Source organism: Quercus robur, chromosome 5 (assembly GCF_932294415.1).
Source record: "Quercus robur chromosome 5, dhQueRobu3.1, whole genome shotgun sequence".
NCBI classification, from domain to species: domain Eukaryota; kingdom Viridiplantae; phylum Streptophyta; class Magnoliopsida; order Fagales; family Fagaceae; genus Quercus; species Quercus robur.
The window spans coordinates 42977442-43049530 of NC_065538.1; the positions used below are offsets into that span (position 1 = coordinate 42977442).

Sequence of the window (72089 nt, forward strand, 5' to 3'; positions counted from 1 at the left end):
AATTTTTTTTCCACGGGTTATATAGAATTGTCATAATCTTATCAAGAGCAAGCGTGTATTCTATTCAAAAATCTGGGATGATAACCCATTGGATTGTTTGGTTAAAAAATTAACAATTGCTAGGACTCCTTTGAATGTATGATTTCAAGCTCTTATATATGTTCTCTAATTTTTATATAATGTGATAGTAATTAAAGTTTTTTTTTCAAGTTGATCCAACAAAGAGAGTCAATTCCCAATTGTGATTATTATTGTGACATGCTCTATTTATTACCATATTCTACATTTTTTTTTTAGAGTTTCAACCTATGTGTAGACACCTCATTTTGTACCCGGTTAATAAACTTTAATCCTCGGTCCCAATGATGAGCTTGACATGTCTACAAAATGTAATTGAAGTTATTTTGATAGTTTGGAAGTAATCACAACTCAAAAATGCTCAAATCGCTTCGAAAACAATGCTGAACAATGCTGAAAAATAACATTTGCTCACTGTTTTGACCATAACTTTTGATTCATAACTAATTTTTGAGTGAGGCTTGTTACATTGAAAATTAGACATCCTGGGCTTCAATTTAAACACAAATTTTGCCTAATATGGATTAATATAGAGTGTGTTATGGCCGTTTGAAGTTGGGTCGTCAGAGCTGTCAAAATTAGGGTTTCTGAGGACGCATGCATGCGTGCGCAGCCCCAAACCTGCATATGCAGGGCCTAGTCTAGAACCTCAAAAATTTAGTTTTTAGGGCTCAAAGCCTCGCTCTTTGATGGGACTCGGCCCCTAAACCCCTTAGAACATCCAAAACCGTCTAAATGAGTCTGGAAATCTTAGTTTAAACATATAAATACAACCTTATGCCTCCAAACTCAAACCCTAGCAAGAGAGAGTTGATTTTTCACCTAAAATCTTCCAAAACTCTTTTCTAACTCTGATTTTCTGCACATATAGCCACCAAGCACGTTTTTTGGCTTCTCTAAACCTCTTTCTATTACTCATTAGGGCAGAAAACTATTTTCTAATCTTTTTCAAAACATATTTTCAAACAATCTTTTCAAAAACATCTTTTTATTTTTAGTTGTGATTACATATGAACTATTGAATACTTTGATTCTCTTGATTATCATTTAATCTTGTTGTATAGGCGCTAAGGGGCCGGTTAAAATATCAACCAAGTTGTGTTCCATAAGCAAGGTGAGTCTCTCTCTATGACTCTTCCTCAATTTAGGGTTTTCTAACTTGTGTTCTTTTTGTTTTAATTTGATTTATATGTTATGAATCCTTAGAAATATGTTTTGTTCTATTTACTTTTGTTTTGTTGTGTCTTATTGTGTTTTGATTGGAGAGTTGAATGATTGGATATATTGATGAACATGTTTTGATGTGTTAGGTGTTGTTCTTGTTTGTTATTAAATCCAATGCATGTTTAGGAATGGATTTTTTTTTTTTTTTTTTTTTTTTTATCTTTGATATCTTTGTTGTTAGTTTAGGATAGTTTAGTTTTGTATTAGAAGTATGCTAGGGTTGTTAAATTGCCGTTTTGTTTGTTGTACTGAAGTTGTGTTTTTAGGCGTGTATGTGTATGCGTGCTTAATGCTCGCATACGCATACTTAATGACCGCGTACACATACTCAAGCCCAGAAACACAGATTTAGGGTTTTTTCTATTTTATCTGTTTTGATTAGTTTTAATCACATGTTTAGGTCTTGTTAAATCTAGTTTTCACATGTTTAGCATTAGGGTTAGTACAATAACATGTTTCACGTGTTTTGATTGTTGAATTGATGATTAGGGTTTATAACCTTGATAAACCACATGAACATGCATAGATGCATAGGTGCTGAGGTGTTATGGTGTAGTGAGGTAAGTGAAGGTAAGTTATGCATATGAATATGAACATGCATCTTTGAATATGATGATTGGTCTCCTTGATTGATGAATACCATGATGCTAGGTTTGAATGATTGAATATGCTTGATGATTAATGCCTTATTGATGTTTTTGTTTTGTAATGTGCTTGCTACCCTTAGATATATATTACTAGATGAATGGTAGGGTTTTATGCTATGGATGAGTGTGGGATAGATGCTATATTGATTGCTAGATGTATGTTAGCGTGTGTGTGTAAGTTTTGAATAACATATTAAAGGACCCTTTGATAGGATTAGGATTTGGAACACAATGAGTAGAGACCAACCCATGGGTCGGGTGGCGTTGGGTGCCTAACACCTTCCTATCCCTATACTTAAACTCCGAACACATGCTTTGGTAGTAGATCAATCCTTTCACGAAGGGCGCTATATTTATGTGTCCTAGACCTAATCTAGGTGGCGACTCTATTTTTTTCCACCACGGTCCACTCGGCCGAGGTTTACTCCCCCCGTTGCACTTACACTATGGTGTCCGCTTCTAATGATAGCTCTTTATCATTAGACTAAGACACCAATCGGTTTTTGGTGTAGGCGATGATTGAACCTCAAGTCTCTAATTCAACCATTAGAGACTTTATTATTTGAGTTAAATGGAACCTACTACATTTGTTATGTTACTGCAAGTTGGAATTTTTTGTTATTTGTATCAAATTGTATTTGTGTTTTTAAATTTGAAAGACCTTATTTTCATTTCTCCTATTTTTCCTCCTTATAAACTTGCAGAAGAGAGGCATAGTAGTTGTGAAGCATCATCAACAATTTCTTGTAACGTGATATGAATGGGGTTGAACTTGAAGAAGTTTCACAAGCTCAAGATCACCCTAAGTCAGAGGTGACATTGCTAGACCCTTACTCCGGTTGTGGTGCTATGTCAACTAGGTTATGTCTTGGAGATAATTTGTTTGGTTTACATCTTGTTACAATAATTTCTATTCTTTAAGCCACAAAATATACTGCTGATACCGTATTTTGTCCAACCCCAATTCATGCATTAAAACAAATGCCAAAATAAAAATAAATGAAAAATTGCAAGTTTCAAAGCCAAAGAGGGTAAAAAATAAATACAACATGGTTGAATAGTGGTTTAATGGGTTTACAACATTTAAAACTTCTTTTGATAGCAATTGAGGCCAAAACCCTAACCGGTTATGGTCAAAAGTTGACTTTTTTATTCAACCGTCTGATCAAGTTGAATTTTGGACCATATCATAGAGCATATTTTTCCCTTCGAAATAATAATCTATGGGCCAAAATCGGGGCTTAAAACGGATGAGATATCAACAAAATACTTAAAACTCTAATAAATACTTCACTTTTTTAGGGAAAATAGACAGTTTTTAGACCAATTTCACACAACAAACTGTACCAATTGGGCAAGAACTAGAGCAATCTGGCTTAACCAACTTGAAGTATGAGGTCTTGAATACCTCTCATAAAAAGGACATGATGATATCTACTACGATTTGGGAGAAATAGATTTTTTAAGGAAAAACATCACAGAATTTTCAACATTGCGTCACCTTCCTTTCGGATGCGATATCTCAACAATTGTAACTCCAAATCTTGCAAGGTCAAGACCAATGGAAGCTAGACAACCAGATCTTTCTAGGGATATAAAGTTTGAAGAAAACAAAGCTTGAAAATACCTCCAAACAACTGCACGATCATTGGACCAGAAACAAGAAAAAAAATAAAATAGCCTGATGAGGTGTCAAAAGCAGGAGACTATGTGTTATGTGTCATGTGTCATGACACACAACACATGGCCTCCCACATTTTTGGCTCTCCTTTAAATAATTCCCATTTTTTTTGTAAAAATAACCAAAAAAATAGATAGATAAAAAAAAAAAAAATATATATATATATATATATATATATAAAGAGAAAAAAGTGCAAAAATTCTGGAAAAATCTCTAGAAATTTTGAAAATTTTTTTCTCTCTCTCCTTCCATCACCCAAAAAAAAAAAAAAACCCTTCCATTTTTATTTGTAATTTCTTGTGGGTAAGCTTATAGGGATGGGATAGTTTTTCTTGTAACTATACCCATCCCATTTTTCTTTACCCCTCCTCTTGTAGCATCATCCATTTATATATATGAATCTCTATTTATTTATCTTATATCTTCATTTTACTTGCTTTAAATTCCAAGCTTTTATTATTGTGTATCTATCTTTTTATCTTTATGTCTATATTATTTGTTTTTGGTTGTGATGTTGTGGTTATATTCCTAGATGGGTATTGAACCATCTCCTAGACTTTATGTGAGAAGTACCCTTAGGAGGAAGAAATCTCATTTCTTCTATGCATCTAGGAATTTTTATATTTTTGTTTATATTATGTATGTATGTGTGTGTGTATATATATATATATATATATATATGTTGTTACCCATTTAATTTCATGCTTTTCTCCATCCCCTTTTACTTTAATGACATCCCTTTTAATTTCAAGCACTTCCCCATCCCCTTTACATTATTGTCATCCCTTTTAATTTCAAGCTTTTCCCCCATCTCCTTTTACTTTAATGTCATCCTTTTTAATTTATGCTCAATCCCCCTTCCCTTTTTATTTTCCTTGCTCTCTCTCTCTCTCTCTCTCTCTCTCTCTCTCTCTCTATATATATATATATATATATATATATATTTCTATCTTGTCACTTGAAAAAGATTTTCTATCTATCCATTTTAAATGGATTTTAAACCTAAAGTAAAGTACAATATGGGTATGTCTCGTAAGGATGGTTGATGGCTTAGAATCTCTTTTTTATGAAGCACCCATAGGACTTGAAAGAGATTAAAATTTATTTAAAAGGGACTTCTAAAAAAGCCATTTTTTTAATGAATCTTTACAATATTTCAGCACTTTATTTTCATTTTCATTTAAATTTCAACATTTTACTTTTATTGTCATTTAAATTTCAGCACTTTTATTGTAATTTAAATTTCAGCACTTTAACCACCGCATACTCTTGGTGCGATGGTCACTCCATAAGTATAAGTGTTTGTAGGGTGTAGGAGGTAAGGGATGAGGTTCAAGTCTCTAGAAGGGAGCTCTCACATATATATACACATAGATTAAGCTAGAGTAGAATTTATATTTTGTATAAAAAAAAATTCAGCACTTTATTTTCATTCTCATTTAAATTTCAGCACTTTATTTTATTATCATTTAAATTCCAGCAATTAACTTTCTTTTTCATTTAATTTCAGCACTTACTTTTACTTGTCTTTAAATTTATAGCACTCTTACTATTATTCCTCTCTTTTTTAAAAAAAAAAAATTTAAAAATCCAAATATGAGGTCTTTTATAAATTTAAAAAAATAAATAAATCTTTTCTTCCTTCTTCTTCTTCTTCTTCTTCAAAAAAAAAAAAAGTTTTCTTTTACCACGTTGGAGCTTCTTTCAAAAAATGTAATAAAATAAATCTTTTGAATGAGCAAAACTTTAATGGGATATTTCTTTTTCTTAAAAATCATGGGATTTTTGGAACCCAAATTTCTTAAAAAAATAATAATAAAACCCATGAACATTTTCTTAATTCCTTTTTGTTCAAAACCAATTTTTCCACAAAAAGTTTTTAATACAAAATCCCCTTTCATTATAAAAATTCATGGGGTTTTTACTCACATCTTTTCAAAGAAGAAAACCCCATGAAACTTTTCAAAGAAATTTTCCAAACCTTTTTTTAGTTACCCTTTCTTTTACAAAAATGTTTTCCCAAAATAAAGCTCTTTTTTTTCAAATCATTTTCTCAAAAATCATGGGATTTTTCAAAAGTTAAATCTTCCTCTCTAAAAATAAACCCATGAATCTTTCCAAAATTAACATGTTCCTTTTGCTAAAATGAATTTATTTGAAATTTCAAATTCATCCCCCAAATTTTCAGGTTTCCCTAAAAAAAAATGGTACTTTTCAAAACTTTTCTTTTCAAAAAAAAAATGAAAACCTATTTCCCATTGCAAACTTTTCTTGTTCAAAAGAGATCTTTTATTTCAAAAAATGTTGAAAATGGTTTTTAAAACTTCTCTTAAAACAATAAAAGTTTTCTTCAAAGATATGTGTTTTCTATCAAACTTTTCTTCCAAAAATGAAAATAGACTTAACATTGTAAAACTTGTTCGTGCATTGTAATTTAAAACTTTTCCTTAGAATAGCATGCTTACATGGTCTCTTTTTTTTTACTTTGGCACTAATATTTTTATTGTCATATTTTTTGCATGGTAAAAATGAGAAAATTGTGGATGAAAACAAGATGCTACCCTTCCAACTCCCTTTTTTTTTTCTTTTTCTTTTTTTTTTTCCTATGTTGTAATTTATTTGTACAGTAGTTAGTACTCACATGCTATCTATCTAGTAAATATTTTACTCACATGCTATTGTATACTATTCCTTTATTTGCATGCTTCCTCACATGATAGTAGTTAGTACTCACATGATATCTATCTAGTAAATATTTTACTCACATACTATTGTATACTTTTCCGTTATTTGCATGCTTCTTCACATGATATTTATGTATATATCCCACATGCTTTGAATGTAAATATTCTTTGACGATAATATTCACATGGTATATTATAAGTAAATCAATACTCACATGTATATGTATATATATTGTTTGTTCAAAACTTTTTCAAAATCAAAATGTCAAGTATTCTATTTCTTCACTAAAAAGATAACATTGACTTAAATTAAAATAAGGTACTATCCTTTGGATAGGCATTGTGGGGTTCCTAACACCTTCCCCACACGTAACTGAACTTCCGAGTCTAAGATCTTTGGTTTGAGACTTTTGGTTTATCTTAATTAACAAGCCCTTTGAAATCAATTAAGTTAATTAGGTAACTAAAATGAATTAGACAAATAGGTGACCAATCACACCTAACACAAAACCAATGGTTGGTGGCGACTTCTAAAATAAAAGTAAGAAAAAGGGACTCACAAACACACACCTCACCCTAGAAACACATGCACATAAAAAGTCACATTACCAAGGACCCAATGTGCAATAAACCAAAAGAAATAGGGGAAAAGCCCTAAACCAGCTTTTTTCTCCTTTTTTGGGGTGTGCACATATGCTAACTTGAATTAGATGTCAACTTATCATCATCTTTATGTCTAGGAACTAATTTATTTTTTTTGTCTGCTGTTGTAGAGAAGGGCAGTTAACTTGAACCAGTATGCTTGTGAAAGTCTCAAGTTAAACCATCCAGAGACAAAAAGTAAATTGTTCGAGTCTATTTTCTTCTATTTATGTATAGTCAATTTCATGCTTAAGTGCAAAGCTCTAATATTAGTTTATCATTGGCATATCAGGTTAGAAATGAATCTATAGAGGATTTTTTGTTGTTTCTAGAGGAATGGGAAAAATTATGCTGTTATTTTTCCTTAATTAAAAGTAATGATGTTCCACAAGAGTATGCGCATTTGTTTGGAAGCTGATGATGGTAGTGGTGATGATAATGATAGTGATGAGGCAGATGGGGAAGATGAGGAGGTGTTTGAAGTTGAGAAGATATTAGAAATATGTTATAGTGACCCTAAAGATATTTAAAAAAAAAAAAAAACACGTGAATTATATCTTAAGATAATTGAATTTCAAACCAAAGTTTAAAGTGATTTATGGAAAATGTTTGTCAAGCATTCTATTTAAAACTAGTGTATTAGTCTCTCCTTTTATAACTCATGTGAACTTTATAATTTGATTGAAGGTTGGGAACACAAGTATGTCATTGTGCACCTACGCTAACAAAGTTGTACTTCATTACTAAATAGTTATTTACTCAATAATGTGCTTGCAGTCATTTGATGTTTTTATTTTATTTTTTATGATAATAAGTTAGATTTGAAGACTTCAAATGGAATTATAGATATTTTTTCTATGTTTGTCTACAGAATAATTTAGAAAATATTGATTGATTGTCCCAATTCATGCACTTGACATTCTTAAATTTGTCAATATATTGCTAAATTGAAGTCTACTATCATGTTAGAATATTTCCACGGAGAAGCTAAAATAAATTCAATCATGTGCTCTCCCTAAAATGGTAAGAAATTGTTAAATTCAATGAATTGCTGTTTTTTGGTTCATGTAAGCATGAAAAAGGGTTGTATGTTTTTTGAGTGCTTGTGGCCTATGACTATGATTATTACTCAATAAATTTTAAGCTATATTGTTTGATATCTCATCTTGTGTTTGAACTTTCCAATGAATGTAATATTGTAAAATTTCAAAGGTGGTACAAAAGTTTAAAATCCGAAGTTTTTTAGAATGTGCAAATTGTTTGTCTTTTTATGACAATTGGGTCTCGTCATCTCTTGTATTTAGGTTCACTTTATGGAGATGATGAAGACACTTGGGAGCCAATTAAGGGATTGAACTATTGCACAAAATTGAATTATGTTACATTTTTATGGGATATGCTATTTTCTTATATATTTTTCTAATTATGCATGTAGAGATTTTATAGTTACACTCCATTTAACAGGAACTGTATTAAGACTATAAAGGAATTTGTCACCGATGGTTACAAGTCAAAGATCTTATCTTTACCAATAATTTTGTCATAATTGGAATTAGTAAGGATATTTCATTGGTATGTTGCTTATTTTGCAATACCCGTGAAATATCCCGACTAATTTTAGTTACAACAAACTTACTGGTAAAGGTAAGATCTTTGACTTGTAACCATCGGTGACAAATTCCTTTATAGTCTTAATACAATTCCTGTTAAATGGAGTGTAACTATAAAATATCTACTTGCATAATTAGAAAAATATATAAGAAAATAGCATATCCCATAAAAATGTAATAGAATTCAATTCTGTGCAATAGCCCGATCCCTTAATTGGCTCCCAAGTGTCTTCATCAGCTCCATAACCGTTATAGCGAACCTAAATACAAGAGATGACAAGACCCAATTGTCATAAAAAGACAAACAATTTTCTTATTCTAAAAAACTTTGGATTTTAAACATTTGTAATACCTTTAAAATTTTACAATATTACATTCATTGGAAAGTTCAAACACAAAATGAGATGTCAAAAAATATAGTCATAGGCCACAAGCACTCAAAAAACATACAGCCCTTTTTCATGCTTACATGAACCAAAAAATAGCAATTCATTGAATTTAAGAGTTTCTTACCATTTTAGGAAGAGCACATGATTGAATTTATTTTAGCTTCTCCATGTAAATATTCTAACATGATAGTAGACTTCAATTTAGCAATATATTGACAAATTTAAGAATTTCAAGTGCATGAATTGGGACATATCAATCAATATTTTTTTAAATTATTCCGTAGACAAACATAGAAAAAATATCTATAATTCCATTTGAAGTCTACAAATCTAACTTATTATCATCAAAAATAAAAATAAAAACATCAAATGACTACAAGCACATTATTGAGTAAATAATTATTTAGTAATGAAGTACAACTTTGTTAGCGTAGGTATACAATGATATACTTGTGCTCCTAACCTTCAATCAAATGTAAAGTTCACACAAGTTATAAAAGGAGAGACTGATACACTAAGCAACCAAACTTAATTATGGTCTACATAATATGTACGGAAGCAACCAAACTTATGGTCTACATAATATGTACGGAAGCAACCAAACTTATGGTCTACATAATATGTACGTAAGCAACCAAACTTATGGTCTATATTATCTGCAGTTAAGAGATATTTGGAATTAATGTTTGAGCACAAATGAATATGTACGAAAGCAACCAAACTTATGGTCTACATAATATACTATATGATTATTCCTGGAATGATACGGATTAGTTGCAAAGCAGTAAATACTTACTTCTGGTAGGAAATGAATAATATTAGATATACAAAACTATTTTATAAAATATTTTACAAATTACTGATATAGTGAGTAATTATTAGTAAATGAAAAAATAATATTAATGGTGGGTTTAGATGAAAACCAATTAGAAGTTGGTCACATCATTATTTTGTAAAAATATTGTAAAACAGTTTGTGTATGTAGCATTACTTGGTAGGAAGATGTGTCCAAGTTTATCTTTAATGAATTAGGAAAGAAGGAAGCTCTCTTAGCAGATTGTTTGGTAATGGCTGTTACTGCCTATGTTCAACCGAATTGTCTGTATAAATATTTGAGCTTTTTTTTTCATTGATTAATACTACTGTTTATGAATTGGAGAACTTTGTTTTGTTGTAACAGAAATACCCATTTTTGCAATGGAATAAGTATTCTATTGTAAAATCCTACCCCAACTCTATTGTCACAATACCTTGCATTGTAAATATTAGCAAGTTCCTGTAATTTGACAAGCATGAATAGGCTTTTTCCAACTAAATGGTTCAGTTTGCAAACTGCAAAGAATCATCTTATGAATTCAAACTTCAAAGAGAGCTGAATGTAACAATTTTACGACCAGATCAATCCACAGATTTTGTAAACTTTTTGAAAAGGCACGAAGGTTGATATATTGCAAGAAAAAAAAAAGGATATTTTGTTGTTGTCCTTAATTTGCAGAGAGGGGAAAGCCAATTCCATGGCGCTTCGTAGGAAACGTAACAAACAACATACTGCTAATGACACCAATTCCAACTGGCAATCTTGTAAGAATTTCTTGGGTCTCATCTGATGGCGTTGGGAAGATGCAACTAACCACATTCTCATCAAAGAGTGCAACTGCTACAAATACCAGGATTGACATGAGAGCATGCATGAAATCTATAAATCTTAGCCGATAGTTTGCAGCAACTTCAGGTGAAAGGGTAGCTGAACCATCAATGACCCAGAATCCTTTGGTGGTGGCAAACCCATAACAGATGTTTCCCTTTTTGTCCCTGAAGCTGTCAGTGAAGCTTAGTACGAGACATGACACCCCACAGAGGGTCACAAGTACAGCAGTCATGAACCGGCTGATCGGGTCACAGATACCTTGATTTGTGAAAATGGGTGACAGAAGTTGGAAAGCAAGGACTGATCCAGTGGGCAAAAGATTGGCCAAATGAGCTGTGCTCTGAAATGTCTGACTAATGGCTTTCTGTATCAGTGTTTTCTCTTCTGTTTCAGTTGTGTCTTGCAAGAGGGGCTGTTTTGATTCATCTTGATGCTCGGAATCAGATTGTACCTTAATCTCCATGGCACAAAACCTTTCACTTCTCTTTTCCTTTGTTTTGATCTCCTGTTAATTTGTACGAACATGCATGTTTCTTGTGAGGTAGTGTTTTATAAGTAGTGGAAAGAAAGAGAAATTGAGTGGACGAAAAGGGTGGAAAGGTTGGATAGGCATGTCTTGCAAGAAAACAATAAGATAAGGGATAAAAACGCAGCTTCTTCCAGATTTTGGAAAGGAGAATTTTGGGTTCATGTCAATGTTGAAAAGAAGTTGGACAAGTTTCCAAAGGTTGCCTAATGTGTCTACAAAGCTTTCATAACCGTTAGAAAACTTGTAAGTTTTCATAACCATTTTGAAACTGTGGAGCTTTCAAAAAGTTTGCTGGAGAGAGATAAGAGTTACATGAGTTCCAATAATAATGGTAAAGTGTGAGTTGGACGCATAGTGGTTTTTGTTGCTTGCGTCATGTTATTTATTTTGCCGAGACGCAATGGCTACAAGCTTGGCTATCATAAAAGAAAGCTTTTGCTTGTTGGTGGCGTTTAAGGTGAGACTCTTTACAAAGAAAGGGAAATATATTTATAGTGGCAATAGTTTCCACCATATAAATGCTCTTATTATTTTGAGAGGCCTTTTGTTGTAACTCATATGGTTGATGCCAAAAGATTGGCAAGCGTGCCAGATTTTACGTATTAAAGGCTAACTTTTATTTACGTCAAAGTAGAGGGAGAGCCTTTCAAAAAAAAAAAAAAAAAAAAAAAAAGTAGAGGGAGAGGGATGGAGAGGGTTTAATGAACTTTGAATACTTTTTTTTTCTTTTTTTGAGTAAAAACTTTGAATACTTTTTAAATGGAGACTGGAGAGTATGGAGTGTGTTAGGCCAAATATTTAATTTATATAAGCATTATAAGTATTACACCTAACAATATATCCTAGCCAATATTAATTTATTAAAATGTATATTATAGGAGATATTTGAAATGCCATGTTATTGACATGTTCAACAATAAAATGAAACCCTTAAAAAGAGACAAGTGGCGTCATATTTTTGAAAATTGAATTAGGATAATTACCTCAAACTTTATGGAGCAGCGCAATTGTTGTTTAAATGAAAACATGTGAGAAACACGTGAGTAATGGCAAATACGCCTCGTGAGAGACCAATCCAATAAAAGTAACATGTGACCAACATGCAAGCAATAGTAGTTACTTCAAGACAATTACCATGATTCTCAGTCAAGGTTTTTTGGAAATAGAGCAATTACAACACGGCACATGGTAATGAACAAGATTAATTGTCAAAGCCTCATATATAAATAGGAAAACACTTTCTCACACAAGACACACAATCAAACATCCAAACCAAAGACATTGGCTCTCTTGTATCTGGGATCTGGAATTAGCAGTAGAGTTTGTAACTTCATGCGTGTAAGTGGGTCAATTTTGCCTTGCATGAATTAGGCTCTTTGTAACTTAGGCATTTAGGCATTGTAATCTTACTATTATCAACCAAGTATTTTTAATTCCCTTGTTCTTATTGTTAATTTGTGCATTTCTCAAAAAGTCCTATTAAGTCAAATTGTACTGAACTCATTCCTCTTTGTGAGAAGTAGAATTTCCAGCCTTGAGTGGTAATTAATTACTTCAAGTGGACTAAATTGGGTGTGTACTTAAAAAATTATTATAAAAAAAGGGAAGGGTTTGAGAAGATTTGGAAAGATATATATTTAAAATAATGTTTATGTCCTTAATATAAGGTTAAATTATGGTTGCAAAATTTAGTGTCTCCGTAGAGGTATAGTTCCGTAGAGGAATAGTCCCACTAAAAATGTGAAGGAAGAATTGTTCAAACATTTAAGCTCTTTGTATGGACGAGTAAAATAATCTGTCAGTCCTTATTTATGCGTAAACCCCATTAAAATTGAACTGTAGCCACATCATTTCCTGACTCTCTAGAAATTGGTATGCCCAACATCTTATTGAAGAATAAATTGGGTTAGGAGCTGGTGTAAAAGTTGTGTTTTACGCCAGCCAATCCTAACCCACCACGTCAATAAAACAAATTAAATCAAACACACTCACTGCCTCGCCAACACATCAGATCAAACTCCTTTGCCACTGCAGATCCAGAATTGAAAGCTTCTCTCTACTACAAGAAGAACCAAAAATAGAAGCTTCTGTTGCACCCAAGATAGTCTTGCGGCTCAAAATCATTCCACCAAAGAAACCCCATCATTTGGGAAGCTCTTCTGCTTCACCCATTGCCATTCCTAACTACTCTGCAACAGTGCTATCTATAGAAAAGTCTTCCCTACCTAAACCCAAGAGGCAGAGGATCAACCCCAAACCCACATCTAGAGTCATTCAGCAAGCGGTTCCTGACTCAAAGGTCAGGATTTGGCAAGAGAAGGGTTTTTAGGTTTTGAACCTAACACTTAAATCCAATCAAACCCCATGAAAATACCAAAAAACAGTAAAATCCATACCAAATCAACAAAACCCATACCAAATCAAGTGATTGATTTCCAAAAAATTACCCAAAATCCATCATTATTTCGAAATCCAAAATTTGGGGAAATAACAAATAACACCATACTTGCAACAGCTTCAACAAATTTCGCCAGCTCCAGAAACAACGTGGGCAGTGGCATCTGTGACAAGGTGGAGCTCCCGTGTGAGGAGGAGGAGGAGATGAGATTTGGGTTTTGCCGTGTTCCATGTCTGATTCGGTCTGAATACTCTAACCATATTGTGTTGTGTTTGAAAGGGGCTGAAGGGTTTTAATTGGGTTATAATTTTGTGTTGTGAGTGTGTTTGATTTAATTTGTTTTGCTGACTTGGTAGGTTAGGATTGGCTAGCATAAAACACACATTTTACGCCAGCATCTGACCCAATTTATTCTCTTTCTATTTATGTAGCATTTTCAGTGAAAAAGGAGAGAAGTATAAACCCAAGGACAAGTCTGTACACAAGTGAAGAGAAAGGAATGATTGCATTTGTTGGGATGAGATATACAGTGGTAGTTCTATGAATTTTTGTTCAATGGTGAAATTTAAATTATATAAAATCTAATCAAAAGATAATTTCATATATTGACAAAAAAAAAAAAAAACAAATATATAAAATCTTATAAGCTCTTTTTACGAATTTTTTTTATTTTGAAATTGTCATATGATAGTCTCATTTATCAATGCTACAAGTTACATTTCTTTCAAAATTTTAGTTAAATAAAAATTTTCTTAAGCTTTTCATTTTTGTTTGTAAAAGCCTAATATATTGTTTAATGGACCAAAGTTTGATTACAAACTTAGATGTAACTTAAGGTTACAATTTTCACTAAACATATTAACATAACTACATATTTTGAAATTCTAATAGTTGAATTGCATGTTTTTTATGTTTTTAAAACCTGTGGGTACCTAAGGCATGCTTGGCAACGTCCTAGGCATGCTTGGCAACGTCCTAGACCGTGCTCGGCATGCCTTACAACGTCCTCGGCATGCTTTGCAACGTCCTCGGCATGCTTGACAACGTCCTTGGCCGACCTAGGCATGCTTGCAACCTTTGCGTCCCACATCGAAAGAAAACCCCCCCACTTTCTGCCTTATAAGCTGTGAAGCAAAGGGAGTAGTGTACCACTAAATATCTCTGTGATCACAAGAGACTTGGTGGTACACTACTCCCTTTGCTTCACAGCTTATAAGGCAGAAAGTGCGGGGGTTTTCCTTCGATGTGGGACGCAAAGGTTGCAAGCATGCCTAGGACGTTGCCAAGCATGCCTTAGGTACCCACAAAACCCATGTCAAATTTTATGTTAATCAGATGTTATTTACTATTCGATCTATAAACTTATTTTTTATATATAATTTTAGACTACAAAAACTCAAAATTTAAACATTTGATTGATAACATAGTTATTTATCTTTGATTTTATTGATATTTTGAAGGAATTGAGGATATAAGAAAAAAATGTAATTCAACAATGGATTTGTCAAAATTGACATTCAATAAAATTAAAAAAAAAAAAATTAAGTAGAGTTGTAGCTTTTATCTACAACCAAGTTTGTTGACAAACTTTGTTGAAAGTTTATTTATCTTGGACCTAGAAAAATTTAGGGTGATAACAAATTTTTTTAAATTTAAAAAGTCATAAAAATTTTAAAATTTATATAGCAGCGTTTTATAAACGCCACAATAAGGTATGGACCTAGAGTGATGTTTTAAAATGCCACTATAACCAATTAAAAAATAAATAAAGTTGCCCTTTAGCAACATTTTCAAGCGTCACTATAGAGTATAGACCTATAGTGGCATTTTACAATTAAAAAAAAAAAAAAAAGACCTATAGCAACGTTTTAGATGCCACTATAGGGTATAGATCTATAGTGTATAGCCAATTAAAAAAAAAAAAAAAAATTGACCTATAGCAGCATTTGATAAACACCACTACATGCTATGGACTTATAGTGGTATTTTAAAATGCTGCAATAGGCAAAAAAAATAAAAAAATAATTGGCTATATTAGCGTTTTAAAATGCCACTATAGGCCCATACCCTATAGTGGCATTTATAAAACGCTGCTATAGGCCGAATTTCTATTATTATTATTACTAGTGTATAGTCTCGTCTATATGCATGAGTACAATTAGAAACAATCACAATTATACATTTATTTTAAAAGAGTTTTAAATTATACATAGTATTAGCTTATATATTTTTTTAAACTATACATTTCTAAAATATGTAATGATTTCTCATTTTATAAATAAATAAATATATATATATATATGTTTTTTACCCAGTAATTTACTTGCCACAAATATTAAAAATAAATAAATAAATGAACACATGAAGAAAATTGGACTCCAATTGAAATCTAATTTAGAATCTAATTAGATTTGGATTCTTCGATTTTTACACACAATAATTCACTTGGAACAATTTTGAAAATTAAATGGGGCACGTGTCTCATATAAGTTTTTAAAATTTTGTGCTAAGTGAGTTATTATATCAAGATTCACAAAACCAATACCCAAGGAAAAAAATCAATCAAATATATGATAGTAACAACAACAGGAAAGTTCAAATAAAATTTCAGATTAAATTGTAACAATCTGAATCAAAAGTTCCAATAGAAAGACAAGGTGGAGTGATCCACTCCAAGAAGGCAACCAAACTTGCATAAATATAGAATAATAAATCTCTCTCTGAAAAATTTACATTGTTCATAACCTTAACCTTCATTGGAAATTTTAAAAACATAGTGACTCACATCTGCCATCCAGACATCTATAGCCGGGTCCTCTCCAATTTGCATGAGATTCCATTGATCACTATGTTCCTTTACAGCCTACAAAAAGTATCGTCCATCAGTCAACAACAGTGCTTTCCTCATTGTTATAAGTGCCAAACCTGAACAAAAAGCCAAATATAAGGGTAGTGAATTTTAGGCATAATGTGCATCTAAGCAATTTATAACAAATGTAAAGATGCAAACTTTGTAAGTGAATAGTAAACTAAACTCAGTGCCAGAACTAAAAAGAAAGCACTTTAATCCGAAACTCAGTGCAAATGTAAAGATGCAAACTTTGTAAGCAATTTATAACAAATATGCAAACTTTGGCTCTACTATCTTTTTGGAAATTCCTTGCGTTCACCTTCTTCTTCTTCTTCTTCTTCTTTTTATTTTATTTTTATTGAATAATAAACTCAGTGCATTTCATCCCTATAAAAATAGTCACGTGTTGCCATCCTAATGGCTGGATGCAATGTACCCAAACCAATTTCTTATTGTAATCTCTTTGGTTTTTGCGTTTAGCAGCTAAATTAAGAAAACTTAATTGATACAATAACTCACTTAGCACAAAAATTTAAAAACTTCTATGAGATACATGACACAAAATTGGAACTCTAATTTAGAACTCTAATTTGACTTTCTCTCAACTTCACCTATTATTATTATTATTAGGCTATAGCAACGTTTTAAAATGCCACCATAGGTCTACCCTGGCATCAATGTAGAGCCGCCCTTGGGTATATAGTGTAAGGGGCAAAACTTAGGTGCAAACATGCAGTAAATTAGGTTTTTTAGTTAAATTCAGACACATAGTTATATCGATTTTAATTGTTCTTAGAAAAGAAAATATTATTTGTGTTTTATTTGCCAGTATTTGAACTCAATTTGCAAACCTAAGGATTATCAAACAGAGAAGTTTGTCCCAAATGACAAATGGGTCAAATTATTTATGGCCAATCATTGTTGTGTTTCTCTCCTTAAAAAGTTGTAAGAGCATCTTCAGTAGATTAGCCAAATTTTTGTACTGTTTGGCTATTGAATAGTGACATTTAGCTTTTGCCTACCCATTTTTCAAATGCACTTTCCAACAGATTCTCTATTCCATTCTCTATTTCATTTAAATATTATTTTTTTATTCATTATTTATTCTTTTTTTAACAACTATACACCTTCCAATATTTTTTTATTTAAAACCTAATTATTATAATAGAAAATAAGAATTTGAAGAATGAACAGTAGCCCATCAGACTTGATGGGCTACTGTTTATAAGCAAAAAAAAAAAACTGACTTTGCCGAATCCGCTGGAGCATCCACAGTGCACAAGTTCTCTATATTATAGCTAATATACCCGGATAGCCATGCTCCTGGAGATGCTCTCATGCCTTGTAAAGTTGTAACATCCATTGTTGAATGTATCAATGCCAAGTTGTCAACAGTTAAGAAACACACTTGATAATACATACAATAAAAGTGCAAACATGGTATCACAAAGGTGAAGACGTTGCACGGATTGTCATGACTGTTGATATCACATAAGACTTCCAACGTTTTGCTAGTTTCATAATACGACCTTGATTCAATCACCAAATACATGATATTCCCATCATTAGAATGATAAGCTAGCGTTGAGACATAAGGACAAGGATATTTTTTTTGTACATATTGTGTAAGCCAAGGAGATTATTTTTTTCATGAAACCATTCGATTGAAATACACATCATGCTCCAAACACCATTGGCTCTTCAAAGATCACAATCCTTGAGATCCCAGACGCATGAAAAGGCACCCTCAAAATGAAAAGGGTTAGAAACTTAGAACCTTGAAATTTGACATATCCTCAGGCACCCCTAGCACACTCCATGGCCATCAATTTTTTGAAATGGCCCCATTTCTATAGGCTGCTCAGAGGATCAACAACAGTTGTTGTACAGATCAAACTCGAGAAGGCAGCCATCAATATCAAACCAAAAAAGAAAACCTTTACATGCAAAAGCGGAAAAGGGATATTGAGTACCTCAAAATCTCTCGGAACAACACCACTAACTCACTACAATACTGGAGTTAGAGGAGAACGTATGTACCTTAAATTAAGTTAACTTGACACAAATAAGGAATGAGCACCACCCTACAACTGAGTACTTTATTAATGTAGTCACATAGTGAACCCAAATAAACGTGCGCAAGGCATTGCCTGGTGATTGGATTTATCACATAGTAAACGCTGATTGGACTAGACCCTTCATCATCACGCACCATATTTATGTATTTTGCACACCCTAAGAGCAAGTCATTACACGAAGCTCAAGCGAAAGACAATTACTGTGTGTAGATAAGTAGTGAGAGATTTCAATTCCAGTTGGTCAAAAACACTTGGGAGGTGGAGATGTTTGTTAAACTGGTAATCATAGTGTTGGAAGAGCAAGGTAGAGGGCTATGGGTGTATCTAGGGATGGTCATACCTATTGGGTAATGGATATCCAACCTCATCCAATTCAAATATTCCAGGTAATACCCGGTTCTTAATGGCTAGAAGGTAATCCGTTAGGGTTTGGATATTACCCAAATTTTTTGGGTAGGGTTTGGATATTATCCATATACCCATTATTACCCATATAACTAATTACTACTAACCCAAACCCAACTTAACCTAATTATTATGGGTAAACCCTAACCCACCTAATTACCCAATAATCAAAATTACCAAATTTTCTCTAAAACTTCAAAATGACCAAAGTACTCCTAAAATCCCCTAAAATTGCAAAATATCCCCAAAACCTAAAAAATTACCGAAATACCCCCAAAACATGACCAAAATACCCTTGAAAACTAAAAATAACCAAAATACCCCCATAAACCTTAAAAATGACAGAAATACCCCTGAAACCTAATACATTACCAAAATACCCTTGCAACCTAAAAATTACCAAAATACCCCCTAAATCTTAAAAATGACAAAAGCATCTGCGAAACCTAAAACATGACAAAAATACCCCCGAAACCTAAAAATTACCAAAATACCATCTAAACCTAAAAATGACTGTAATACCCTCTGAAACCTATAAAATGACCAAAATACCCCCTCGAAACCTAAAAAAATGACCAAAAGACCCTAAAACGTAAAAAATGACAAAAATACCCCAAAACCTAAAAACAAGCACTTACGGATATTGACTTTTTATGAACAAAGATGGAAGATGGCTATCAAGCTCTATTTCAAATCACAGTTAATGAAGAGTAATGTTGTGAGTTAAACTAAAATTATGTTAATTTAATTTGGTCCTTTTTTGTTTCGTTAATGAGTAGTGTAATATATTTGAATTATAGATATAGGCTTGTAATGTAATGAGATATTTCTTAGATGGTTAGACCTACTGTTATGTAATGAGATATTATAAATCTTCTTGATAAGTGATGTGATTATGATGTTAGGTCATAAGAAGTAAGGATGATTCATAGGGATGGCAAAAAGTACCCGGCCCGACCTAACCCTAATGGGGCAGGTTTTACCTGACCCATGAGACAATAGGGATGGGTTTGGGTTTTAATAATTCAACCCATAGCGGGTTCAGGTCGAGTTCAGGTATTATGCATACCCGCCTCGAATCCAACCCGCATATTTGCAAGTTTACTTAAATACCCTTAATATATATATATATATATATACACACACACATCTCACACATCCAAACCCTAATACCCTATCTCATTCTCTCAATCTCAGTTATTTAAGCCGCCACCCTATCTCAATCTCAGTCACTCTTATCAACCCACACAACCACACGACTTCATGGCCTCACCGCTACCCCCCTTAACTCCTCAAGTCGTCACTCTCACCGACCCATACAGCCACACTCACAAACTCACAACTGCCCCCCTCAATCGCTTTCACTCTCCCTCCTCCCTGCGTCTTCACCTCACCATTGACGCTAACTCCCCCTCTATCATCAACTCACCGTAACTCACTCTCAATGATTTGGATTCATTCTCCACCATTTTTTTTTGGGTTCGTTGCCATTCCTGTTTCTCAATGATATTTTCTTCTCTTTTTTTTGTTGTAATTTCTATGTTTTTGTTTGTTTTAGGATTTGTGTTTATGTTAGGATTTGTGTTTGTATTTGTGATTTTGAAAGGGAAAATCATAAATCTGAAATTTTTGTGCTTTTGATTTCTGTGTTTGTGTTAAGGTTTATGTTTGTGATTTTGGGTCGGGCATGATGGGACGGGGCTCGTAGAGGCTTGGTGGGGCGGGTTTAAGGGTTAAAAAAAACTCGTTTATTAAACGTGACAGGTTTGGGTAAGGGCCCACAGGGCAGGTTCGGGCATAAAGAAACTCGCCCCGAACCTGACTTGTTGCCATTCCTAATGATTCATTTTGATTAAATTATTCAAGATTGACGCCATTACACTCAGGCAGAGGTTGATGGGCAAATTCTTTATAATCTTTATGATGATGCTCACGTTGAGGTAAGTTTTACTTTGAAGTGCTATGCTACTTATTGTATATTTTATTTTAATAGTTTAACTTGTTTTTTTGTTTGTTTTTTTTATTATGTTTAGGCTGCTAAGGAAAGTCTAGTTATATCTGTAAGATTGTGTAGATGTTTGAGGCTGTAGATGGAAGTTCTTATTTTACAACTCAATGGTATTATAGAGCCAAGGATACGGTAAATATCATCTTAACACCATCTCTTAATTGATTTTGGTCCTCAATATTCAGCTTGCTAATGCCTAGTTCTAATTATAAAAAAAAAAAAAAAAAAAAAAAAAAAAAAAAAAACTCCACAAGTCATACAAAAATGTCATAATCTTATTGAGAGCAAGAACATATTTCATTCAGAAATCCCGGATGATAAACCATTGGATTGTTTGGTTGAAAAATTAACAATTGCTAGGATTCCTTTAAATGTATGATTTCAAGTTCTTAAATACGTTCTCTGATTTTTATATAATATGATAGTAATTAAAGTTTGTTTTTTAGGTTGATCCAACAAAGAGAAAGTCAATTCCCAATTGTGATTATTATTGTGACATGCTTTATTTATTGCCATATTCTACATTTGTTAAGTTATCAGCTTTAGACACCTCATTTTGTATCTCTTACGACTCGGGCTCCCATTCACCAATGACGACATTACTTTGCAGCCCAAGGTTGATTTGGGCCCAATCTCATAAAACCTTGACTTAAGGAATTATTTATGTAAAAAAATAACTTATTTTTGGAAGAATAAACCTATTTTTGGAAAAGAAAGGCTGCAGGAAACCCTAAGTGTGTGTACACATACATGTGTATGCGCACACACACACTCAAACCATGTGTACACATACTTAAGGTATACGCATGCATTTAGGGTTCCAGAAACTATGAAAGGAAAACTTTTTGCACATAAACTCGTGTGGAATGAAACCACATCGTCTAGGAGCAACCCCACACCCCTATTTTACTACTATATAAAGCCATAAAAGGCACTTTTTTGAGAGGGGTGAAACATACAGAAGATTCACTAGAAAATAGTGAATCAAAGAAGGAGTTTTTCACAAAACATCCTTAAGTCAAGCTTTACTTGGTTGGAACCTATTTTCATCTTGGCCTGTGAGTACTAAAGCTTACTAACTTGCTGGTTTTGTTGTTGATTAGATTGACTGAGAGGAACGGTCAAATCAAGCTCTAGAGAGTTTTTGGTGTTGAGGTAAAGGTTCTAACTTTGGCTCTTAACTCTTTTTTTTTTTTTTTGTTTGTTTATATGTTTTTATTGCTTTAATATACTTATGTTAGTTTAGACTTGCTTTGTGTTCATTTTATAAGCATGATAGGAGGTTAGTTTCTTGTTTTCCTCGGTCTCTATTCTATGCTGCTGGGTTTAGGGTTCTGGGCGTGTATACGTGCATATGTTTCATGCATGCATACGCATACTCGAAGTGTGTGTACGCATACCCTATGTATGCACATGCACACTCATGCCCAAGAACCCAGATTTGGTTTTCCTATATTTTTCTCTTGTTTCTTTTGCATGTTTAGTCTCTATTTAGTCTTGTTTCCCATGTTTTGAGATTCTTTTGTTTTCTTGCTTAGATATTGATTAGGGTGTGTCCTTGTTGAATATCATGAACAAGCATATGGGTATGAACTTGCATTAATTCATAGATGATGTGTTATAGTAAGGTAAGCGAAGCGAGGTAAGTCGTGCATAGACTGCAAGGACATGTAATTGAATGTTTGAGCTTTGAGTTGCTTAAGATGCTTGGTTGAGTGCCCTGAGTTTTGATATGATGCTTGAATGTTTAGATGTGCTTATTTGAATCTACCTTGGGATGTAGCTGCCTTTTTGTCTTGTTCTTTGTTTTTATGATAAATGAATGCTAGGCTTTGGGACGATATGCCATGTTGCTTACTTTAGATGCATGATAGAGTGTGTGTGTGTGTGTGTGTGTGTGTGTGTGTGTGTGTGCGCGAGTCTAGAATAACATGTTAAAAAACCCTTTAATGAGATTAAGACTTGGAACATAATGAGTGGAAGCCAATCCATGGGTTGGGTGGGGTTGAGTGTCTAACGCCTTCCCATCCTCATACCTAAATTCCAAACACATGCTCTAGTAAAGATTAGTCCTTCTACAAAGGCGCTATATATAGGGTTCTTAGACATAATCTAGGTGGCAACTCCATTTACACCCTTTGCCATGGTCCACCCCAAGCCAAAGCATACTTCCCATGAGAACCAAAAACTTTCATCGCAAGTGCTTGCGCCCACACCAACAAGTTGGAATTTTGTGTTATTTGCATTATATTGTATTTATGTTTTTATATTTGAATGACTTTATTTTCATTTCTCCTTTTTTTTTCCTCCTTATAAACTTGTAGAAGAGAGGCATAGTAGCTGTGAGGCATCATTGACAATTTCTTGTGAGTATGATATGAATGGGGTTGAACTTGAAGAAATTTCTCAAGTTCAAGATCACCCTAAGCCAAAGGTGACATTGCTAGACCTTTACTCCGATTGTGGTGCTATGTCAACTGGGTTATGTCTTGGAGCTGATTTGTTCAATTTACATCTTGTTACAATAAGTTCTATTCTTTAAGCCATAAAATATACTAACTTGAATTAGATGTTAACTTATCATCATCATTATGTCTTGGAACTAATTTATTTCCTTGGTCTGCTGTTATAGAGAGATGGTAGTTGACTTGAATTAGTATGCTTGTAAAAGTCTCAAGTTACACCATCCAGAGACAGAGGTAGATTGTTCAAGTCTATTTTCTTCTATTGATTTATAGGCAATTTCATGCTTAAGTGCAAAGCTCTAATTAGTTTATCCTTGGCAAATAAGGTTAGAAATGAATCTGCAGATGATTTTTTGTTATTGCTAAAGGAGTGAGAAAAATTATGATGTTATTTTCCCTAATTAAAAGTAGGCGTAAATGCACTTTTAGTCCCTACATTTTGCATCTTTTCCATTTTAATCCCTACATTTTCATTTCACCACTTTTAGTCTCTAAATCAATTAACGTGTTCCATTTTGGTCTTTACCGTTACTCGTTTAATAGAAATTGCTGATGTGGCAAATGGAGTGCATTGTTGACATATTAAATGCTAACGTGGCCATAAAATAATATTAAAAAATGTCACGTTAGCATAAAATAATGATTAAAAAAGACACATAAGTATCCACATCAACTTTTGATTTTGAAAGTTAATTTATCTATTTTAACCAAAAAAAAAAAAAAAATAGAACCTAAAATACACATGAATTTAGATCTGGTCTCATCTTAAACATGAACAAGAAAGAACACAAAACCAAAATATTCAATCACATGAACACGAACCCAGAAAAAATAAATTTACCGACAAAAACATAAATTTCTCATCTCAAATCTGTAACTGGTTGCCTTATCTTATTTCCCTAGATCTCTCCAGCAACGCTCTCGCTGGACCGATCCCGCTGGAGATCGCAGACTATAAGTTCTTGAACAACTTGATTTTGAGTAATAAATGCATTTCCGATTCGATTCCGGAGCACAAACCCAAAACCAAACACAAAAAAACACAAACTCAAATTTAAACATTAACACAAGATCACAAACACAAATAACCTATGGCTGTGGATGCTAGATTCATTGGGTTTTCCCATTTTTTGAGAGGAACCCATGACTTCCATATTGAAGGGTGCGTTGTTGCCTCTTAAAACCCAGATCAACAAAAACCCAAATCAACAAGGTGAAAACCTAGATCAACAAAAATCATAACCCAAAACCACAAAGACATGCCCACAATTACAAAGACAAAATTCTGGAAACCAAACCCAAAACTCAACCCAGTTTTTTTCAACAATTACCTAGACAAAACTCAAAGACATTCAACAATTAAACAAAGACAAAACTCAAACCCAGATTTTTTCGCCCCAAACACAAAACTCAACCCATATAATCTTAGGCTTTCTGAGAAACCAAACGCAAAACTCAAAACTCAAAACTCAAATCCCAAACCAATGAACAAAACTCAAGATCTGAAACCACAAATAACCACAGATTTAGAGAGAGAGAGAGAGAGAGAGAGAGAGAGAGTTGGGTTTTTTACCATGGGTTTAAAGAGAGGGCTGAGTTTTTGACTAGAGAGAATTACGTTTTTGGCCAAAATTTAGAGAAAGAGAAAGCTGGGTTTTCGGCCATAAATTTAGAGAATTTAGAGAGAGAGAGAGTTGGGATTTTGGCCATGGATTTAGAGAGAGAGAGCTTACCTTCAGTCAGCCCCTTCAGCCAAAACCACCTTCAGTCACCTCCACCTTCACCCAAAACCCACCTTTAATCACCTCTACCTTCACCTTAAGCTTGGAGACTTTTGTAGAAAGAGATAGCTTGGAGAGAGAGCTTGAGATTTTCACAAAGAGAGCTTGGAGATTTTGTTTGAGATTTTAAGATTTAATAACTTTTATTATGTTTGGTTGCCCAGAAAGTTTAATAGAATTTAATAAATTAATATTGATAAATATAATTATGTTTTTTTCTTTTTTGTAATTTTTTTAATTTTTAAAATTGATAAATTTATTTTAATATAATTTTTAATGGACACGTGGATGCTGACGTGACATTTTTAATATTATTTCATTGGCCACATCAGCATTTAATGTGCCAACAGTGCACTTGGTTTGCCACATCAACAATTTATGTTAAATGAGTAACGGTAAGGACCAAAATGGAACGCGTTAATTGATTTAGGGATTAAAAATGGTGAAATGAAAATGTAGGGACTAAAATGGAAAAGATGCAAAATGTAAGGACTAAAAGTGCATTTATGCCTTAAAAGTAATGATCTTCTACAAGAGTATGCAAATTTGTTTGGAACAAAAAATATGGCTGATTATGGTAGTAGTGATGATAATGATAGTGATGAGGCTGATGGGGAAGATGATGAGGTGTTTGAAGTTGAGAAAATATTAGGAATATGTTATGATGACCCCAAAAAGATAAAAAATAAAAATAAAAATAAAAAAAATTTAAAAAACACGAATTATATCTTAAGGTGTTTGAATTTCAAACCAAGATTAAAGTGATTTGTGGAAAATGTTTGTTAAGCATGCTATTTAGAACACGTGTATCAATCTCTCCTTTTATAACACATGTGAACTCTGCATTTGATTGAAGGTTAGGAACACAAGTATGTCATTATGCACCTATGCTAACAAAGCTGCACTTCATAACTAAATAGTTATTTACTCAATAATGTGCTTGTAGTCATTTTGTGTTTTTATTTTATTTTTGACAATAATAAATTAGATTTGAGGACTTAAATGGAATTAAGGATATTACAGAATAATTTAGAAAAAATTGATTGATATGTCCCAATTCATGCACTTGACATTCTTAAATTTGTCAATTTACTATCATGTTAGAATATTTACATGGAGAAACCAAAATAAATTCAATCATGGGCTCTTTCTAAAATGGTAAAAAACTGTGAAATTCAATGAAATGCTGTTTTTTGGTTCATGTAAGCATGAAAAAGGGTTGTATGTTTTATTGAGTGGTTGTGGTTTATGACTGTGATTATTACTCAATAGATTTTAAGTTATATTGTTTGATATCTCATTTGTGTTTGAATTTTCCAATGAATGTAATATTGTTAAATTTTAAAGGTAGTTCAAAAGTTTAAAATCCGAAGTTTTTTAGAATGTCCAAATTGTTTGTCTTTTATGACAATTGGGTCTCGTCATCTCTTGTTTTCAGATTCGCTGGAAAGGTTATGGAGCTGATGAAGACACCTGAGAGCCAATTAAGGGATTGTGCTATTGCATGGAATTGAATTTTGTTACATTTTTGTGGGATATGCTATTTTTTTTTCTTTTTTTTGCATGTAGATATTCTATAGTTATGGTCCATTTTATAGAAATTGTATTAAGACTATAAAGGAATTTGTCACTGATGGATACAAGTCAAAGATGTTACCTTTACCAATAAGTTTTTCGTAACTAAAATTAGTAGGAATATTTAGTAATGAAATGCAACTCGGTCATCATAAGTGCACAATGACATACTTGTGTTCAACCTTCAATCAAATGCAAAGTTCACATGAGTTACAAAAATAGAGACTGATACACGTGTTCTAAATAGCATGCTTAACAAACATTTTCCACAAATCAATTTAAACTTTGGTTTGAAATTCAAATACCTTAAGATATAATTCGCGTTTTTTTTTTTCTCTTTTGGGTCACCATAACATATTCCTAATATCTACTCAACTTCAAACACCGCCTCACCTTTCCCATCATCCTCATCACTATCATTATCATCACCATTACCATCATCAGCAACATTTTCGTGTTTTTTTTTCCCCTCTTTGGGGTCACCATAATATATTCCTAATATCTTCTCAACTTCAAACACCACCTTACCTTTCCCATCATCCTCATCACTATCATCATCATCACCACTACTATCATCAACAACATTTTTTGTTCCAAACAGATCCGCTTACTCTTGTGCAATATCATTACTTTTAATTAGGGAAAAATAACAGCATAATTTTTCCCACTCCTCTAGCAACAACAAAAAATCCTCTGCAGATTCATTTCTAACTTGATTTGTCAAGGATAAACTAATATTAGAGCTTTACACTTAAGCACAAAATTGACTATACATCAATAGAAGAAAATAGACTCAAACAATCTATCTCTATCTCTAGATGGTTTAACTTAAAACTTTCATAAGCATACTGGTTCAAGTCAGCTGCCTATCTCTGTAACAACAGACAAATGAAATAAATTAGTTCCAAGACATAATGATGATGATAAGTTGACATCTAATTCAAGTTAATATATTTTGTAGCTTAAAGAATAGAACTTATTGTAACAAAATGTAAACCAAACAAATCAACTCCAAGACATAACCCAGTTGACATAGCACCACAACCGGAGTAAAGGTCTAGCAATGTCACCTTTGGCTTAGGGAGATCTTGAACTTGAGAAACTTCTTCAAGTTCAACCCCATTCATATCACACTCACAAGAAATTGTCGATGATGCCTCACAAGAATTATTCCTCTCTTCTGCAAGTTTATGAGGAAAAAATAGGAGAAATGAAAATAAAATCTTTCAAATTTAAAAACATAAATACAATCTGATGCAAATAATACAAAATTCTAACCTGCTGGTAACTTAACGAATGTAGAATATGGCAATAAATAGAGCATGTCACAATAATAATCACAATTAAGAATTGACTTTCTCTTTGTTGGATCAAACTGAAAAACAAACTTTAATTACAATCAGATTATATAAAATTAGACAATGTATATAAGAACTTGAAATCATACATTCAAAGGAATCCTAGCCATTGTTAATTTTCCAACCAAACAATCCAATCGGTTATCATCCCGAATTTCTAAATAGAATATGCGCTTGCTCTCGATAAGATTATGACATTTCTATATGACTTGTGAAAAAAACATTTTAATTAGAACTAGACAATAGCAAGATAAATATTGGGGATAAAAATCAATCAAGAGATGGTATTAAAATGATACTTACCATATCATCGGCTCTATAATACCATTGAGCTGTAAAATAAGAACTTTCATCCACAACCTCAAACATCTTCATAATCTTGCAAATATAACTAAGCTTTCCTTCAACAACCTTAACACAATAAACAAACAAACAAAAACACAAGTTAGACTATCAAAATAAAGTATACAATAAATAGCATAGCAATTCAAATTAAAACTTACTTTAATGTGAACATCATCATAAAGATTATAAAGAATTTGACCATCAATCTCTGCTTAAGTGTAATGGCGTCGAGCTTGAATAATTTGATCATAATCATCCTTACTTCTTATGACCTAACATCATCATCACATCACTTATCAAGAAGATTTATAATCAAAGAAGTCAATACCGTATCGGTACTAGCCGTACAGGGGAAATATAGCGTACCAACCTTTAAACTGGTACCGGTATTCCTCCAAAATGTACTAGAAAAAATACCAGGTTGTACTGGCTTATTTCAGCTGTACCGGCCGATATTGGCATTTCGGCCGATATAATAAAAAAATAAAAAATTGAAAACAATTATTAAGAAACATTTATTTTATCTAAGATTTTGGTTAAGGTACTTAAAGCTAATATGTAGGCTTATAAAATATTTGGATTTTAAATTTTATTTTGATAAATAAAAAAATTAATAAATTCATACTTACATAAATAAAACAAAATTATATTTATGTATAGAAATATATAAATAGCGACAATCATGAAATAGTACACTGGTATCAACTAGTACCGAAATATTTTGTTCCCCTGACCAAACAGAAACAACCCCTGGTACAAAATTGACTCTCTTGTTTATAATATCTCATTACATAACAGTTGGTCTAACCATCTAAAAAATACTTCATTACACTACTTGTGGAAAAAATTTTAAATTAAAACTGGCATTAGCAAGCTAAATATTGAGAACGAAAATCAATTAAGAAATGGTGTTAAGATGATACTTACCGTATCCTTGGCTCTATGATACTATTGAGCTGTAAAATAAGAACTTCCATCCACAACCTCAAACATCTCCATAATCTTGCAAATATAACTAGGCTTTCCTTCAACAACCTAAACACAACAAACAAACAAACAAAAACACAAGTTAGATTATCATAATACAATATACAACAAATAGCATAGCACTTCAAAACTAAAACTTACCTTAACGTGGGCATCATCATAAAGATTATAAAGAATTTGACCATCAACCTCTACTCGAGTATAATTGTGTCGAGCTTGAATAATTTGATTAGAATTATCCTTACTTCTTATGACCTAACATCATCATCACATCATTTATCAAAAAGATTTATAATATCTCATTACATAATAGTTGGTCTAACCATCTAAGAATTATCTCCTTACATTACTTGTGGAAATATTTTTTAATTAGAATTAGGCATTAACAAGCTAAATATTGTGGACCAAAATCAATTAAGAGATGGTGTTAAGTTGATACTTACTGTATCCTCAGCTCTATAATACCATTAAGTTGTAAAATAAGAACTTCCATCCACAGCCTCAAACATCTCCACAATCTTGTGGATATAACTAGGTTTTCCTTCAGTAGCATAAACACAACAAATAAACAAACAAAAACACAAGTTAGACTATCAAAATAAAATATACAATAAATAGCATAGCACTTCAAATTAAAACTTATCTTACCGTGAACATCATCATAAAGATTATAAAAAATTTGACTATTAACCTCTGCTTAAATGTAATGACGTTGAGCTTGAATAATTTGATCAGAATCATCCTTACTTCTTATGACCTAACATCATCATCAAATCACTTATCAAGAAGATTTATAACATTTCATTACATAACAGTTGGTTTAACCATCTAAGAATTATCTCTTTACATTACCTGTGGAAATTTTTTTTTTAATTAAAACTAGGCATTAGTAAGCTAAATATTGAGGACCAAAATCAATTAAGAGATGGTGTTAAGTTGATACTTACCGTATCCTCGGCTCTATAATACCATTGAGTTGTAAAATAAGAACTTCCATCCACAACCCTAAACATCTCCACAATCTTGTAAATATAACTAGGTTTTCCCTCAGTAGCCTAAACACAACAAATAAACAAACAAAAACACAAGTTAGACTATCAAAATAAAATATACAATAAATAGCATAGTAATTCAAATTAAAACTTACTTTAACGTGAACATCATCATAAATATTATAAAGAATTTGACCATCAATATATGCTTAAGTGTAATGGCGTCGAACTTGAATAATACGATTAGAATCATCCTTACTTCTTATAACTTAACATCATCATCACATCACTTATCGAGAAGATTTATAATATCTCATTACATAACAGTTGGTCTAACCATCTAAGAAATATCTCATTACATTACTTGTGGAAAAACATTTTAATTAGAACTAGGCATTTGCAAGCTAAATATGGAGGATCAAAATCAATTAAGAGATGGTGTTAAGAAGAGACTTACCATATCCTCAACTCTATAATACCATTGAGCTGTAAAATAAGAACTTCCTTCCATAGCCTTAAACATCTCCACAATCTTGTAGATATAACTAAGCTTTCCCTCAACAACCTAAACATAACAAACAAACAAAACAAGTTAGACTATCAAAATAAAATATACAATAAGTAGCATAGCACTTCAAATGCAAACTTACCTTAACGTTAGCATTATCATAAAGATTATAAAGAATTCGACCATAAAACTTTGCTTGAGTGTAATGGCATCGAGCTTGAATAATTTCATCAAAATCATCCTTACTTCTTATAACCTAACATCATCATCACATCACTTATCAAGAAGATTTATAATATCTAATTACATAAAAATAGGTGTCGATGCCTCACGGCAATTCGACCACCCATCACAGCGACGCTCATGCGCGCCTAAAGCATGCAGGCTCGGGTGATGTGAAGAAGGGTATACCTTAGGTGTGTGACTAGAAAATGAGTCAATTTTAATTGAGATACCAAAAGTAAGTGAAGTCGCCACCATTCATTGGATTTTTTCTAAAGTGTGATTGGTCACCTAACTCTATTTGATTTTATTACCAATCCTAGGCTAAGAAAAATTTCGTTTTTCCTAATCTAATGTAGATGGGTAAACAAATCTTGATTCTTGAGTTCGGAAGTCTAGTTACGTGTGGGGAAGGTGTTAGGCATCCCACAACGCCTATTTGTAGACAATCCTTTAAGGACATTGGCAATTAAAAATTAAGTTATTGGCATTAACTTTCGGGCGTTAAATGAATTAGGCTTTGAGGTTTGGTTTCGAAAAGGGTGTGGTCTTAATCGATGTTTCCCTATTGTGTTTGGAATCGTTGCCGAATTTCTGCCAGGAAAATAAGGCGAAATGAAATCTGGCAGCGCTTCGCCTCAGGTGCATTATAGCACGCAAAACACTATTCTCAACAAGTTTTCGCTGTGAGAATATGGCAACGGATGTGCCCCATTTTCATCACAAAAATCCAGTAAAATTTCACGTTTGGTGCACTATGGCACACCGGCAGGGTTTCACGCTTGTGTCTACGACGCGTGCCAACATGCTCGTGCTAGGACGAGCTGGAGCCCTTCAAAGCATCAAGCATATTGATGCGTGTCGCATACACAGAGAAACCAATGTCACTCAGGTAACATGGATCAAGACACTTACACCGCAATGATCATGCGCACAATATAGCATGAGTATGCACCTACAGCAAGTACCTTGGGCACATACCTACACTACAAGGTTAACAACACTCATGACTAGAGAGGCTTGCTCACATAGCGATGAGAGTTCATCATACAAAGTGCACAATCACCCACACCCACCCACCCACACACACACACACACACACACACACACACATATATACATATATCATGCACAATGCTGTCACATAGAGTGGGAAAGTAAAACAGACATTACCAATGTTCCAAGGGTATGGCCTAGCAAGGTACAAGAAATGTAAAACAGACATATGCCATACCTAAGGAACGCGGCTCACGCAAAGTGCAGGAAAGATAAAGAAAACATGGAGAGGGAACCCTAATACATTATTCTAGGGAAAAGGCTAAGAGAGAGAGAGAGAGAGAGAGAGAGGAAAAAAAAACTACACGGGAAGGCTAGGCCTCCTAATCTATTGAACCTTACCTTTTTTTGGGCTTGCGTCTTCTTGCTTGCATCCTTGCCCTTTTTGCTTGCGCCTGGGAAGTTGTGCCCTTGCTCCAAGTGCCCTCGCTCCAAGCATGTACATGCAATGAAAAAGGAAACAAGCCACCAGACAAGCAAAGAAACAACTAGGAAGAAAGCATGCAAAAGGATAAATTATCAAAGAAAGCCAAATGGGGGCAAACAAACATGGAAAGCACACGAAGGGGCAAATAAGCATGTTATCAAACAAAAGGGAATGTCCTAGGATGATAAATGTAGGTTTGGATTGGGTGTCCATAGTTCCATGAGATTGGAGTATGGACGACACACATACCATCAAGCAAAATTCCTAAATAGGACTCAGGGTCTCGTGTATCGAAGATGGGTGTGAACCCGCATGAGATAGTAAGAATTAGGCTTGATGACAGAGGCAAGCAAGGACTCATTCATGAATATGTAGGCAAGCGTGCAAAGATGCAAAGAAGCAAAGGAAGCCAAATGGGTGGCACAAAGCAAGCAAGGCAAGCATAACATCACATGGAAAGGAGAAAGGGTGTGCATCAAGCAAACTGACATCACGGGGATGTGTTCTCACAAGTGGTTACACCCAAACAAGCAACAAGAGGGACGGATGCAACCACACAAGCAAGTGGCCCCAAAGACCGACAAGCATAAGCCCACGGAGGGCACAAAGCATGGCAAAGCCTAGATCTAGACAGGCAAACGAGGATATAAGGCATAGAAGCAAGCAAGCATACAAATGCATAAAGGAAATTATCCAAACCCTTTGATATAGGCCTAGATGTATAGATGTAGGCCCAGACCACAAGATTTTGATCTACACGCTACCTAAAGGGCCAAAACGCAAGAAAGAGACATATTAAGAGACAAAAAGGCTATAGAAGCATATGGCATAGCAAACAACATGTAGATCTAGACACACAAACATGGCAAGGAGCACATAAACATATAGATCTAAGCATAAGCATGAAAAGGAGCACATGAACATGTAGATCTAAGCAAAAACATGGTAAAAAGCACCTAACACATGTAGATTTAAGCAAAGACAAGGTATTTAGACATATTCTAGCCTAAGAAGGCTAGGCCAACATCACAAAAGCAATAATACATGCTAGAAAGCAAGGAAACATGATAGAAAAGTTATAAAATGTGATAGGAAGTAAGATAAAGCAAGAGATATACTATGGAAAGCAATAAAGCATATTATAAAACAAGATAAAGCAAATGGTGTAGATAGTAGCTAAAAAGCTACATTTACACCCTTAAAACCTCAAATCCAAGGTCCTAAGACCAAGGAGAGGAAATAGAGTGCAAAAATACTTCCTCTTGATTGTTGAGAAAAGAGAGAAATCAAAGGTTTGTTGGATGTGTTTGTGAGAGAATTTGGAGAGGAAAATAGAGAGAATCTGCTTAGAAAAGTGCTCCAAAATGCCCAAAATTGTGTCCTCCTGAGATATGGGGGTCTAGGGGGTATTTATAACTGTTTGGCACATGTTTCGACTGTCGGGTCAGGCCGGTGGCCACGGGGTCAGGTATGGTGACATCAGCAATTTCATATTTTTCCTCTAGCTTTTCAGTTCTCACTTCAATCGCATATTTGAAGGCCTTCCTGAACTTTGATTAAGCTGATATTAGTTTCCTTTAAAAGGTCTAGATGTCTAGTTTCCAGAAAACTAAAGAAATTAAAAATCCAACGGTTGGATCAAAAGTTATGGCCTCAAGAAGTATGCTAACACGCCCAACACAGTTTTGAAGATATCTTAACTGTTTTAACTCCGATTTCAACCCGTGAATAGTTGTTGGAAAGGGAATTATATGCTCTTTAAAATGAAGTTGGTTTCAACCCATTCAGGCAGTTGGGTCAAAATTAGGGTTTTCAGTGGCTTCGAGAGTTAACCTCAGGTCAAACTTGGTCAAATTCGGTCAAAGTTCATGAAAATATCTAAGTAGCTTGGGTTTGATGTAGAAGCATGAAAAATGTTATTTTGGGATGATTTTGACCAACTTTAACCTTTGGTCAACCCAGGGTTGACTAAGAGCATTTTGACCTAAAATAGCACTTTGAGTACTTCAATGCCTGAACAGGTTGTATCATGTCAATCTAGGTGTTTACACAACCCCATGGAGAAAAGTTAATTTTTTTTGGAATTTTCGAGGTCTAGCACGCAAATTGAGGGCGAACAGAATATGGTATCTACAATAGGTCTAACCGTCTAAGAAATATCTCATTACATTACAAGCCTACATCTATAATTAAAGTATATTACATTACTCATCAATGAAACAAAAAGGACCAGATTAAAAAAACATAATTTTAGTTTAACTCACAACATTACTCTTTATTAACTGTGATTTGAAATAAAGCTTGATGGTCATCTTCCATCTTTGTTCATAAAAAGTCAATATCCATAAGTGCTTTTTTAGGTTTTAGGGGTATTTTTGTTATTTTTTAAGTTTTGGGGTCTTTTGGTCATATTTTAAAGTTTCAAGGGTATTTCGGTCATTTTTTAGGTTTAAGGTGTATTTTTTTTATCATCTTATAAGTTTCGGGGGCATTTTGGTCATTTTATAAGTTTTAGGGGTATTATAGTCATTTTTAGGTTTAGGGGGTATTTTGGTAATTTTTAGGTTTTGGGAATATTTTGGTAATTTTTAAGTTTCAGGGGTATTTTTGTCATTTTTAGGGTTTCGAGGGTATTTCGGTAATTTTTAGGTTTTGGGGATATTTTGGTCATGTTTTAGATTTCGAGAATATTTCTGTCATTTTTAAGGTTTCGAGGGTATTTTGGTAAATTTTAGGTTTTAGGGTATTTTGGTCCTATTTTAGATTTCGAGGATATTTCTGTCATTTCCAAGTTTTAAGGGGGTATTTTGGTAATTTTTAGGTTTCGAGAGTATTTTTGTAATTTTTAGGTTTTAGGGGTATTTTGGTCATATTTTAGGTTTCAGAAGTATTTCTGTCATTTTAAAGATTTAGGGGCATTTTGGTAATTTTTAGGTTTTGGGGTTATGTCGGTAATTTTTTAGGTTTCAGGAGTATTTCAACAATTTTAGAGGATTTTAGGAGTACTTTGGTGATTTTGAAGTTTTAAGGGCAATTTGGTAATTTTGATTATTAGGTAACTGGGTGGGTTAGGATTTACCCATAATAATTGGGTTAAGTTGGGTTTGGGTTAGAAGTAATTAGTTAAATGGGTAAATGAGTAATATCCAAACCCTACTTGAAAAATTCGAGTAATATCCAAACCCTACCCGATACCTTCCCCCCATTAAGAACTGTGTATTATCTAGAATATTTGGATCAAGTAGGGTTGAATATCCATTACCCAATGAGTATGACCATCCCTACGTGTAGCGTCCAAGGAAGCAACATTGAGTGAGATAAGAAGAAGAGATTAAAAATCAACAGCAATTTGATACAAACTTTCATTGAAACACTGATATTTCCACCAAAGTTCTTTGATACACAATATTTATTATTGTATAGTTGCCTCTATATATTATATGATAGACTATTGTCAAAATTCTTCTCTAATAAAAAGTTATTAAGTGGCTTTTTTTTTTTTTTTTTTGAGAAACAAACACACACACACAAGGGAGATGGAAAGGAGTTCTAACACAAAGACACACCACAACTCCACTCAAAAACCCTGATAACTTTTAAGGGAGGGTGAGGCAAGTTATACTACACACAACACACTCTCTTAAACAATGTAGGACAATTACCCATTGACTTAAAGTTACACATAGTGTAACTTTAAACAATGTTACACCACCAATAATTTGTTACGGCATTCATATTTTGAAAATTCCACCATTGGATTACATGTTCTATATCTTGTTAACGTGTATACCAATTTTAATATCAATTAGATGTTAGTTATCATTTGATGCATAAACTCATCTTTTATGCATTATTTTAAATTACAAAAAGAATACAAATATAACGTAATTCAACAATAAATTTGCCAATATTTGCATCTAATTAAAAGTATGTGGTTTAACTTGAACTCAGCATACATATTATTTAGAGATAATTACACTTTACCCACCTATGGTTTGCCTCTAATTTGACTTGCCTACCCGCGGTTTCAATTTTGACACTTTACCCAACTGTGATTCCCTTCGTTACTAATCCGTAACCCACCTCTGTTAAAATTAAGGGTAAATAGGTATTTTTGCTCAAGTTTTATGTCTCTCTTCTCCCAAAACAAAAAAATAGCACAAAAATGCAAGAGAAAGAAGATCAAAAAGTGGTATTTATCTCTCTCTCCATTCACATAAATCTTGAACATGATAAATATACCCAAAAAAAAAAAATCCCTAGATCAACCTACACAAGATCACTGACTTAATGAAACATCTTCAAAAAATCATTTCTCCAGTTGGCAAGAGACGCCACTGAAGCTAAATCAGTTCCTTGTCCCTCCATGAAAATTGGGTTCTAATCTTATAGCTTAACTCTACAAAACCCAAAATTTGAAATCTAAATATAAATTAAATTTCAATAATAACAAAAACTAACACCATGGTAAAAGGACCAGAGGTCTAGAACAAATCTCTCTGATGCGATTCTGGAGCTGGTCGTAGAAATCGATGCCCCAATTGAGAGGCTGTTGTGATTCATCAGAAGAAGAAGGGCAGTGGACATTGAAATGAGCGAAGGCATCGTTGTAGGCTTGGCAATGCGAGTGCTCGGACTCGAGGATCACGTCGTCGCAGTCGAATACCAGAGCTTGTAGAGAAGCCGAAGCCGAAACTGATAGTTGTTTCTTAGAGGAGCTGAAAGATTTTGATCTGAAGGTTCGGAAGCGGCAAAGAGTGGTGACTAAAGCTAAATCAGTTCCTTGTCCCTCCATGAAAATTGGGTTCTAATTTTACAGCTTAATGATTTTTAAAAAATGTTTCATTAAGTCAGTGATCTTGTGTAGGTTGATCTAGGTTTTTTTTTTTTTTTGGGGTATGTTCTTCATGTTCAAGATTTGTGTGAATGGAGAGAGAGACAAATACCACTTTTTGATCTTTTTTCTCTTACATTTTTGTGCTATTTTTTGTTTTGGGATGAGAGAGATATAAAACTTAAGCAAAAATACCTATTTACCCTTAATTTTAACACGAATTAATAACAGAGGGAATCACAGGTGGGTAAAGTGTCAAAATTGAAACCACGAATAGGCAAGTCAAATTAGAAGCAAACCACAGGTGGATAAAATGTAATTATCCCTATTATTTATTTATATTTAAAAATGGTGAGATTTTGTATACAGCCTCTTTTTTTTATATTAGAATTGGTTTCATTTATTTTTTATTTTTTTTAGAAGGAAACGGTACTGGTTCGAGTATGCCGACAAAGAGAGAATATATAATATACAAAAATATCACAAAAAATAAAATGGCCTGCACACCTCTCGAACCAAAGAAGGGTGTGTGTGTCAAAACAAACGAAGAGCACTCCGACATTTCCTCCCATTTTCTTAACATTACCTTCGGTCTTCACCACACATACCCAAACCCAACCCCCCACCACCTCATCTCTCTCTAACCTTAATCCAACCGTCATTACTCTCCTGCCTCCTATAAGCCTAGCCTTACATTACACTTTAAGAAAAAGTCAAAACTTGTAAGAAAAAATATTCAACATCAACCTTAAATAATTGTTTCTCAAAAAAACAAAAAAAAAAACCTTAAATAATTAATCTTAATAGTAAAAACTAAAGGATATATCAACTTGAACAAAATATCTCTCTATCTTCCTTTCTTTCTATCGAAAAAGTCAAATTTATCAGAACACCACCCAACACACAGACTTACAATACAAGTAGAGAAAGGAGCAAACTTGTCTGTTTCTCGCTTTTTTGATCTCTTTGGAGCTAATTCAAATTCACCAAATAAAATCTATATAAAAATTTACAAAAAAAAAAAAAAAAGTGAGCTTGAATTCATAAAAATCTCCGATCTTTCAATGGACTCCGATTTCTGGACTTCTCGTCTCGCCGCCGCCAAGCGCCAATACACGCTTCAGCACCACCATCAGAGCTCCCACTTAGGTGAGTACCTCCATATCCGATCTGGGGTTTTTTTTTTTTTTTTTTTTAAAGCTTTGGTTTTTTGGGTTTCTCATTTTTCAATGTTTTTTGTTTTGTTGGGGTTGGATTTAGATCGATTGGGTATCGATGATTTTGAGGTGGAGGACGAGGTCCGACCCGATTTACCATGTCCGTATTGCTACGAGGACTTCGATATCGTGTCACTGTGTTCGCATCTAGAAGACGAGCACTCGTGCGAATCCAAAGTCACTGTACGTGTTTCTTTTCGTATACCCTCATATTTGTACTTTTTGTTTTAGTTTGTATGTTTGGTCTGTGAGAGGGAGTCAAATGATTTTGTTTTCCTTATTTGGTTAATGTTGGAGAGTTTTGATCTTTGTTGGTAAAGCTGTGTATGCCCATTTTGATTCATTGCCGTACTAATATTTCTTTGCTTTCATTGAGTGCTTCATTTTTATTGATGTCTTTCAAATTTTAACGCGTTTTCTTTTTGTTTTTTTAAACACCCATCAAAGAAAAGAATTTTTTTTTTTTTTTTTTTTTAATTTGTCGTAAATAAGGACTAAAGGAGAGAACCATTAATTTCTTTGTGATTTATATTTATTTGTGAAAATGATCATTTTCATTTATGCAGATACACATACATATACAATTGTACAATAAAACGGTTGTGTAGTAAATCTGTTGTGCTCCAATGATATTAGTATTAACAGAGAATCTGAAATTACATCCTTAGGTGTGGGAGGCACTATATTCATCTTCCGGAGCAGTTGTGATTTGTTTTTGTTTTTGTTTTTGTTTTTGTTTGTTTTTTTTTTTTTTTTGCACTCTTTTTTCTCAAGGAAACGCATAGATTGGCATCATTAGAATATTTAATTACTTGGTTAGATGCATAAACAAGGAATACCAGAACATCAGGAGTTTGAGTAGTGAGTTTTGTGGTGGCTGATGGTCACACCGTTGGCTATTATTCTGGAGCTTTTAGTGGTTGATGATCTAGGAGAATTTTAATAAAGTTGTATGTGTACTAAGCCTGATTTATCTAGTAAAATTTTGGATAATGAAAGTGTAATATGAGTTTGATGGATCAGAGACCATTTACTTGACAGATACTGTGATATCTGCCACCACCCACCAGCCATGCAGCCTAGGTCTGTGGGTTAGTTCACCTTTCGATTTCAAAAAATTATACCTAAGAAAGCATGGAATCAGCAATCCGTAAGAGAATTTCAATAAGAAAAGCCATTGTTACTTTTTACCTCCTTTTCTTTCCACTTTGGTTGGTGAGTTCTCATGTTCCGTATCAGATTACAACTTCATTGTAGTGCAAGCATGAAATACACAAGTACTGCTGGTTTACATGTACAAAATACAGGTGCAAAGCAGTGGACACTGCAACTATACTTAATACAAAATTTGATGAAGGAGATATAAGTTAAGTCAAAGAGGAATGATATGATTCAAGTGTCAGATGTTACATGGACAGCCAAAAATCATAATAATGCGGTTTGAGTTATCTACATAAGAATTGGTGGCTCATCATTTAACTAGCATCTGGCTGTAGGCAAAGCATATGCCAATCTAGTATTGGGATATATTTTTTTGATAGGTAATTAGAAAACTTATATTAAAGAGGAAAAAAAAGAAAAGAGAAGCACAAGATGTTCATGATGATGAACAACAACACAACACAACAGCAATAAAACAGCAACACAGCACAACACTACACAACACAATAGCAAGAGAGAAGTCAGGAAACTAAGCTAAGGGAAGGCATAAACTCAGAGAGGGAAGAACACTCAGTAAAACCCCAGCAATGAGACCACTCCATTAGACTGCGTTGGCATAAACATTCTGGCTTTGAGGCATAAGCATTGTGAGATACACAATCATGAAGGATCCATTTTTATTATTATTGGTGAGTTACCCACGAATTTAATGGGCCTTGAACTCACTACCTCACCCTTAATCTAGAACTTATAAGGGGAGGAGGTGCTAGTTGAGCTAGAGCTCATTGGCACAACAATCAACATATTGTAACAATTACTGGCCTATCTGATTGTTTTGGGAGTCAGTAGAGGTCCAATGACACTATTATTTTCATGGCTTCTTCCCTTTTATATTTTAATTTATCTTTTATGTCCACCTTTACATAGTGCATAATTTATCCAACCCCTTCCAATACTCTAGCAACTTTAACTTGAACAGATTTTTTGTGAGTAAGTAATGATTGTATTGAAAATTGACCCAAATTCTTTCTTTCTTTTTTTTTTAAATTTTTTTATTTGGTAACCTCTTTTAGTATTCTTGGTGTGGAAGGAAAGTTTTTCCCTTGTCAAAGAAGTAATTTAGTATTCTTTGACTGCCAAGGAATAGGAATTGGAGTCTTATATGTAGGCATTCTGTAAAGGGTTTGGTGGCTTAGCCTAATGGACCTCGTATTAGAGAGAGGAGAAGACTCCTAGAAGAACATAGAGCGAGTTTCTTCAAAGATTAGTTTGTCAATTCTTTTGGAGTGAAAGATAACCATGTGTATAAGTAGAGTTTATCTTTTGTTTGAGTGAGAGAACCCCCAAAGGGTTTACTGGGGTTCTGGGATTGTGAGTGTCTCATTTGTTCATTAATTTGTATTGACAGCTTGTTTTGGGTGTAATGGGATGTGAGTTAATTTGTGTTTGTGAGAGGTTTTCACTGTATTTTGTGTGGTGTTTGTGAAATACTGTTGCTTGCCTTTTATTGTTTTGCGTGTTTTCACAAAAACATTGTGTTTTCAATCTATTAGCAGTTATTATTATAAAACACAGCTTATATGGTCAGTGTTATGTAGTCTATATTGCTTCATTTTGTAGATTGAATCTACAGGAGATCCTCCATATACATATATGAATGCTATATACTTAAATCCCAAGATTTGGTGATGGATGAATTCAATTCTTAGATCATATCTGTGGTTGATGCCCTCAGTGTGGGGGAACTTATTTTTCCTTGTACTTAACCAACAAGAATACTGGCTTCTTTGACATAGTTAAAGTTTACAAGTCCAGAATCAATAAATGAAAAGGTTGGGGGGGGAATTTTTTTTTTTTTGATAAGTAAAGAGGGGAAAATGATGGAAGTGAAATGAACAAAGTGAACATCTTGTTGTAGCTAATTGTTTGTTACTGTCATTCCTACTCAGGATTAAGGGAGGATGGCATGTTAAGTACTTGACTACTTTCTAGTTTTGATTGATGCTTTCGTGTTAATAGTCTCATTCTGAATCCACTTTTTCCTTGCAGGTTTGTCCCATTTGCTCTGTTAAAGTTGCACGGGACATGTTAAGTCATATCACGCTGCAACATGGACACTTGTTCAAGATATCTTTTTAACTGAAAATTCCATCACTGTTGTTTCTCTTCACATGACTTAATTGACTTTTTTTTTATGCTTGTGTATATGATTGGTTTACTAATCGATGACAAAACTGAATGGCTATATAAGTTTCCTTTAACTGAGGATTACTTGCAGAGACGACGCAGGTTACGTAGAGTTGCAATTCCTAACAGTCAGGCACTGTCTCTCCTGGGCCGGGATCTTCGTGAGGCCCATCTGCAGGTGCTTCTAGGGGGTGGTGGATATCGGTCAAACAATGCTAATGTGTCTACTGCAGCTACTGATCCATTCCTATCATCACTTATTTTGAACTTCCCTGCATCTGAAGCAGAAGAGATTTCAAAATCTGTGGTAAACAGTGCTGAGGACTCTTCTGTAAAGAATGTAGCACCAGCACATATATGGAAATCAAGGTACTGATATAGATCTAATTTCCTTTGTGACAGGATGCTTGTTATTTTAATGGTATAATGTTCTAGTCATGGTTATGGGTTGGAAAAAAGACAGCCATGAAATTCTTATCCTAATTTTTGATAAAATCATTGTCCTTCAGTTAAAATATTTAAATTCAAGTAATAACCTAGTGAAAATAGTCAAACAGTATGTACCTGCACAATAACTGAAATCATGATTGAAGTCATGATTTCAAACTTGAAAAATTGTGACTTAAAGTCACGATTTCAGTCGATTCCAGTTGTTTGCACACAGTGTGTATACGTATACACTATGTGCAGCTGCCAGCAATTGCTACTTTTCATTGTGGTGTCTCATGTTCCTTACCTCCACCCTCCCCTCCCCACTATTTACCTATCAAATATATATATATATATATAGAACATTTTTGGAGGGAGATGGGCCGGCTGGCCCAAAGGAGATCACTGTCTAAAAAGCAATCCTATTTGTTTGGTTAAAATACGTTAATTAATTGTCAGTCACCAAGAGCCTTAGCTCAAATGACACCTTCTGATATTTTCAATGGAGATTTTCATGGTTCAAATCCCCTCTCTCATTGTAACCATCAAATCATCAAACAATAAAATAAAATTGTCAAAGTCTAACAACCCTGTTGTACTTGCCTCTTGCCAAAACCCTCTTGTGAGATGTAGTACCCTCCTAAAGGATTTTCACCTTTGATTTCTAAATTTTGTTTTGAACTTTTTTGTTCTATTTTAGGCATGACTTGAAACTTGGGACCCATCCTTTACCATGTGAGCCAGGGCTCACAAGCATGTTTTTCCTTTTCTTACATCAAAATTGTTTGCCAGAGTAGTGCATGCAGTGGGATGAGGCAGGATTAAGGATTCCTCTATCATTTGGGCAAAATATGTTGGACAAATTATATATATTATATTTTTTGATGTCTTGGACAAGAGGATCCACCATATCTGACTATCCACCTAGACTTATCATATGAATTAAGAAGTAATTTAGTCGGAGACTTTGGTGGTGAGGATGCTCTTAGTCTTGCCCAATCTATTTGATCCATTTAATTTATGCTTTTGTAGCTTTTATTTAACTATGAACATCTCTCCTAAAGCCCTTCTCTGGATCCAACTATTAACATCTCTCTCTCCCCTTGCAGCTTCGATCCTTCTTTGAGTTATGAAGAGCGGGAAAAAAGGATGAAACAAGCTGCTGGAAGAGCAGGTTTTATGCAAGACCTGCTTTTCACAACTCTGTTAGGCGAGTAATAGAAGCAGTAAGTTACTTCATAAATAATTGAATGTGAATTATTTAGAATTCTTGGTAAGGGGGTATAGTTGGGTGGGATTGTGATGGTTTACGTTGCTTGGCAATGCAATATGTGCCTCATATGGATGCCAAAGCAGCACTATGAGTGCCGATAATTAGTTCCCATTCTTATTAGTGCCCTCTCCGCTGGAGATATTTTTACATTCCGAAGAAACATTCCAAAACGATCTATTAGCTTATGAAAAACTGCAATTTATGAAATGGTTATTCTATTGTTTTGTAAACTCTTTTATTAAGAAAAATTCCAGCACAGAAAAGATGTTGGAGCCTATGCTCTGCTACTTTCCAGGGGGGAAGCAGATGAGCTGAAGAGGGAATTCCATGATCCATCCAATGAAGTACAAGAATTCAATGAATTATAATCAAGCAGCTTATGGAAGGGATAAAAAGACAATAATTTTGATGAATATTCTAATTCATTTGTATCCTCAAGCATTTAAAAAAAATTCATGAAAAATATTAAGAGCTAGTATTCATTCAGGTCATGAACGAGAGAATTGGGATCAATAGGCGTCAGAATATTTTTTAGAATTTAAGATTTGTCATTATTTCATATGTAAGAAAGCATTCCAAGAAAGCTAAAATTGAGATTTCAAAACGTTTTCAGTGCAAAATTTGAAATTTTAATGCTTAAATTCTGTTTTAGAAACACGATTTTCAAAAGAGAAGCTATTCTCCTAAATAATTTTACCAAAACACTATTTATAATATTTGCTCCTATACTATAAGTCTATCTTTTATCTAAAAAAAACACTATTTATATTAATTATTAATAAAATAATATTATTTTCCCAAAAACTCCGTTGAACCTTTAATATTTTATTAGTCTTAGCAGCAGATGAAATGAATCAATCGTGTACACATTCAAAAGACTAAAGGAAACCTTAGTGTCAATGTGTCATCCGTAGAAATAGAATGAATATATATTGTTGAAGAATCACATTCTACTATAAAATTATGTATTGTAAACATGATTTTAATACAAAATTTGAGATTTTAGTGCCTAAAATTGTGTTTTCAAAATACGATTTTTAAACCAAGACTATTCTCCTCACAATGCTATTTTTATTGATTATAATAAGTGTGCGAAGGCAGGCTCAAGAGCAACATGCCCATGGGATCAGCCCACTTGACTCAATTAGAGAGCCTAAACTAGGTCAATATCTTCTTACGCGTACCTTTTAGAGTGCTCAAGGAGTTATTCCCAACCTAGTAATTTGACCAAATATTTTATCAAATAATTTTGTGGTTCGAGACATAGAGGGGCCATTGCCCCTGTGGAATTATGGTAGAGGAAGGCAGGGTAAGGCCAAGAAGAAAGGGCATCAATGGAGGCAAAAATGAGTTGTTACCTCCACATTAATTGATCTCACCTATTGTTAGCTGTTAACATTATATGCCGATATGGAGATAGGGAAGTAGCACTAGGCCTATTTCCATTTGTAGATCTAATGACAACAAGGGTGATTTGATGGAAACCCACTATTTCACCTGCACATATTTGGGAATCTGGCCCTTGTCCTTATAAATATAAAGACCTAGGGCTTGCTCAAAAAAGGAAGAAAAGAATATAGAGAAAAGTAGAGAACGTAAAGAAAAAGAATTTATGTGAAAGTGGAAAAACAAGTAGAAGAGAGAAGGTCTATCTTCGGAATTGTAATCCTCAAGCTTTTCTTGAAGGTGGCTTCTCTAATAGAAATAAAATAATAAATTCATTGTGTTGAGTTAAAATGATCCTTAAGCTTTTCTTAAAGGTAGTTTCTCTAATAGAAATAACATTGGCTAAAATGCAAAAACCACCATCTATGTTTTACCAATATTCATTTCAGTCCTTTAACTTTGCTTTCATTCATTTCAATTCTCTAATTTCCAAGTTTATTCAAGTAAGGCATTCCCATCAACTCTTGTTATATTTTGTGGTTAATTTTCCAATTTTAAAAAATTTTCTTCAAATTTTTTTAAATTAAAAAAATTCAATTAATGATTGAAAAATATTTTCTAGATTTTTGTTTTCAAATTTTTTTTTTTTTAAAAAAAGGTTGACAGAATTGCCTTAATTGAATAAATCTAAAACTTAGATGACTAAAATGAACGAAAACAAGATTAAAAAAAAAACTAAAATGAATTATGAAGAAACTTAAAAGCTGAATTTTGCATTTTAGCCAATAAAATAATAAATTTATTGCGCAAAGTTAAATCCTTGATTCTCTTTTTTTTTTTTTTTTTTACCAACTACAATAAATAAAATAATATTATTTATCCAAAAATCCAAGGTTCAAGAAGCAGTAATGCCATTGCCACCTAGATATTTCTCCCAAAAGGACAGTGGTTTCCAAGATATGATTAACATTGTCATGCCAGAATGGCTTTGCTTGCGCAAAATAAATTGCTATTGAAGCTGATTTTAAATACATAATGTACATTTTCAACAAGGGAAAAAATTGCTTGAGCACTTCCCTGTTCGGTTTTCTCACATTGAATCCTCGGACATTATGGTCAACAATGAGTATTTCACGGTTATTGAGATTTTGCCACCCACTACATTGAGCCTAGCTCCGGTGACCACCCAATATCCTGGCGGGTCCTCGGGACCTCTCACCATTTCCATCGTATTTACAAAGTTTGACATCTTTGGTGCCTTTGTTGGTAAAGGAGGGCCTCCTGGATAAATTGCTGAATTCATATCCACTTTAGCTGGTTTCTCAGGTGGATTCAATCCTGCGCTAAATCTTGTGCTGATCATCATTGAGATGAAACCTGATTTTCGAGACGACGTAGTGGGTCCTGCCCATGCTGATCTCCGTATCTTTGCAGATGCCACCATGGAGTATCCAAGTCTCAGGAACAAAATTTTTCTCATTCCAATAACCTTAACTTCAAACCAGGCCTTTGTAACAATACAAGCAGACTGACCAATGTGGGCACCGTTATACTCTACTGGAGCAGTGCACACATGTGATAATATGTTCCACTTGACAGGTACAAAGTAGCCTTGGTCCACTGGTTCCTCAATGGGCTCATAACTGTGATCATCTGCTAGTTGGAGGATTTTGGGAAGAGTTGCGAGATGCTGAAGATGAATTGCAAGACGGTCACTTTTCTTGCCTTCCAAGTATAAACGAACCCCTGTCACTGGCCGATTTCCAGAGTCAACCTGCCAATTGTGAAATTATAAATCAGGATGTAACAAGGAATTTAGTAAAATGGGAATGTATCAACATGCTTCAGTACAGGAAATAGATTCATAAATTTGTTATAGCAAATAACTGAAATGACCAGTATCATGCATCACTATGAGAACAATATGGGCACTGACGGTGTGAAGATAGTGCGGTACTATTTTCAATTTCTTTTACGTAAGAGTAACTAAACCCCAATTAAACTTAGTTTGTTCTTAAAAAAAAAAGGAACAGTGTACTAAACCAAGTCACAAGTCCAAACTTTATATAATTTTTTGTTACACAAAGTGACAACGGCCTTGCTGCACCAGGATGAAATCCCATAAGCTCACATTCTAATTGATAGAAACAGCAAATCAAATTTATGCCCAGACCTTACAATGTCAATTCCCTATTGCATGGGGCTATAGAAAATAAGAAGCAGGGTTCTCCCTTTGGGACCAACTAAAACAATCAAAATAATGAGATCACAATTTGCTTGCAACCTCTATACCTATACCTATAAGTCTGTGAATTCTACAAAGGAATCCCAATAATGAGATCACGGGTAATTTGAGAATCTAAACTTAATGGTATCACTATTTTTATGAGCTGCAACAAAAGGAATTACCTGCGTGGTGTTGACATAAAGCTTGGGGCCCATAAAAGTTAACTGAAGCGATGGGGACACTTGTTTTCTGTGCCTTAGACCAAGAGGCAAATCGCTATACATTGGAGCCCACTGCCGAGGCAATTGAAATTCTAAAAATTGATGGAGTTCCTCTATTGGTGGCCTATCTGCATGAGTTATCAACCATCAGAGACCAATAGAAGTACTGAATGAGAGGAATAATGACAGTGATTTAAATAGATATGGTAATTTCATATAAAAAGATTCACAGATAGAAGACATGCAGACTCATGCATAGGCTACATCCAAAGATTACAGTCACAAAAGAAATACTAAACTCAGTTTAAGTGTAATTGTATCCATAGTTTCTGCAGACTAACATAATGATACTATATGACATCAAATTCGATGTAAGTTTAATTGTATCCATAGTTTCTGCAGAAGTACATAGTGATACTATCTGACATCAAGTTTGATATATAGGTACCAACAGGGTGAAGTAATGAAATAAAAGACAGAATTATACTGCCAACCAAGCATAGAACTGGGCATAGGGAAAGATATAAGGTCCATTTGGCCAGGTCACACTAATATGCCAATAAAATCAAGGATAGAGATTACAATCAGTGTGCCCAACGCAATTTATATCAGCGCTAACACTATTATATGATTATATCCTTCAACAGTGTTATATTCATTATACATCCATTAATTTATATATATATATATATATATATAACTTCACTAAGTTATATCATTATAAAATCACATTTTGTGTTTTAATGAATGCAAGATTGGACTGAACTTGTAGCAATCTAAATGACTTTCAATAGGCTTCAGTGTGCATGGGATGCAGGAAAATTAATGCCCCCCAATACTGGAACAACAATCTTTCAAGCATTCAAAATGGGATAATAATAGTGATCACATGGATATTTAGCCATAGAGAGATCAAATAAACAGATTAGAGGTATGCATACTCACATCTAAGGTACAGATTCACTGCATGACTCAGAAATCCATTGCCTCTGACACCACTCAAGAGTGAAGTTATAGGCACAAAGGACATTGATATGACATTAGGAGACTGTGATATGGTTGACAGCCACTGATTATGACTTTGACCAACATCAATGCCTCCCTTTCTGATACAGATCCGCACTATATCCTGTGTTAAAAATAAATAAATCTTAATTTTTTTTTTTAAGTATCCTGTTCCCCATAGGGTTCAGTTTCAGAGCATTAGATAGTAAAAGACTTACATCATTCTTTGAGTAAGTGATATCAGGAGGCCTAACTGAGGCATTACGGAGATCCCAGGGCATAATGTTTTCTTCCTGAACAATAAATAGAAACATTAAAGCAGAACGACTCTCCTCATTATTTCCCTAAATTTCCCCTTTCTTGTTCATGGTTTCAAATTTAAATAAAATGGAAATCCATAATTACTTCAAAAGACTGAAAGTAAGTCATCTAAGAAGGAAATAAAATGTGAGATCCACTAGACTCGTCAAGTCACATTTTAACTCAAGAGAAAGGAAACAATTGTGGCAATTTATTCTGAGCAAATGATGACAAAACAATAAAAAAAACTTTGTTATCTTAGGAAATTACGATTCAAGTGCTCAATTAAGAAGCTGCCACATATAATATCTGAGCACATACTGATCAAGTACCACATGTATGGTTTAATGGAAACAAGTTTTGGTACAGCAGACTCTGTTATTGGTAACAGTTTAAAAACAACAAAATTTGACATGCAATTAAGATAAATATAAAATTGGGCAATAAAGAGAAATAGAAAATGCAAAGAATTATAAAGATTAGTTGGGACTCATACTGCATAAATAGTGTGTCAGGTTGATGCTGACATAGGTGCAATTGGGATTTCTGAGGATCTGGAGAACAGCAGCAGTGCAAGCCTCATAGCAGTTTACAAATACTATTTTAAGTTTTATTTCCCAGATGATTTCTAAGTTTATGACATTTTTCTAATAACTTTAAGGTAAGCGTTTAAGATAAAAAGTAGAAAATTACCCCAAGCTTGGGAAATTAGAATTCACAAAATGTTTTTTGGACTTTCCTTAGAAGCCAAACTTTAGTACTTTACCACATCCAAACTATTTGTTCGCTTCCTTTTTTCTTATAACTCACCACTTTGATGCATCTAACTATCACATTCCCATTTGGAATAACTTATTTTCAGCTTTTTTTTTTTAATTTTTTTAATTTTTTATAAAAAAAAAGGGGTTTGCTTGAAAAAGCTATAACTAGAAAAAATTGAAGTTTAAAAAAACCTTTACTTTCAAAAAGTGTGGCTTGAAACCGCTTTACCAAACTGGCACTAGCAATGATATTACCACATGACTATGATGAGGATGTTAGCTTTAAGAATATATATACCTTCATTTTTCCTGATAATTCAGCAGGGTTTGATAAGAAACCTCCATTCTCATCTTCAGAAAATCTCTGATCAGCTAATTGCTTTAACAATTTCTGCACTTCAGTTGGCTGAAGATTTGAACCTTCTAATTGCTTTACGAGAACTACATCCTTACCTCCCATCTTTACCCCAACAACAACATGAGTACCATATTTATCAATGAACCTGGAAAATCATGCTATTAAGCATCAAAAATTGGAATATTCTAGTAAAAACTTACAACTTAACTTTAATTTCAACTGTATCATTATGCTACAGACACAGTGGACTTCCACACTTATCAGTTTTAATATACGACTTTCTTAGCATTAACAAATTGTGAGCCCCTCCTATCAGCCGTGTGGGTGCCTTTTTTTTCACCTGGAAACCCATTTCCAAGGTGGGGTGCTTGACTCCAGCAAATTATCAATGTTTATTCACCACAAATGCTGAGAGGCGGTCAATTATGAAGTATCAGTTTACAAAATCTTACTCAGCAAGGGCAGCAGGGTCCCATGAATTAGGCACTTCTTGCTTGACCTGTTCGGACAGCGTTATTTGTGATCTATCTAACTCAATATTATAAAGAGTTATGAACCAACCATCCATTGCAAGACTCCTTGTGGCAGCTGCATCCATCTGCCAGCAGCCCCTGAAGTCGAACATTGCATTAAATAGCCCTGATGGAATTTTGCCTGATAGAGACATTTCCTGATTGAAGTGCTCTGACATCTGGCATTTAACACATGTAGCGAATGTTAAAAAATGCCTCACACACCATTGTAATAATTGAAGTTCAACTCAATCGATAACAATTTGATTATAAGTACATAACTAATTGTTATAAATAATCATAATAACAATGAGAAAACCAATGCAATGATTGTTAGTTCAACTCAACCAAATGTAATCCAAATTTCCAGGGGTTTCTACTTTTTTCCTTTTCTTTTTAATTTGAACCGCTCATTACCTTATTAGTTTTTTCTTTAGGCGTGGAACTTAGAAGACACAGAACAAGTCAGACTAAATTCCACATGTAAAAAGTTTCATTGAGGAAATGACAGGGATGATCTTTTTTTTCTTTTTCTTTTTTTTTTGGTTTTTCAAACCAATCATACAATAAGTACTTTAATCATCAAAAGATTTAAGCATAGTTTTAAAACATTGGAGCAACATGAATAGAGAACTAGAATTACAATATTGTGCTTATAGTTAGGGTCTCATAATAACATTTGCCAACACTTTTTTTAATAGATATCGTCATATTTGAACCTTTCGATGATTGATTGTTCTTTTTATTTTTATTATCAGGTCAAGATACAAATAACTATCTTTTTGACCCAAGTCTTTACCAATTGAAATAGCTACAATCCTAACGTTTCCCAGGACGACCAAAACAACTTCTCAACAACATTCTAGTTTCTTAAAACCACTTTAAAAAAAAAAAAAAAAAAAAAAGAATGAAAAAAAGGGTACCTAGTACCAACCTGATGAAATGAAACAACATCGGAGCGAAACCTGGTGCGCTCGCCTTTATCGCACTTGATGGAGGTGGACACGTGTGGAACAACAACCCCACCTGGAATCAAAAGGTCTCGTTCCTGGGTCTGCTCCAACTCAATCAGTCTCAACCCGGGCTGACCCGACTTGCACGCTGACAATCGTATATCGTTGCAGAGATCGTAGCCCAATCCGATAGCCGCCACCGCCTTCTCGGCCGCGAAATGGGGGTTCAAGCGAGGTGCACTCAGAGACATTATTGCTTGCTTTTTTACTGACTGAGTTTTTTTTTTTTCTTTCTGTTTTTTACTTCCCTCAATCAATCGCTCTGTCTAAGCTTAAGCGTCTCGCAAGGGATTTTAAGCGTTGAACGTAGAAAAAGAAGAAAAAGAAGAAGACGACCCATTGCAGTGGTCTTTGGGTTTTCTTTTCATTCAGCTTTCAGAAAGTCCAAGAAGTGTTTTTTTTTTTTTTTTTTTAAGATAAAATTAATTTACTTTTTATAATTTGTCGGTTTTTTTAGTTTTTACTTCGTTTCTTTAACAAGAAAACGACAGGTTTTTTTTTTGCTTGCTATTTCAAAGTTCGGACTTAGGACATTGCGCAGTGGGAACGTGGACTAGAATACAGGACTTGGAGGCGGCTGGCGGCTGTCTGCTACGTGTCTTTATTATAACGGTATATATATATTTTTTTACCAATGTTCCTTACACAATTTTATTTTTTATTTTTTATTTTAAACTGAAAATCGTGATCGAATTCATAATTTTCAAGTTATTAAAGTGGAAAAAGTGTATATATAATTGTGTGATAATAAATGTGCCCTAGTATTTACCGTATTTTATTTATCAATTTCTTGATATAAAAATTTTACTGAATTTATTTAGGTTAGATTAGAATGGGAGTAAGTAACGTTACCTTAACAATACACTAATCAGAATAGGCACATTAATAGTTGTAATTGGTATAATATCGCAATGAAACCAATTTTATTATATACTATCTCAACAAGTAGGAAAGAAAATTTATGAAAATCATGTCATTAAACTTATTATTTCTCAAAGAGCTTGACAAGTAATGTACTTCTCATTACCAGCATAAGCCATTCAGCAATTTTTTTTTTTTTTAACCAGAAGTTATTTTTCTTCTAAAAATAATAATATTTTATCTAATATAAAGTAAATTACATTATTTAGAAAAAAATGTAGATTAAATTTTATAAAGATTAAAGTATTATTACTTATACTGTTACTACTATTAATAAAACCAGGGGTACTCTTTCTCAAAAATAAATAAATAAATAAAACCAGGGGTACTAATTATTAAATAAACATTGAAGTCTTCTCCAATGGTTGTTTAGGGCACAATGACAAGGAATTTATATTTATTTATTTAAGGAAAATGACAAGGAAGACTTTAGCCAGCTTGGCTGAGCTGATAAGGTTTGGGTGCTTCGTCTAACTCATCTAGGTTCGAGTTGGTAGGCATTTATAAGGGTTGACTGCATCAAAGAAGATTGGGTTTTAACCCGAGTGTCCTGTCCAGGCTAGCATAATCTAACTAACTCCTATTTAAAAATAAAAATTAAAAAAAGAAAAAAAAAAAGAAAAAAAAAAGAAAAAAAAAAAGAAAGAAAGACAAGGAAGACTTTATCTAACTGAACACCTTCGTGTGATGAAGAGTTGGAGTTGGACCATAAGAAAGATGATGTTACGATATTAATGAACAACACTCATAAGTCATAACAAACAAAGGCAATGGAATGTGAATCCGTGTACTTCTTCTTCTTAAATCTATGTGGATTGAGTTTGATTGTGACCTCTATTTCATCTCAATTACCCAAACAAATGAATTGAGTGTGAGTTTAGGAAGCGCGTTTTGTGCATTTTTCAGCGATTGTGTTTTTTTAATGGGTCTATGGGCACTATTCATGGGACCTGCAACTTGGGAAAAATACAAATTTAATGTTAAAACTGGGTCCCACAATACTATTCTCACATTTAAAAATTATTTTATTACATTATTTTCAGTTTTCAGTTTTTAGTTTTCAACAATAAACGATATCTAAACAAACCCTCAGTCTATTATAATTATGGAACTGGTTCACAAATGCATTAGGACATTATTTCATAGACAATCCTTCCTTTTTTTTTTTTAAGATAAGGCGTGTGATTATTGACCCGATTCACTTGAACCTGCAATACTCATGACTTGGTTTTAAAAAAAAAATTTAGTAGCCATAGTTGAGCCAAATAACTTCACCAAATTGCAATGAGTTTTTAGATATATAAAAACATCTTATTATTCTTATCGATTTTTCCTTTATTGCTTTATCAATTCTTTGGATAAATAAATGAAGAAGCCGGTTAGGATATTGGTCAGGGATTAGGGACGTTTATCGACGTGGACTATAAGGCCTCCAAATCAGATCAGGCTTGCTTTCTCAAGGTCCGCGTTGAGATTCTGTTGAACAAACCTCTACGGAGGGGGGGACCGGTTGTTAGCCCGGAGGGAGATGAAGTCCGAGTTGCATTTCGATACGAGCGGTTGGTAGGGTGGTGTTTCACTTGTGGAAGAATTGGGCATGAATTAAAGGAATGTCGAAAAGTGAATACACATGATACCGAAGACAGGCCATACGGGAAATGGATGAAAGCAGGATTTTCGGGGCTGAGCAGAGACTTCAAGAACTGACCAGCAAAGCCCACGCTGACAAGGAGAGCCGAACGTCCAAATTGATATTGCGCCGATGACAGGTAGGCCTAAACGGAGCATGAACGGAAAGCCCAACAATTGCGCAACAGAATTTATTTCATAAAGATTCAATAATATCCTCTCCAAGTGCGTTATTGCCTGACTCTACAATCATGGTGGGACCAGTTATTGAACCATCAAAACCCATAAATGTGGAGGTCGAGAATCAAGGGAATGAACCACAGTGGCACCATCAAATTGATTCAGAATTTTCAAATTCAAATGTGACTCCCACTGATAGCGTGATTTCCTCTAATTTGATTGAGGTGGTAGTCATGGATGAGGATACTGTCATCCTCAATCGTGACTTAATGGGGAAACAAGGTGAGCATATATCTCCACTGGGTTTTGAGGGATTAGAGATAGGTTTTAAGATTGGTCGTGGTAACGTGCAGGGAAACAAGAATAAAGGTAAGGGTCGGGCCAAAAGTAGTGATAATCAGGATAAATGTGTGAGTCAATCTTTGTATAGCCCAAAAAAAGTTGAGTCCATGGAGGGGTCTACAATTGGAAGCCCGAAAACAATGCGGAATTGGAAGAGGCTTACCATAAGATCTCAGATTCTTATTAATGGATCAATTGTTGACGTGGAACTTGGGAATAAAAGGAAGCAGGCAGAAAATTTGATTAAGGAGGCTACGGGTGTTATGAGAAAAAAGAAACATAGAATTGTGGAGAATGAGTAAGGTGTTGTGCCAACTATGGGATTGATGGAGGTTGCAGGGCAGCCATGCCGGGTATGAACACAGTTCTAAGATGAAAAAAAAAAAAAAAAAAAAAAAAAAAAAACTCTTCATTTTGATGTTCATGTATATCAGGAAGATGTCGTTTGGCAGTTTTTTCAGGTTTCCTGGGCATCCAAGAGAAGATTCGCTTTTCTTACAGTAGTTTGGTTTTTGAATTTTTTCTTTGTTTCTTTCTTTGTTTTACATGTAATCGTACTACTCTAGCATATGCTACTGTTGCAAAAGAGAAAAAAGGAGGTCAAATGTCTCTCTTTCTCTTCCCCATTGTATTTATATTTCTTAATTAATAAAATCTACTATCGTTTCAGCTAAAAAAAAAAAAAAAAAAAATTCTTTGGATAAATACTTAGTATATCTACTTTTTCGTCTTTTCCTTTTTCTTTTTATATATATTCTGTGACTAAAGTTTTTATGCATTGTTGCATTGCATACTCTTGAATTTCACGTGAAGCGTCATATTTTTTTTTTTTTTTTTTTTTTTTTTTTTTTTTTTAAGTGTCACAAACTCACAATTTTACTCTTAATACACTACCTTCATTGTCATTCTCCTTCTCTTATCATTGTTTAGATTGATTGAAAAGCTAACTTCATTACAATTTGAAATTTATGTCTAACGAAACTCTTCCAAGTTTATAGCATGGGTTTTGCTTTCAATTGTGAATTATCATCAATTTTTTATTTTTTTGTAATACACATGTTCTATTTTTTTAATAATAAAAAGATTAATACGTTCAGTTTTTTATTAATAGTTTTTTTTTTTTTTTTGATAAATGACTGTGCAAGTATATGTATGTAGGGGAAAAGTCCCCAGAACAAACAATGGGCCTTGGGCTCCATATAGAATTCGACCACGTCCAAGGAGAAAGTGTGGGCGCCAAAAGGGCTCTCGGCCCAATCCTTATGGGCCCAAACTTGTTTAAAAGGCGGTCCGAGGAGAAATGTCTGCTCGGACGTGCCATGTATGGCTCAAACATGCACCCTACCAGCAGTAAAGAATCACTCCAACGAGTATTAGTAGCAGGGATGAGTCCCACAAGCCCGGGAGAGGGAAGAGAGTATAGGATGTCAAGGGAGAGACTACAGCTGCCACATTAAATGCAGGGCAGCTACTTTTTTGGTCGCATTAATGTCGAGAGGATTGGCGAACAGTGTTACCTTGGCCACTACAACTCACAGAAAGATAGGGGAGATGCCCGATGGGATGGGCACTCAAGTGAAGGTCCAGATGATCAACAAGTGTAAGATTCTGATGACTTCAAGGGGGCTATATAAGAGAAGGGAATCCCCATGAATAAGGGATAAAAAAAAAGAGGAACGAAGAGCAGAAGAAGAGAGAAAGACCATAGCCTTTGATCAGGAACATAGGTGCACCCATACGTCTCCTCGGACCGAATATCCAATGGACATGAAGGAGATTTTCTTATGTTCAATTGTTGTGTGGCCCAAAGTTAACTAACACTTACTTTGTTAGGGCCTAATTCTGTAACCCGCACTCTACAAATTCATTGTCTAGGGCTCCTTGGGCCGGAACCACCTACCTGTCGAGTCTGGGCTCCAAAACGTGGCCCTACAATGTATATCCACATGCTTCACATAAACCATAATTTTTAGTAGGTTTCAGTTAGCTCAACTGGTAAGGTCTCCGATGGTTGTATAAGAAATCTGAGGCTTAATCCCCGCCTACACCAAAAACTGATTGGTGTCTTGGTTTGATGATAAAGAGCTATCATTAGAAGCGGACACCATAAGTTGAAACTCTCTCTCAAAAAAAAAAAAAAAAGATTTTAGATAACAAGACAGAATTTAATGGGATATATTTCATTGAAAATAATACGTTAATGTTAAAATCAATCAAAAAACCAAATAAAAACTATAAAAGCATATATATCTTATGCCAAATAGATGTTCTTTTGCTTCAAAAAGATGTTTTTGAGAATCTCAAATTGTCACACGCACTTTGAATGGGCATAATGGTATGTTTCAATATTTTTGCCTTCATGAATTGCATTTTTACGTCTTTTGTTCTTTATGTCAATTTATGTCGTTAAGAGCAGCTCTCCCTTAAAAGTTATCATGACTTTTGAGTGGAGTTGTGGTGTGCCTTTGTGTTAGAACTCATTTCCCTCTCCTTTATGTGTGTATGTATGTTTGTTTCTCCAAAAAAAAAGAATGGGTAATTGTTCCACATTGCTTAAGAGAGTGTGTTGTGTGTAGTATAACTTGCCCCAACCTGCATTAAAAGTTACCATGACTTTTGAGTGGAGTTGTGGTGTGCCTTTGTGTTAGAACCCTTTTCCCTCTCCCTTGTGTGTGTATGTATGTTTGTTTCTCAAAAAATAAAAAAAAGGTAATTGTCCCACATTGCTTAAGAGAGTGTGTTGTGTGTAGTATAACTTGCTCCACCCTCCCTTAAAAGTTACCATAGTTTTTTAGTGGAGTTGTGGTGTGTCTTTGTGTTAGAACCCCTTTCCCTCTCCCTTGTGTGTGTATGTATGTTTGTTTCTCAAAAAAAAAAAAAAAAAAAAAAAAAAAAAAAAAAGAGCAGCTCCATGTTGAGTCCAGGTTGTCACAGACCACCTTAACCTGGGGCAAAAAAAAAACTATTTTATATATATAAATAAATAATTGTGACCATCCTAAATGTTTTTTAAACCTAACATAATTAAAGTTTTGGACAAAATTTAGTAACAAATTTGGTTGTAGACAAAGGTTACCATTGCACTCAATGATTTTTTTTATTGGATGTGAATTTTGACAAATTCACCATTGGATTACATTTTCTTCTTATATTCTCTATATTTGCAAAATTTCAAAAAAAAAAAATTAATAGCTATGTCATTGATCAAATATTTAAATCTTAATTATACATAAAAAAAAAAATAAGTTTATGGATTGAATAGTAAATAATATCCGATTGACATGAAATTTGAAATGCATTTTAAAAACATAAATTATATGCAATTCAATGTTAGATTTTCAAAATATGTAATGATGTTAATATGTTTAGTGATAGGTGCAATAGCTAATTAGCTAATGCTATTGGACCATGCAATTGTGAGAGAAAAAAAATGGAGAAAGTAAAATGGTAAAAAAAATTTAAAGTTGAAATTTTTTATCCAAAAGTTGAAAATTAAGCAAGTCTTTTAACTTTTAATCTAAACCATCAAAAGTGCTATCACATTGTGCAATAGCTACCATATTTCAATCCGGTGGTATAGATACTGAAAATTTTGAGCATTTGAACAATCCGGTGGTATAGCTACCATATCACATGGTGCAATAGCTAATTTGAACATTTGATTCGAGTCTTGGTGTATAATGCATAGGAGATTTAAATTTTGCTTGATTTTCATGATTTGCTAGATGCTTAGCCATGATTTGAGTGAATGCCTAATTGGTAATTTCTAGTGTGTATTCTTACTTAATTCAAACTAATTTGATAGACATTATAAGAAATTAGAAAAGAAACGAAAAATTAAAACTAAAGTTTACTTTTTAGAGTTAGATAGATTCAAATTATTCCTATGTTTGATTATTTATTTATTTCTAGTATATTTTTTTTTTGGTTGAATTCCTTATCGAAAGAGACTTTGCTAACAAAATAGCTTTCGATGCTACCCAATATCCCTCTCTTTTCCAAATGTTTTTATGAATTCGTATGGGCCATTTTCGGTAGAGCGCTGAAATGTCTAGAGACCGAAATCAACATCAACAATGAAAGCACTCTGCTAGGCCGACACGTGCATAAATTAAGATATCTCTAAGATTGCATTGACTTGGTCTAATTGATAATTTTTCTCATTTTCATTAGATTTTATTGAATTTAATTTGCTGCGTCCAAGTTCGCTGCAATGCGCGTTTCAGAGTTTTTGTTGTTTTTTTTTTTTTTTCAGCCGCAAAGGTTGACTTTTCAACGGTAAACAGTGTATCAGTGCATTCATACATTATTCACGGACTTACAAATATTATTTTTTAATAATTTTTTCATTAAAAATGGGTCCCACTATACTATTCATACATTTAAAAATTATTTTACTACAGTGTTTTCAATTTTCAATTTCAAAAAAATAAGTTTTATCCAAACGTATGAGTGTGTGTGTGTTTGGGTTACGATTAAAAGCCAATTTTTTCTTAAATTTTTTACTGATTACGGGTCCCACAGCAATATAATTTCCATTCTAGTCATTCTAATGATATTTCTTATTTCTTCACGTGATTTTTGGTCAAGAAGCTACTGCCAAATACTATTTATGGGTCACATTTTATGTTTTTTTCACCTTTTTGCTTAATTCGTGGTCCGCTCTACTATTTTTTTGCTGTCGTTGCTACAATACTTTTAACAAAAAATCAATCAACTTATTCTATTCAGTTTTTAGCTTTTATTTATCATATTTTCAATAAAAAAAATTAGATAAATTATTTCCAAATAGGCATATAATCTAACCTTTTGTAAAGGGTTAGGTTAATTTGACATAGATTGGATTTTATTAATTAAGATAGCTTCCATGTTTACTCTAATTTCACCAATTGAATAATTGTCCTTATTTAATCTGACTTGAATTGATTTAATTACCGATTTTCTTAGTTGATTAGATTTGTTATTTAATTCCAAATTTAAATTAAAAGATATATTTCCCTTTATGTTTGGATATGATTTTTCCTTATATATTCCTTTATTTAATAATTGTATGTAAGGGTGTTCATGGTGTGGTGCAGTATGAGAGGTACTATGTCTACAACATTTTTAAAACAAATTATGGGCGGTTAGTTATTATTAGTTCAAATTTGAATTTAGCAGATTCTCAAAAAAAAAAAATTTGAATTTAGCACTAAGATTACTTTTTTAACCCAATAATAACAACTAGTAACAACCTATCACTTAGAATTTGTTGAAAAAATATTGTAAAATTGTTGTAGACATATCATTTCTCGGTGCAATATATAAGATGCAGTTTAAATGGTTTGGAGCTGGTATATTTTACAAATTTTTGGGCTTTTCCTACCTAGCTCAAAATTGATTTTTCCCTTTTTTTTGGGCTAAATTTTAAACCATTGAACTAGTTTTTCTTTATTTTGGGCTGGCTTTCCTAATTAACACTTGCTAGGTTGGTTTGGGCCAAGCCCAAAGCTTTGTTTTCAAGAACCATAATACACCTGGTATATAACAAAAATTGAACATATATCACTATCTCAGCCCTTAATACACCTGCTATATAAAAGTTCAACATATATCAGTAATATCACTATCTCAAATTCTCAAGTATACATCAAAATTTAAATGAAGTCAAGTATTTTGAACAAGGTACGGTAACAAGCAACTTAAATGTTTTAACTATCAAAATATAATGCTCTTCACTTTATATAAAGAATATGAAGTAAAGAGTTTATGTGAAACACTAGGTACAAAGCAAAAAAGAATTACGTAGACTCAAAGCAATGCTAGTCATGCCTACTAATTTCAAGTTTCAATTATCAAAACCATAATGTAAACAAGTCTAAAGCAAAGCATGAAATGAATTACAAATCCAAAACAAGTATTAATTGTAAACCCAACAAAAAATTGTTTGAATGAACATGAACGCAACAGAAAAGAGGTATGTCCACCTAATGCTATACTTCTCCCCCACCCAACAAGAAAAAGAAACCAAATTTTGTGAGAGATCAAGCTCTAAAAGTATTCGTTCAGATGGAATGGGATATTATATATATATAATTATCAAACAGAACATACTAACCAAAAAAGAGAGAGAAGTGGGGGTGAGACTTTAAAGAGAAAATGGCTTAGTGAGGCAGTGAGGTTGGTTCGATACTTGGTGGTGGGAGATTGGAGAGAGAGGTAGTGGCAGTGTGGCAACTAGGGTCTAAGGGCTCAGAGAGTGATACGATTTTTATTTTTATTGAGAAACTGATACAATGAGATACGACTAGGGAGCTACTACTAGGGTATTAAATTATTAATGTATAATGTATTTGATATTGTGTCCTTATAATATATATATATATATATATATATATAGAGAGAGAGAGAGAGAGAGAGAGAGATGGCTACGGAGCTACTACTAGGGTATTGAATTATCAATGTATAATGTATTTAATATTCGGTCTTTATAATATATATATATATATATATATACTGTAGGAATAAGGGTCCAAATTATATATTGGGCCTTGGACCTTGATCGAGAACATGGGGTGATCCGAGGATGAATAAATAGTAGTGGGTGGGTTAAGCTCAGAGTCCCATGAGTAGGTTACAAATGGGAAGGTAGGCTAAGGAGGAATATCTCCTCGGATAAGCCAAACATAAGTCAAATGTATATCATAATGTTCAAGGTGACCTTCCAGGAAGTTTCGGTAATAGGGATGTTCATCATGAACGTACAAGAGGGATGACAGCTCAGAAATATCTAAGGAAAAATTGCTACCACTGCATTGAATGCTCTGCAGCTAACTCCCTGACCGCATTAATGAGGAAGTGATCTCTAAACAATGTTTTTTCAGCCTTACAGCTACTTCCAAAAACTTCAGAAAGGGGTGGATGGGACAAGGATCAACTTGAGCAATCTACTGTCCTCGTGTAGGGGGAAGGATGAGAAGGGAAGAGGATATAAATTAGAGAGAGAACCCTGAGAGAGGAGATCGGAAAAATTGAGAAAAAAAACACTGTAGCAATCAAAATTGTATTTGTAACTTGTTCAATTAAGTTATATAAGAATTGACCTTCTCAGACTGTGTCGAAGGCGAATTTACTTAGACAAATTTTTCCTGTTTTTGTTTGATTGTCTCTTAAATCCATTCTAACCATTATCCACTCTCTACAAATTTATTGTACTGGGCCCACTAGACAAATATCCATTCACAATTTGGGCTTAGGCTCCAAATCGTGTCCGTACATATATATAATATAATATAAAATAAATATATATATATATATATATATATTAATAAATATAGTAGATGCAGTGTATTGCTGTTTGTGCAGTTTTCAAATAAGATATGAACAACCAATTTTTGAGATCACGAATAAATTTCTTATTGAAATTTTTGTTTGAACTAATCATACATTTTTCCTCTTAAGAAAATCTGGATTAATTTTAAATGGATTGGAAGTGATTTCAAATGTGATTTAAATAGAATTGACCCCTTGAGTTTGTTGATGTTATCTCTGTAGAGGTAGAAGCTTACCTTTGCATTCCTTTTGATTAATAAAATCCTTTGTATTCTTTTTCATTAAAAAAATTAAAAATTTGAATTGACATATGACATAAAATTATACTAATTGAAATTTAATACACATTTTGTGAAAAAAAAAAAAAACACTGCCCTTCTTTAAAGGCCATAAAGGATTGAGATGGGCTATTTCCAGTATTGGGTAGTGGAAAAAGTGTCGGCTTATGTAGAAAATCCAATGAAAAAATACAGAGGCCAGGTCTCTTAAAATGCCAAGGCCCAAAGATGATACCTATCACTCATGTCCAGTACGGAAAAAATATTTCCCGGGCAATCATTGATTGGTTCCAGATATATTCCAAAAATTTTAAGATAAGCAATAAGACATGAACTATGACAAAATAAGGGCTCTTTTTTGGATTCTCCTTTAAAAAGCAACACCACTTTGAGTCAATTCATTATCTTTGGCAAAAAGTAGAAACAAAGAGCATTCTTCCAATAAATCTTGCTCTAACACTAAAAGGGAGCAAATGCACTCCAATAAGAAATATCACAAATCAATATATAATAGTTCAAATTATATTTCGACTTAATGCTGCTACAAAGGTGAGCTTGGCGGTTTACTTAACCGTGGAAGAATTTTGCACATTACCTTCAACAATGTTGATATGAACATCATATAAATCACCATCAGCTTTTAGATTCAACGTTTTAGTAGGCAGGCAAATTTTAATCTTGCATTTCAATTTTAAGTTGTAGATATAATTCAAATTTTAAGTAGGAAAACTTTGTTATCACTTGCACTTGTCTTGCATTTCCCATTTCGAAGGGGGAAAAACAGTATTCATAACAATAATATTTTAAAAACCAAAAAAAAAAAAAAAAAAAAAAAACTTTTGTTCTTGCACATAATAATAAGACAATGAAAGTCATAGCAACATTGTAACATGCTAAAAATGTAGGATAAACAAAACACATTCATTAGAGACACAAAGATGCAAGCGTCTTTCTTATAGAGTAAATACGGAAAAATGGAAGTGAATCATGTCGTAGAATTAAAGACAATTGGATATAGATTAGATGTATGATTGATTTTTTATTTATTTTTAAGGTTCATTAATATTGGACTTTTTTTTTTTTTTTTTTTTTTTAACTTAATAACTCACTTGATTCGAAAATTAAAAATCTTAAATTGGGCATGTGGTATAAAATTAGACAACAGTTGAAATCCAATTTGAAATTTAATTGGATTTTCTTTCAACTTTAGCTTTATATATATAAGAAAAATTACATTTTACCATTTTAAACTATACCTCTGATTATACTTTGCATCCCAAACTTTTCGAATGCATGTTTTGCACCATAAATTATGACCATTGTTAGACTTTCACTTGTACATCAAGTCTATTGTTAACTTGGACGGAAATGCATGACACCACATGAAAATATCTAAGTATCTCTCTTCTCAATCCTTTAAAAATAAATGAGAAAATATACTTTACCCTTGTAAACTATATTCTCGATTACACTTTGCACCCTAAATTTTGAATTTTCATCAAAATTAATAGAAAACTTGATGTCACAGTACAAAGTGTAACAATGGTCATAGTTTAACAATGGTCATAGTTTATAGTGCAAAATGTGTATTCGAAAAGTTAAGGGTATAATCTAAAGTATAATTTAGAGTGGTAAAATGTAATTTTTCCAAATATATACTAGCTTGTAACTCCATGCATATGCATGAGATACATTTACAAATAAGCGTAACTAAATACGTATTAAATTTTACCAAGTTTCTATTTAATATATATAATGTTTGTATATTTAAAAATATAAAAAGTGTGGGGCCCGATAACAGATGGGCCAGGTCCACCTGTTCACAGGAAGACTTAAGGCCCGAGTCGAAGAAGATAGTAGTCCAAGCCCAATAACGCAAAGCATCAATGGGCCAGAGAAGCCGCCGAGGAGGGTACAGCCCTCGGCTGGCCCAGAACTACACCAAGGAAAGGGGCAAAAGTGGCATAGGGATAATCTTGTAAGAAATCTAAAATATCTAGAAAAGGCTGCCCATACTACCTGCCCTAGACAGAGCTTTGCCTCTCACAGAGTCGTGTTTCTTTAGCCTACTCAACCACTCCCCAACAACTCGGGTCTAAAACTGATGGGACAAGTATCAGTCTTGAAAGGGTCGACCCTACACGTGGACGAAGGAAATTGAACGCATGCGAGTATAAAAGAAAAAATATGTAACCTAAGGAGGGGGCTCCTCGAGCCCCACAGAAAAAAGGAAAAAAGGCTTCAGAGGCAGAGATACTGGAACCATGCTTAAATATCTTAACAAAACCACAACCGGGTAAACATGGCTTAGCCTTTCGATCCCACTCTCTACAAATGATATTGTATGGGCCCATTTACGTGCAAACCCAACTCGACTGCGGTTTAACGCAAATCGTGTGCTTACAAAAAGCTACTAATATATTGACGACAACAACAATAAAAAAACACGTAAATATATAAAGTTTACAATTGTCTTCTACGAGTTTTCATATTTTAAAATTGGTGCATGATAATCTCATTATCAATGCTACAAGTTACATCTCTTTCAATGTACACAACCAAGCAATCATTCATCCACTGAATATAGAACAAATTAAGAAGTAAAATTTAATTTTATTGGCATAAAAAAATTGAGGGTGTTCCTAAATTTTTTTGAAGGATAGACAAATAAAAAATTTTAAATTATTATATATAAAAAAAAAATAAATAAAAAAAATCAGGCCAAGACCACCCTAGCCTTACATTGTGTTTGGTTAGGTGGATTTTAGGAGGGATGGAAAATGTAAGAAGGAAAATGGAGTGGAAAACTGAGTTTTCCTTTGTTTGAGAATAAGAAGAAAACAGGGGGAGTGGAAAACCAGGGAGAAAATTTTCTCCCTAGGCCCACAAATTTTTTCCTCCCAAATCGGGAGGAAAAGCAATGAGGGAAAACTGCCTTAGTGCAGTTTTACCGTAATGCCCTCCCAAAATTTTTTTTTTCAATACGACCTGAACGTTCTCTTTTTTTCTTTTTTTTTTCAACGTGACCTGAACGTTCTTTTTTTTTTCAACGTGACCTGAACGTTCTCTCCTCTTTTTTTATTTTATTTTATTTTATTTTTTCAACGTGACCTAATCTAATTTTTACATTATAATAATAAAAATAATAATATAAATTTATATATATGATGTGATAAATTTAATATTATGTAATAAGTACAAATAAATCTATTTTTTACATATTATGTAACAAAGGTATAATAGTCAATTTATATAAATTACATTTTTCATCCTTCCCTTTTTCTCTCCAACCAAACAAAAGAGTTTTCCACCCTCCCACTTTTCCACCCCTCCAACCAAACACACAAGAGGGAAAACTAAATATTTTCCATCTTCCCACTTTTCCATCCTCCCACAATTTTCCACCCTCCCACTTTTCCACTCCTCCATCCAAACGGACCCTTAAGGTGGCGCCACCCTTGGCAACTACAAGTCCAACGACAATCATTTTTGGAAAAAGAAATTTTAAAAAATAATTCATTAAATAAATTCAATTAAAAATGTAATAATAAAATTTTGGACATAACAAAAATTTTAAAACATTTTCACAACACTCTTATTTCGTTTTATTTTGACCTATGATTGATTGTCATCTCAGTTATTGTAAAAAATAAAATGTTATTAGCATTTTAGTTTGTCCATAAAATAATTTAACTCATACCTATGTGGTAGTTAGATGTAAGGGCAACCAGGAAAGCTGCTAGAGAAATCCATTGGATTTTTTTTTTTTTTAATTTGCATCCCTATCTCTACATGAAATGATAATTATTAAATAGGACACCCATGGCTGTTAACAAACTCTGTGATAGGAGTTAGGACAAATCAAACCTCAAATCTCTTTAGAGCCATTTTTTATTTTTGGATATTTTAACAAACTCATAATAATTGTAGAAAACCAATAATAAAAATATGAATAGCAATAACATAATACCAATACCAATAACAACAATACTAATAAACATAAACTTGTTTATATTTTTTTCTGTTAAAAAGCTTATTCTAACTAAAATTTGTGAGAATAAAAGTATTAATTATTATGTATAAACTTAACATAAATAATTTGAACTTGGTGTATTTTCAAAGAAAAAAAATCATAACAACTATTTTTTTAAAAATGAACACAATAGTGATCATGTATATTTTGATATTTGTAGGATATGACATAGTGCATTTTAAGATAAAATTTAATAAGGTGTTGCTAACTTTTATCCAAAGTTAGGGATCAAGGTCATAGTTTCTAAAACCGATACGGTTCCGATTCTCGGTTTTGGAGCTTTTTATCAGACCAATTGGTGCTCGGTTCCCAGTTGAACCAGTTGAACCGTCTAGTCTAGTTTTTAAAACTATGACTAAGATCAAAGTAACTCTTTTAAGAGTATTAGTATTGTGTGTGGAGTACCACTTATATGTCATTTTTATCTATTTTTTACGCTACAAGCTTTTTGCACTATGCTTAGTTGTTTATATATAGATAAAAATTGAACCTCTTGAATGGTTTTTTTTTTTTTTTTTTTTTTTTTTTTTCACTTTATGTTTTCTTTTTGTTTGATCTAGGGTGTAGAGTATTTAAATTATCTCAGTCATTTGAAGAGTGAGTATATTCTAGTGTTATTAAAACCAAACCATACCATTGGTTCAACCACAAATTCCGTAAACTGTGAATTTCTCCGTAAACTATGAATTACTGTAGGAATTCCTACTCTAAGGCGTTTAATCTCAAGAAATTGAAATTATAAGCCCTAGAGGTTAAGATTTAAATCAAATATCTTAGTGATGCTAAGCCTTAGTTGAATTCCAAGGTATTTGGAATTTTATACAATATGAGTTGAATTCTGAAATATTGGGAATTGCATGTGTGAGTACACAACTCGCCATTAAGCAGTTTTTGTCCGCTTTGGGGAGCCAGTCCCACTCAAGGTTTATAAGCTTCTGGAGCGACCAAGAGTGTACCACTACTACACATGTGTAGTAGTGGTACACTCTTGGTCGCTCCAGAAGCTTATAAACCTGTGTAGTAGTGGTACACTCTTGGTCGCTCCAGAAGCTTATAAACCTTGAGTGGGACTAGCTCCCCAAAGCGGACAAAAACTGCTTAATGGCGAGTTGTGTACTCACAGCATGCATTAGGTGTTAAATTCAAAGATCTTAAGAATTTTAACCAAGAGGAATTCAATCCCAAAAAACATGAATTATAAGCACTTGAGGTTTAGTTTTACAATCTTGGTAATTCTAATCACAAGGGTTTTAACCCCCAGAAATGGAATTTCTAAGCACTAAAGGTTTAATTTTGTGATTTTGGTAATTTTATGCAAGAGGAATTTAACCCTAAGAATTGTGAATTCTAAGCAATAGGAGTAGAATGCTGCAATCATAAAATTTTAACAACAAGGGTTATTACCCCCGAGAAATGGGATTTCTAAGGACATGAGGTTTAATTTTGAGATATTGGCATTTGCAATCTCAATGAAGAATCAATATTAAATGAATATATGAAAAATAAAACTTGCATCTATTCAATGTTAAGAAAACACACAATGATTGTTTTTTTTTAATACATTTCAAGTTAATTCTTCATCAAAGTGTACTAAATCTCAAAGTAATTTTCTTTGTCTCCAAAGCCAAAGGCTATCATAAAGTGACTTATATATATAAATAAAATGTTAACATGTCCTATTTGGTACCTAATCCAAAGCCAAAAGTAAAAAAAAAAAAATATATATATATATATAATCAACTTTGATGAAAAAAAAGATAACCTATTGACTACGACAATGAGAGAAAAATAAGACTTAGAGAAATTGTAAATTAAAAAATTTGTGTGGAACTAGCTCATTTTGGGCACTTGGGTTTGGTTTCTCAAAATAAATATAAAAAATAAAAAATAAAAAGCTCATTTGATCAACTTTATTGAAATTACTCTAAATTATGTTTTACTCACCAAAACTACATTTAAAAGAAACTTTATTTTTAAAACTAAATTTGTTCCCCGTTTTTCTTATCTATATTAACCCAAACACACAGAAATAAAGAAAATAAGAGTTCCCAAGTTTAAATATATTATTGTCAAGAAAACAAAATCATTAATAGGATTGATACTAGTTGTTGTACCTAGATTTTGACCGCATTCAGCATTATCCCCACAACCATTGAGGGTTCTCACTAGGTGACATGTGTTTATTGTAAAATGTGTGACAATGTGTACAACACTAGGGTTATGTGGGTGTGAGTGAACTTCCTTAATTTTTTTTCATTTTAAGGAGTTGGCACCAATTATTGGAATTCCAAGCTGTGTTTGATCATCTAAATCTAATTGATTTTATTATCTAAATTAACTAAGAAAACCCTAAGGGCCCCTAGGCTAAAATAGAAAATAACAAAATGTCTCGAACTAGAATAGATGGATCTGGAAGCTTAGTTACTTGTAGGAAATGTGTTAAACATCCTACCACGCTTATCCAAAATGATAGTATCTCGATTTGAATTTAATATTAGATCTTGCAATTTAAATTACAACTAAGGTATTTATCATTTTTTTTTTTTTATAGAGAAAAAGGTATTTATCATTTTATTTTAAAAGAATGGATGTTGTGCATGTGCATAAGCAATAAAAGGAAGCAAGCTTATCATAGGATACATATGAGCATGTAGACATGTGCAAAATGCATGAACATATGAACGATTTATTCTAGGAATACAAATTACATTCTTAAATTAAATATAGCTACGGCAAAACAATGATTTAAAAGGCATTTTTGTGACCTAAAAGACCTTTGTGCAATTTTTGGAAGTTTTAGGTCATTTTGTAATTTTGAAAATCTTGGAGTTAGTTTGTAATTTTAGAAGAGTTTAGGGTAAAAAAATGTAATATTGTGAAATTTGGAGGGTTAAAATGCAATTTGGAAAAGGTTTTTGGGTTGAAAATGCAATTTTATGAAAGTTGAGTTGTCAAAATGCAATTTGGAAAGATTTTGGGTAAAAAGAGTAAATTGGAAAGTTTTGGGGGTTGAAATTGTATTTTCAGAAAATTGAGTCAAAATGTAATTTTACAAAATTTTAAGGGTTAGAATGTGGTTTGAAAAGTGAAAAGGGTCAAATTTAATTTTTGTGAATCAGAGGGCATCTCCGTAATTTTATTAAATTTTTGGGATTAAAAAATTGTAATTTTTTTAAAATTGGAGGGTTGAATGTAAATTTGAAAACGTTTGGGGCCAAAAATGTAATTCTGTGAAAATTGGAGGGTTAAAACGCAAATTTGGGTTGGTTCAAGAATGGACCTGAGCTGATGGGTTTGAACTTTGAATTGAGTCCATTGGGTTTAGACGCTGAGCTAATGGACCAAATAGGTAGGGTCTAACTCGACCCAGGTCTCCTTATCTCCTCAGCCGATTTCTCACTTCCCTCTAGAGACTAGAAAGTAGAAACTTCCTTCAACCTCTCTCTCTCTCTCTCTCTCTTCGAAAATTTTCTCCTCTCTCATTAACGAACCTCTCACTCTTACTCTCAAACTCTCATCTTCTCTCAAAGCAAACTTACTATTCTCTAAAACCTTAACTTCATGGCCGAAGCTAGCCATAGCCACTCTCTATCTCCCATGGCCTAAACCTAAAGAAATTTCTCAAACCCGTGGCATTTTAAGAGATTGGCGCATGGACACCGAAGGGTGACGGCTACTTGGGGAAGAAATCTATGTAGGATTTCGCCTACTTGCTTGATGCTTATTTCAACAACTTCTAGGGTTCCACTGAGGAAAATTTAACTTAAAATAATTTGGTCTTTTTTTTTTTTAAATTTGGGTTCTTGTATGAAGGGAAAAAAAATGACATTACTTTTTTTCTTAACAATAATCGATTTAATTGATACTGTTCTAGAATTTCGTAATTTAACCCTCCGTTTTTGGTTATTGCTCATATTTTATGATTTTTCGGTTTATATATGTAAAAATATAGGTATATAGGACGATTCACAGTTTAATAGAATGTGTTAGCTAGTACGATAAGATTTATATAACAATAGCTACCATAATATATATATGTTCATAAAAAAAAAAAAAAAAATGTATATATATATATATATATACATATATGAGAAATACTAATGAATGTAGGCATTGTTTAATAATCTATTTAAAAAAAGTTTTTATGAGAAAAAAAATTAATTATTGTTTTGACAGTTTTTTCACTTCTCATAAAAATTGTGTCAAAATTTTTCTAAAATGAATTGTTAAACAATATTATGAAGGCACTCATGTTTGTATATATATATATATATATATATATTATTAACGAGGACTCTCTCTCTCTCTCTCAAAAAGCACAATATGTATCTGTTTGGATTCACACTTGTGTTTTGCTTTCACACATTTTCTCTCTCTTTTTTTTTTTCAAGCCGCAACTTTTGACTATTCTCCCGTGAACCGTGCACTATTTACGGGTCTCACAAACTTCACTTTTCAACTCATTTTTCATTAAAAATAGGTCTCACGGTACTATTCACACATTTAAAAATTATTCTGTTAAAGTGTTTTCAGTTTTCAACAAAAATAAGTTGTATCCAAACGGACCCTATATGTTTCTCTTATCATAAGAGTGGCATCTCTCTCAAGGACGAAGTCAAGATTTTAGCTATGGGAGGGAGGGAGGGAGGGAGGGAGAGGGGACAAACCAGCAAAGTTTAAACTAAGAAAATACACAAAATTATTTTATATTACATTTTAAATCAGATATTTATCAAAATGGAATTCAGCGTTTATTTTTTAAAATTTTGAAAATAATCTATGATTGATGTTATACTAAATTTGTAGTAGATTTTGTTTCAATGTATTTTTTTTTTTTTTTTTTTTTTTTTTTTGCGAAACTTATTTTTGACAATATTTCATCATATAGTTATAATAGAAACAAAAATGTAATTATTAGTACAATCACTTTAATAACAAGTAGTTGATAGATTGTTAATCTATTCATGAAAAAGAAGTACAGATAGATTGTTGATTTTTTAATCCTTTTCAGCCATTTGGCACCAAGAATAAAAAGGAAACAACAAGTGTACTTCAGATCTACCACCATCGCATAAACAATTTGAAGGAAAAAAAGAATAAAGAAATAAAGAAATATACACCTATACATGCATATAGAAGATCAAGAAATTACCTTCGAATAAAAATATATAATAAAGAAAAATTTGCTTCAAGAAATTATAGTCTCTTATTTCTTAGTTTGTTTTTAATTGTCTATTTATTAAAATAAGAATTTTTTTTTGCCCAAAGAATTTTAGCAGGGAAAAGAAGAAAAAGAAGAAAGAGAGAAAAAAATTATGCAAGACTTTTGAACTGCAAGCTCTGTCACGTGTAGTAATAGGGAAGCAGGCGAGATGCAGAGATGAAAGTTCCTGCGTGAGAGCTAAATGTTTGCTTTATATGTCATTAAAATATGTCTAGTTGTGATTGCTAGTACTTCACAACACATGGCTAAAAACCTTGCCTGAAGGCAGTGAAGGGCAACTGGTTACAGTGTAATATTGTTTTTCATTATTACTTTGAATAAATTTGTCTCTCTTTCCGGGAAAATTAAAAAATTAAAAATTAACAGTGTGCGTTGGGGTGGGGGAGGCTCTCTATTATGCTAGTATGGTGCTATATTATATCAGGCCGCCGAGTTTCTAGAAAAAAGCAAAAAAAATACAGGGACTTCATGATTAATATATAGTCAATATGTTCTTGGATTTTTGTGGAGTAGCTTTTTACTCCATGTGACAAAATAAATAATAAAATAGGAAATTGTGGCATAGCTTATCCTAACCATTATTGAATCTAATCGCAGAGACAATTAAAAAAAAAAAAAAAAAACAATTCGGCAAAAAGAAATTGAAAATTTGAGTGAAAAAAGGTCAAAAATGCATATGGGAATAGAATTAAATATGTA

General features: G+C 33.2%; 3 protein-coding genes across 3 annotated transcripts; 1 reads left to right on the top strand and 2 right to left on the bottom strand.

The window, feature by feature from the left end:
* Window positions 1-10144: 10144 nt before the first annotated feature.
* On the bottom strand, window positions 10145-11138 carry LOC126726009 (protein DMP4-like). Its single transcript, XM_050431096.1, has one exon. It carries the CDS (start codon window positions 11064-11066, stop codon window positions 10440-10442), a length of 627 nt encoding a protein of 208 aa, XP_050287053.1. The 5' UTR covers window positions 11067-11138; the 3' UTR covers window positions 10145-10439.
* A 27093-nt stretch (window positions 11139-38231) lies between these two features.
* Window positions 38232-43919, top strand: LOC126726011 (protein DEHYDRATION-INDUCED 19-like). Its single transcript, XM_050431098.1, has 5 exons — window positions 38232-38571; window positions 38683-38822; window positions 41850-41927; window positions 42073-42356; window positions 43526-43919. Exons 1-5 carry the CDS (start codon window positions 38487-38489, stop codon window positions 43632-43634), a joined length of 696 nt encoding a protein of 231 aa, XP_050287055.1. The 5' UTR covers window positions 38232-38486; the 3' UTR covers window positions 43635-43919.
* Window positions 43920-45969: 2050 nt separating this feature from the next.
* On the bottom strand, window positions 45970-51855 carry LOC126726010 (MACPF domain-containing protein NSL1). The gene is made up of 7 exons (XM_050431097.1): window positions 51394-51855; window positions 50400-50638; window positions 49888-50092; window positions 48747-48821; window positions 48469-48652; window positions 47485-47651; window positions 45970-46849 (listed from the first exon to the last, which is right to left on the bottom strand). The coding sequence occupies exons 1-7, from the start codon at window positions 51661-51663 to the stop codon at window positions 46166-46168; spliced, it is 1824 nt and encodes a 607-aa protein (XP_050287054.1). The 5' UTR covers window positions 51664-51855; the 3' UTR covers window positions 45970-46165.
* Between the last annotated feature and the right edge of the window lie 20234 nt (window positions 51856-72089).

Bases quoted from the DNA above. Each gene is read 5' to 3' on its own strand.
- LOC126726010 (XM_050431097.1), bottom strand. From the start codon at position 51,663: ATGTCTCTGAGTGCACCTCGCTTGAACCCCCATTTCGCGGCCGAGAAG. The intron at 48,822-49,887 runs GTATATATATTC...TTTATTGTTCAG, and splicing joins AATTATCAGGAAAAATGAAG to GAAGAAAACATTATGCCCTG. The intron at 47,652-48,468 runs GTGAGTATGCAT...TAACTCATGCAG, and splicing joins AGTGAATCTGTACCTTAGAT to ATAGGCCACCAATAGAGGAA.
- LOC126726011 (XM_050431098.1), top strand. From the start codon at position 38,487: ATGGACTCCGATTTCTGGACTTCTCGTCTCGCCGCCGCCAAGCGCCAA. The intron at 38,572-38,682 runs GTGAGTACCTCC...GGTTGGATTTAG, and splicing joins CCATCAGAGCTCCCACTTAG to ATCGATTGGGTATCGATGAT. The intron at 41,928-42,072 runs ATATCTTTTTAA...ACTGAGGATTAC, and splicing joins AACATGGACACTTGTTCAAG to TTGCAGAGACGACGCAGGTT.
- LOC126726009 (XM_050431096.1), bottom strand. From the start codon at position 11,066: ATGGAGATTAAGGTACAATCTGATTCCGAGCATCAAGATGAATCAAAA.